Raw genomic sequence first — 60948 nt, 5'->3', positions numbered from 1 at the left:
CTCGCAGCTGCCCTGTGAATATGGGCTAACTCAGCCCGCAGATGATGGGAAGGGTTATCCCACACCCATGAGCTGCTCAACTTCACCATATTCCTATTGTGCAGAATTTCTTGTGCACTTGTGTTGCACTCTGTGCATAGAACCCCTTCTGAATGGTTAATTATAGCTGTTTCCTTCATTTGTGTGTGTGTATCAGCAATTTCGAAGTAGAAAAAGATCAAAAGGACAAAAACTTGTCTGTGTGTAATGCAATAGCTTTGGTCATTTCCAATGCAGTGATCTACACGGTGTTCTGTATCTCATGCTGAACCTTTGTTTGGTTTGAGTCCGTCCAACATTCTTTCTGTCTCTTGAATTTTCCTCTTTTATTAGTCATAGAGTACATTCAACATAAAGCAATATTCGGCCAAAATCAGAGGAATGATTTGCACAAAAATTACAGATTAAAATAAAGGAATAGGTAGCAATCCAGCTTTTAGACCAGACTGAGGACAGGACGAATTTGTAAATTGATTGGCAAATCAGTTCTGGTAACTTATTTTTTAGTAACTTCTAGTAACTTATAAATTTGAAAACTTTTATCCTTTATCTGGATTGTATGCATCAGGAGACGGAGACTACGGCTGCTTTTGGCAAGTTTTTCTAAGTAGGTAATTCTTTTTCTATGGGGCAAAAATTTGCAGTTATGTAGATTCAGAACCTATTTGACAATTCTTGCTTGTTTTCCATCAAGAGAGGGTCTTCTTTTGATTAAAAGCTGTAATTGTCAGCTCTGAGAATTAAAATGTACCTGTTAATGTACAGCAATTTCAGAATTTCTGAAGTGGAATTTTCATGTATTGTGTATCTGCAAACACATAGGTTTTTATTAATTAATACTAATCAGATATCTATGATCTATATATAATATATATTTATATAATGTTAATATATGGATGCATATATTACATATTAGATATATATTACACTTTATGTGTGTGTGTGTGTATATATAAAAAAACCAGACAACTTCAGGGGTTTGTTTTCTTTCAAACGTGCTTATGTTCTCTCTGCTGTAGCGTTACACGGTCAGGGATATTTTATGGTACTTGTAATTAGACTGTGAAGCTCACGGCAAGTCTATCATGTTGATGCCGGCAGCAACTGTATTTACAGCTTCTACTACACCCTTTGACAGAGTTGCAAGATTTAGTTCTGCTTTGTTTGAAAGTATGCACCGTTCTTAGCTTAGTAATTTAACTGGGCTCCAGAGCCCTTTTTTTCCCCCAAGAAGTGTTTGTCCTCTCTTCACCCCTTTGACCATTTTTGTAGCTCCGTAGCTCTTTTATTTGCCATTTCACTCCCCTGATGCATCTGCCTTCCAAGATGAACAGTTTTGGACTGTAGAATCTTTGCACAGAACCTGCTCAGTGCATCCAATTGATTGATCTTGGTAACTTTCTTGTGCCTCCTTTTTGTTCAGCTACCCCATTTTTGAGGGAAAATCATTCAAGCTACCTGCAGCTTTCAAGTTTGTTCATGCATTTCTGCGGTGAGGTAACGGTGTTCATGATTCATTTCTGAAACGTTCCTGTTGCTGCATTTCTTACTAATGCTAAGCATCGATATTTCCAGTAGTGGTGACTGCACTGTCTTCCCCGAGCAGTGGCAGCTGACCAGGGCCCGTCACACGCGTTTATACGTGGACGGTGAAGGTGCTCGCATGGCGCGTGGGGGGATTCTCTCCAACGGGGTTGGCGAGAAGGGTCCGTCTAAGCACTTGCCCTCTGGTACCCACCACTAGTTCTGTCACACTTCATGTGGAGCTTACAGCAAAAGTAGCCAGCCGAAGTGATGATAAAATATTTTTAAGATGTACAATCAGTAGTTTTTATCACAGTGTCTTCTAGTTACAAATTTTAAGGGGCAGCGGATATGTTACCTGGAACGTAAGCAGATCAAAGAAGACATTAGAAATTTTTGAGGGAACATAAAAACTTTCCTTGCATGTGTTAAAATTCAGTTTGCTGCTGTCATGACGTTTGTTCCACTGAATGCTGCCTTGCTGTTACTAAATGGGGCTGCACAGGATAGTGGGCGGGCACCATTTTTGACTATTGGCTTTAAGCCCTGGCTGTCTTTTAGCCAATGTCCTGTGGAACTACAGACAAGTGGAAGCCGGAATTCAGGATTATATGGCTTTTGGCCTGCCCCAGTGAGTCTGGCTTTCATTCGCAATGCTGAAGCTCGGCGCGTGCTCGGCCATGCAGGGGCACGCTCAGCACAGTCGTGCCGCAGTTTCGCAGAGCCTCTGAAACGTACACAGGGCACATTCATATCTTTCAGTGTCAGATGAGGAGAAAGAAATAATGTCCCCGCTCTGAAGATTTAGCTTCTTTTCAAACTAACAACTTTTTCCTTTTCTTGATATTGATTAAAAATGTAATAGTCTGCAAGGGTTAATTTTACAACACTTAAATCTTTTATCTGTTTATAAACTGTACCCTGAGGCAACAGAACCAGGCAGCGTAAACATGGGGGAAATTAAGTACTTAATTTGTTGTTCCTCTGAAAGATTCTGAGACAGCCTCTTGTGGAACCCCAGGATGTGGAATCAGAACCAGAGCAGAGGACTTCGATGTCAAGCAGAAACTTGAATTCACCTGCAATGCAAATAAGTAAGTTAAAGAAGTTACCAGGCATGGATAGTCTTTAAAATTATTGCTCCTATGTACATACGAGTTCCCTCTCCTTCCTCCCTTCTGGCAGCCCTTTGATAGTCCTCTGAGCTTCCGCGGTTCAGAGGCTTTGGCTGAGCCGTGTGACACGCGCTAGTCACCTACTCGTGCACCAAGCGTATCTCGTGAGTGTTGCTTTGGTGGAAAAGGAGGGTGGCACTACACAGCACGTGAGTGACGCGCAGCAGGGAAGCACCCGCGGACAGTGCATCTGACGGGCGCTGGTTACTGGTAAGTGATCTTACCTTCTGATTGTCAGCTTCAGTGTTTTCCCACGCTTACCCCCTCTCTGGCCCGGATGCTTGTGGTCACTCGCCCAATGCCCCTCAGAATCTGAAATCAGCCCACAGCTTCCTTTCCTCTTAATTCTCCGCGTCTTTAAGATCCCTCCTCTCACCCTTTGAAAAAGAGATGCGTGCTTCCACTGGGCATTTGAAGAATAATCAGGCAGAACTCACTTTTCTCTCCCTCATCCCCCACGTTACAATAGCTTTTTACTTTGTCTCTCTGCCTTTATATAGACTGATACAAAAATGGTAAAGTGAGTTTCAAGAGCTACATATAACAAAATACAGCTACTTCCCCTAGGAAGGTCTCTTTAAATTAAACAGCTTTCAATCACAAAGCAAAACAGGTAAAGAAGGGAAATGTTGTCGGAATACTTCCCAATTCCAGGGCCTTACCTCCCACAATGTATTTATACTGCCAGCTTGCACTTTTTCTGTGTTTTCCTTATCCCTTTCAGCGTTTGATACTCTTTCATTACAATCTGCACCTTTAAGCTTCAGAGAGAGGGTTCCCATTGTGTTCTTCCACTTCACCTTTCTTCCCGAGACTCTTATTTATTCTGCTAAGCTTTTCCAGAGCCACTTCGTGTTCCCGAGCCCTGATTAATTGCTGTTCCTTTTCATTACAGCAGCTTCTGCCTGAACCTCAGCTGCAGCGTGATCTCTGGATCTGACCTGGCATTGTTCTAAATGTAGCTTAGCTCAAGCTGCTCTACTCAAGGGACAGTTAGTTTCATTCCCATGCCTTATTTTTTAGGCCGTAAGAGATGGATGGATGTTTGGTCACCTATTTTAACCATTCGTAGAGCACAAATCTGTCGTGAGTTATTTCAGTAGTAGCATATCTGCTAGAAAAATATACAGCCTTCATTTGAAAACAATCGAATTGCTTTCCTGGGTAGGTCTTAGAAGCTTAATTACACAGCAATATACAATATTACTAATAACTAAATAAAAAGAATGATACTAATAAATCATTCTATTTTAATTTGACATGCAGCTGGCTTTTGTTCCAAAAATAGCCCTTCAGTACCAATAGTTTCTCCTTGTGGGAAGGTAAGTTAATGAATTAATTTCTCATTCTTCTTTATGATATGGAAAGAAATTGAGCTACTTATTGCTAACTGTAGATTGCTACCTTAAAATACCTTTCCTGAAGTTGCTCTAAAGCTCAACGCGCTACTTAAGAATGAGCTGCCACTTAATACGTTCACAAGATCACCTGCTCGACTAATCTTCATGTTCGTACTGTGCTGTTCTTACACCATTTATTTCCAATGCACTGTAAATCTTCATACTGCTCCCCGGCACATTAAACAGTTTAAAACACTAAGACACATTTTATTTAGGTGCCACTTACCCATGCTGCCGTCATTTAGCACGCCCACACTCTTCATACGTTGTACTTGCCAGGCCTTTGAATTTTTTCTTCTCTATTTGCATCTCTCATTCACCTGAGTATGAGCACATTGGTCAAGTACCAGAGCTGTTGCCGTGCGGGTCTCTGGTAGGAAACGTGCGGTTAGACACAGAATTATTTTGGTGAAGGTTGTGCGTGTTGCCGTTACTTGGATGTGTGAGAGCGGGTTCCTTTTATCCTATTTGTAGGTCAGTTACGCCATCAGTGGTGCAAATTGTGCGGTCCCTCATGCAATCACTTTGCACCCATTCATATCCAAAAGCAGACAGTGACAAACTGTTCTTTGCCGCTGGCTGTAGAGACATTTGTGTTTTCTACTCTTACACGTAATGGGAAGTTGCTAATGTTCTGTATTTTTCATCATTGCTCAGTATACCAAAGTTCATGCATTCATGAGAAAATTCTTCCCTAAGCATCTCTTTGTTTTTGCTCTCTTTCTTTGCTCTCTTTCCTTTTCATAGAGACTATTTGGCAAGCCATGAGACTTTGCCATAGTGCCTTCCTGTGTGTGTTTTTTTTTTTTTTTCTTGGTTAGCTGAAGAACCACAATAGTTGTAGCAAATTAAAAAAAGGCTTACGTAATGGTCATCGCAGCGGGACTGGGAGATAGATGTGTGCGGGCCCTGACCCATCCCTGACTGTAACGGGGGAGGCCAAAGGGGCCACTAATTAACTCTGGTGCCGACTGAGGACGAGGATTCTCTCCACAGCGTCCCTTGGCGGGCTGCGCTCCGGGCGGGTGAGGCGCACGCACTCCCCCCCTGCGACAAGGCCGTGTCCCCCCCGCTCGGCCTTGCCGCTGTGGTTAAGCGCTGCCCGGCCTCCCAGCTGAAGTTTCTAAGCCCGAGAGCTCTGGGCGGCACTGGATTATCCTGGGAACTACAACTATCGGCCCCCATCCTCTCGTGTCGTAACCCCGACCTGCGTGAGGGCGTTCGTTTGGTTTTACATCCGCTCTGGGGTGGAACTGGGGACCGAGGGGCTTGGAAACGCTTCTGAACGGGGCTCGTCTGTTCGTCTCCAGCGTTTAATCGCCGTTGTCCTGAACTCCCTGGGGGAGGTGGCTGCTGCCGCGGTCTGTCAGCCGCCCCCCGCGGCAGCCTGGTCCCCGTTCAGCCCTTTCCCTCCTCGGATTCTCTCCCGTAGCGCAGGTCGCTCCCCCGCCATCTTCCCGCCGGGGGCTGCGCGGGGCGGGGCGCGACCACCCCCCCCCACCACCACCTTCCTCCGCCGCGGCGGCTCCTCCCTCCCGGCGCCCGGGCGGGGCTGCGCTTGCTGCAGGGACCCGCCCTGGAAGAGCCGCTGCCGCCGCCAGCCCCGGGAGCCGCCGCCCGGCGCCGCCATGGTCTCCTGGATCATCTCCCGCCTGGTGGTGTGAGTGCGGCCGGGTGGGGGTTGCGCCTCGGGGGACGCGGCCGCCGCCCGCAGCGGGACCCTGCGCCCGGGGGGGGGGGGTGGGTGGGAGGGGATTGGGGGGGGCCGTCGGGGCGGGGGCGGCCTCGCGGGCGGCTGCGGCCGCGTCCCGGCGGGTCGGCGCAGGCCGTCGCGGCCCGCGGCGGGGTCTGAGCCCCGTGCGGGGCGGCCCCGGGCAGCGGCGTCCCGCCGGGCAGCCCCCCCGCAGCGGCGGCGGGCGCTGAGGGGTCTGTCCTTCCCGCAGGCTGATCTTCGGCACCCTCTACCCCGCGTACTCCTCCTACAAGGCCGTAAAGACGAAAAACGTGAAGGAATATGTGAGTCGGGGTTGGCCGTGGCGGCCCGGCCCGAGGCCGGCGAGGGTCCCCGGGGGGGTTGGGGTGGGGGTGGGGGTGGGGGCGCTCACCCGAGGGGGGGCTTCAAACCGTGAACGGGAGCTGTTCTTTCTCGGGAGATGCTGGGGGAGGAAGGGAAATCAGGGTAAAACGCTGCAGCGTGTCTTAGATGCATCTTTAGGTGCATCTTTCAGTCCATCTGAAAGTCCAGGACAAGTCCTTTCCTCTGATTTTATCGTTACTCTGTGTCCTTTTACTGCTTTTTCAGTACTACTTTTGCTTTATTCCCAAAGGCTGAGTAATTTTGCTTGTTTTGTGTCTTCCTGTCAATGTGACTTGCGATCAGTGTTTTCTGTTGGTCAAGACTTCACCCTCCTTCCTTTCTGGAATCGTTTCCCCTTCTCTGTCTACACTGTTGTTACAATTACCGTATTTAAAACACTAAATGTTTCTTAGTGAGGTGATGTGTCCTCTTCTTACAGAAGGGGTCTTCTAAGTTGATCGGTGGAGCCTAGAGCTATTTCACTTATGGGTGGGATGAGCTTCCATTTATCTAGAGCAAGGAATAACCTGATGGAGAAGAGAGGTGACACGGTGAATACAGGATATAATTTGTCACTGTTGCTTTGTGGTGCAGTCAGAGACTCTTCATCCAGCTGGCTCTGTTTGCTCCTTACAAAATGACACATCAACAATAAATATTGCAGGACGTAGTCCTTTTTTGTCTCATGATGCTTCAGTCCTCTAGAATTGCCTAGACCTTTTCTGCGTGTTGGCTTAAAATTCACCCTGCTGATTTTTGAAGGAGAGTCTCGCTCAGAGTGGACAGCTTTACAGCCCACAACATCTGGCTGAGGTGTTTTGGGTTTTGTTTTGGGGTTGTTTGTTTGTTTTTTTAATAGTGGTCTTGAGAGAAGTCAAAATGTGAATGTTCAGGAGGCAGTGCTAACTAATACAGTGTTCTGTGTATTAGAGATATAGTCAGAAATACAATGAGCCTTACTGAGCTTTGAACTTTACTAGTAATAACATTAGAAACTGAAAAGTAAGCATGAAAGAAACTATCTATCTGAATAATTTCATGATCCTGTGACTTCATAGCTATCCTTGAAGTTATGTACAGAGCAGTATCATGTTACTATTGTCTTCTCTGGCCTTCCTCTCCGCTTTCCTTCCAGTTGCCTATGACCTTCATTTGTTGCATGTAATACGTATTTTTTTACTCAGAATTTTATTCTGGCTCACAAGTGCCTGTCATGGAATGATCGTGTTCCAGTTACAGAATCTGTGTTAACTTTAAGACAGACTGAGATTTCTGAGTTTTTTAAATTGAGTGCAGCACAGGCTGGGGAAAAGCTCTGTGGGAAGGGACCTGGAGGTCCTGGTGACAAGCAGCTCAATATGAGCGAACAGTGTGCTGCTGCTCGACCATGAAAGCCAACGGGATGCTGGGCTGCATCAACCAGGGCATCACCAGCAGAGATAAAGAAGTCATTATCCCACTCTACTCAGTGCTGGTCAGGCCACACCTGGAACACTGTGTTCAGTTTTGGTCCCCTCTGTACAAAAAAGATGTGGCCAGGCTGGAGAACGTCCAGAGAAGGGCCCCAAAGATATCCAAGGAGTGGGAAGCCTGCCATGTGAGGAAAGGCTGAGAGAACCGGGTTTGTTTGGCCTTGAGAAAAGGCGACTTAGGGGAGACCTTACCACCATGTTCCAGTATTTAAAGGGTGGCTACAAAGAAGATGGAGACTCCCTTTTTACAAGGAGTCACGTGGAAAAGATGCAGGGTGACGGGTACAAGTTACTCCTGGAGAGATTCGGATTGGACAGAAGAGGAAAATTTTTCACAATGAGAACAATCAGCCATTGGAATAATCTCCCCACAGAAGTGGTGGATTCCCCATCATTAGACGCTTTTAAGATTCAGCTGGGCAGGGTGCTGGGCCATCTTGTCCAGACCATCTTTTGCCCAGAAAGGTTGCAAGGAAGATCCTTGAACTCCCTTTCAACGTGGTATTCAGTGATTGCTTTGTTGAGAACTTGAGGGGGAAAAAAACCGCCACAAACCCTCATTTTTTAAAACAGCCTATAGCATGCTTGTTCTGGAGCTCAAAGACCCGGTAAATATGGAGCCTTTGAATTTGTAGGCATTCTTTACAGTAAAAAGCTGCTTGCTTTCTGTGAGTAGGTTAGCTCTTCAGGTACATAAATGCGGTGTTCCCTTGCAGAATGTAAACATTGTATTGTTCTGATTTTCTTTCGGTAGAGGTTACCTAAATTGCTGTAAGACTTCCCTAATTGGATGGTGAAAAAAAATGAGATACAGTACTCGAGTATCATAAAGTTGTGTTAACAATAATATCAACTAATCACTTGGTTTAAGCCCTACTAGGGCTCGTGTGGAAAAGTATGGAATTCATTTTTGGGGTTATTTTAATGCTTATTGAAGTAGATAGTTACGGATTGCTGTGGCAGAAAATTTTCTCTTGTTTTTGCTTTCAGTAGAAATACTGGAGTTGGTTCAAGAGAATGTATTTGAACTGCTAAAACTGATACTACATATAAGTTATTTCTCTTTGAGAGGGCTACATCAGAAATAAGCATTTAGACGTTGGACTGCCATCTGCCTAATTCACTTATCTTTGGAGGACTTCTTCCTTCTCAACATAAGTGGAAAGACGGGGGAAAACCAATTTTGTTAAACATGGGAAAGGGGGCCAATATCTGTTCAAACTGTTCTTCGTGTGAGAAGTCAGTGGAAAACTTGAATGCTGTGCTGCACGCTTTCAAAGCCTGCTGTGTCTGCGTGCTCTCGCTTGCGCATAGTGCTTAGGGACCAACATTGGTGGGGGAGAAAGATCTCACGGGTGTATTTGTGCTAGAGAGCCTGGGGTATCAAAGATTGACTTGACGCAGACCAAGCTACCGCAAGCAGTCCATCAGTGGCACCAGAGTACTGCGCAAACTTTACTCTTCTCCCCCGCCATGATATAAATTTACAATAAGTCCTTGAGCAGTTGTGACAAGCTGCTTCTAGTAGCTCAGAGTGTTTTAAAAGTAATTTCTTTCTTTTTACATGTCATCTACATGTAAATTCCACATTCCAGTTATGCTTTTGCATTTTCTGAATTTATTTATCCACATTCCAATTGTGCTTTTGCATTTTCTGAATTTATTTAGGTTCTTGGTGCAAGCTGGGGAGGCTGCATATATGCAGCTAGCTGAAGTTGGTGGTCATCAGCTTGAGCAGCAAAGACCTGACTCCTTTTTAATAGGCTTAAAAAAATATAGCCTGGTTTGGCCCTCTGTTTTTGAAGGTGTTTTTTACTCTGTGCATTACAAACATCATAAGAAAAAAAAAAAAGGTGATTCTTCCCCTCTGCTTTCTGCTCCTCTAGTTTCTGGTTCTACAGGAATTTCTAGAGCTAGACTAGTTTATTTAAGAGCTTCATTTTCTTTTTGTCTTTGGCTGTAGAGCGTAGGGTGAAGGGTGAGCATTCTGTTAGCAGAATGAAAAAGTCAATGAGCACTGAGCTTACAGTTTCATCAGGCTGTCTGCAGTGACCGCTCCAGAATGGCAAGAGCTAATTTATGTAATCACAAGTTTTCACTGAGGAAAAGCAGATGTTCTAAGTTCATTACTTTGTATTTAATGACATTTAGCAACAAAATATCAACTGGGCATCCATCAGTATAGATCCCTTTCTGACTTCTTTAATCAACTCATACCTAATTCCCTGGATAGAAAAGTATCTTCTTCATGTTTTGTCATCTTATTATTCGCAACCTTTTCCAGATCTTTCACGAAGATGAGCAGCACAGATCTCAACACTGATTCCTGTGGAATTCCACTGGTAACTTTCCTCATTGTGCAAAATGGCCATTTATTCTTATCCTTTGTTTCCTCTCTTTTAACCAACCGTTAATCCTCAAGAGTCCCTTCCTTTTTATCCTTGACAATTTAGTTTCTTTGAGTGTTTATTTAGGCCTGTTGGAAACTTTGTAGAAACTCCATACACCCTGCCTGTAAGGGAAGCGCTATAGCAAGACTTTATGGAAACCTTCTAAGAATTCTGCTACATTTGTGAGATATTTTTTTCTGCAAAGAAGCATATTCCTCATTATGTTATATATATCTATGTACCTGCTAATTGCTTTTGTTATTATTGCCTTAATTTTCCTAATACTGAAGTAAAACTTACCGGTATGTAGCTTCTCTGAAATCTTTTGCCCATTGGGATCCCTGTTTGCCATTATTCGCACACTTTTTCGTCCAAGGGCTGATTTATGTTGCTGCATTGAAGAGTTAACCATTCATTTTGTAGAGTTGCTTTAGAAGCGAAGTGAATAACACCGGGTCCTAGTCGTGTCCAAACTGATGATACAAGGGAAAAAAAAAAGGCAGGAGTGCCATAAAATACAAGTTTTGCCACTTTCTGTTGTGAAAAAAAAATCACAGTAAAGTGGATATAATTCAGGCTACTAACAGCTATCTTCAAAAACCATCCGCTGTGATAGAGAGGTTGGAGGCAGCATAATTTTACTGCTTTTTTTTTTGAAAGTTTTGGAGGGTCTTCCTTGAACAGATCACCAAATTTTCCAACACATGCAAGTTTGGGGAAACATCTGGTTTTATAACTTCATTTGCTGTAACAAAGACTGTCACTAAACTGTCCATGTAATTTTAATATGTGGATTAATGTGTGGATTTAGTATGTGGAATTTCCTTGACTCAGTTTAGTTCTCTTTTCCCATTCTAGGTGACACTAAGAGTGTTAAGTTGTTTTTAGCAAAGGTGACCTCTTCTTTCTATTTATCTGCTACGTACGTTTATTTTTACTTCTTAACAGCATAGAGAACTGGCAATCTCCCTTCTTAAAGGTCTTTTCCAACCTAAACAATTCTGTGACTCCTCTGCTATTAGAAAATTTTGTGTAGCGGTTTTTTTAATTCAGCTGATTGCTCCTTAGGAATAATTGGCCTGTAGCTGAGAGACTTGTTACTAAAACAGCAGGGTGTGAGTGTGTGTGTGTGTGTGTTAGGGGTGAATTATTTTATGTTTGCTTTGAAAGAAATACCTACTGCTCCAGAGAACGGTGTGAGGAAGTAGGGAGAAAGATGATAGGCCTACAGATGTGCCAGCAAGACAGCTGGTTAGTGTTCGAGGGTCACCTTCTGCAAGCTGCGGAGCAACGCATCCTGACAAAGAGGAGGTCGGGCAGAATCACCAGGAGGCTGGTGTTGATGAACAAGGAGCTCCTGGGCAATCTCAAACAGGAGAAGAAAGCTTGCAGAGGGTGGAAGCAAGGGCAGGTAGCCTGAGAGGAATACAGAGAAATAGTCCGAGCAGCCAGGGATCAGGTTAGGAAAGCTAAAGCCCAGATAGCATTAAATCTGTCCAGGGGCGTCAAGGGCAATAAGAAAAGCTTCTGCAGGTATGTCAGTGATAAAAGGAAGACTAGGGAAAATGTGGGCCCTCTCCGGAAGGAAACAGGAGACCTGGCTACCCAGGACATGGAGAAGGCTGAGGTACTCAATGACTTTTTTGCCTCCATCTTCAGTGGCGAGTGTTCTAGCTGCACTGCCCAAGTCGCAGAGGCTTTCCAGTACTTAAAGGAAGCCTACAATAAAACCGGAGAGAGCCTTTTTACAAGGGCATGTAGTGATCGGACAAGGGGTAATGGCTTCAAACTGAAACAGGGGAGATTTATATTAGATACCAGGAAGAAATTTTTCACTCTGAGGGCGGTGAGCCCCTGGCCCAGGTTGCCCAGAGAAGCTGTGGCTGCCCCATCCCTGGAGGTTGGATGGGGTTTAAAGCAACCTGGTCTGGCGGGAGGTGTCCCTGCCCAGGGCATGGAGTTGGCACTGGATGGGCTTTAAGGTCCATTCTAACCCAAACCATTCTATGATTCTATGATAATAGCACAAAGTACACTTTGTAAACTATACTTAAGACCTTAAAGAAGAAGATAAGGTTGATGCGACATGTTCTCTGCTTTCTTACCTCTTACTGAGCCTTTATTTGAAAAGAGAAACGCTTGTGTAATTTCTGGGAGTAATGTTTAAGGCAAAGAATGCTTATTAATGAGTTGGAGCAAAGTATTGTATCTGTTGATTTGTTGTTTTTTTTTTTCTTCCCAAGAAAAAAGTTTAAAATAAGAAAATATAGGGCTAGAGGTGAAACTAAACTTTTGCATGTGGGTGTATATATATTTATTACAATAATCACGATATACAAAAGACTATAACTTCTTAAAATGAACTGCTCACTCAGACAGCTTATTTGGGACTTTAGCACTGCTGCATCATGATATTGCTACAGGGCAAGCATTCATCAGTGTATCTGTATGCAGTTATCTGTGTAGAGCACATTAATCCTACATGTTTTCCCAAACTATAATGTACCATTTGGCAAGTGACCCTCTCCATTACGATTATATATGCCTTCTTGTTGAATTCGTCTTAATGGGTGGAGATGATGAGTCATTTTTACTGAGAAGACATTTCACTTTTTCTGGGTTCTGATGGATGCGTATTGAGCGACTGCTCTTTTGCAGGTGAAGTGGATGATGTACTGGATTGTGTTTGCCTTTTTCACCACTGCAGAAACACTCACAGACATTGTTCTTTCTTGGTGAGTTCCTTGGTGGCATGGTTTTTTTGTTGGTTGTATTTTTAATTAAAATAAGAGAGGAGTAGTGTTAGGATGCCAGGAATAAACTGTCTCCTTTAGGAGTTTTCAGTCCCTGTGAAGAGTCTGCAGGTTTGTAGATACTGTGGGTAGTGGCTGCTGTCTTAGCTATTTCATCTCCTATACTTGCAAACAGGGTAAGAGTTAGGTATCTGCAAGAAGATCTTCATCCATTCATAACATAAAATATTTTTGAGAAGCTGTAATGTGAACTGATAAAAGTTTGAAAAATGGTGGTCTAAAAGACACTTAAAAAAAAAAAAGGATGGTAGAAGGAAGGGACCTGTTAGGGAAGCAGCTTCTTAATCGTTTCAGTGCTGTGTGCCATGCTTGGCAACATGGAGGCCTCCAAAAATGACAAATAATCGTTACATATCTTCAGCTGAACCTTTAGGACAGGCTGTCTTCGTTTTCTTCATTGCTTTAGTGTTTGAGTTTTGCATGCATCTCTGAAAGAATACTAGTCAAGAGTTGCATCTTTTAAAGAAACATGAAACGGATATACGTGCCTTACGGAAGCACTCAGCAGCTTTGCATAAGGTTCGAAAAGCAAATAAAGATATAAAAAGTACAAGAGCTTCAGTTTGTTCATGTTCTTAAAATGAACCACTGAAAACAGAAATCTCTTACTACTAATAGAGACAGTAGAAAGTTTGCATTCACTTGTTTCAATCTCTGCTGCTGTATCTTCCCAGAGACTTTATTGGGTAGGTGTTAGTGATGAAAGGCTTACCTGCTGCATGCTCTTTTTCATTTACACTGATCCTCCTTTTGTGCCTTATCGGAGGAGTACCTACTGGAAGTTTCAGAAACTAAGCCATCAGCCTTAGCAAGAACTTGAGATTTATTGAGACACATAGTTGAAAACTTTGGAAAATGAGAGGGAAACTAATGTAATATTAACATCCAGTGGATACTCTCTGAACAAACTTCAGAATGATGAGAATAGCTATCAGATTGTAATTTGGTGTGTTTGCAGGGCTGAGAGATGCCCTGTTTATGGAGTTTTCATGGCTATGGATGAAAGACTAAATGAGACTCAAAGAAGGTATGTCCTAGGATTCCAAAGAGGGTTCTGCTATTCTGACCTGATATATCAATTCTTTTGTTTCTGAGCCGTTGTCTTGCCTTTGCTCTTTCTGCCTATGCTACTCTCTACAAGTTATCTCCGTCTGTCTCTGTGCAGATCTTGATTCCAGTTCTCCATCTTTCTCTCTCTCTCTCTCTCTCTCTTTGTTTTTTTTTTTCTTCCCTCTTTCTCTCAGGTTTCCCTTTTATTTCGAGCTGAAAATCGCATTTGTGATTTGGCTGCTCTCCCCTTACACCAAGGGCTCCAGTGTCCTCTACAGGAAGTTTGTGCACCCAACGCTCTCCAATAAGGAGAAGGTACTTGTTGTTAGAAGATACTGACCTGTCTGGGAGCTGAGTGACTTCACAATAAAAACTGAAATGCGTGAATTGTGCTTGTGCTGACATTAGTGGATGTAGAATGATTCTGTCTTTGAAAACAATGTCATACTGCAGCTTACTGAAGATTGTAACATAGCCAGTAGTTTGCCTAGTGCTTAGAAAGCATGTTTGGCTAACCCAGCGTCATGAGCCCTTACAGTCACTGTCAGTAGTTAAGCTCTTTGACTCACGATAGGAGCAGCATGTTCTGTAGACATGCTGGTTTTTTCACATTGCCAGTGTAAGCAGCTGCTTTGTTTCAGTTGTTGCAATTTGGAGGTATCATGCTATAAGTAAAAGTTGCGTTTGCAAGCTTTCTGCAAGCAGAGAAACTGCAAATATGTGACCAATGACAGCTGTTGCTGTTAGCCTGGAAAAAAGCGTCTAGATGAGCTTTGGGTTTTTAAGGGTGATGGTGGGGAGACTTTGATGATGTTTGTAATGAGGAGCTAAATGCCATGTTCAACATTGCCTTCCTAGGAAATTGATGAATACATTACTCAGGCTCGTGACAAGAGCTATGAAACCATGATGCGAGTTGGCAAGAGAGGGTTAAACCTTGCTGCCAATGCAGCAGTTACTGCAGCTGCAAAGGTAATGCAACACCTTCTGTAACACTCAGGAATTCCCCAGCAGTTTAGTTTTGTGTGCCAGCAATTAGTGCTATGCTCTGTTAGGGATGCTGGTACTTGTTGGCACCAGTCCACTTTTCCTTTCCTCCAGCTTGCCTGGCAGTTAATCCCATCCTTTGACTTATGGAAAGTGGAGGGAGAGTGGAATGGATTTTGCTTTAACCTCTTCCCTGTTGGTCTCGGGAGCATACTTTTCTTTTTCCCTTCTTTGTTTTTTTCTGGAGTACCCTAGTGGGGAATAGAGCACCCTTCCTCTTCTTCTGACTGATCCCTTGTGAGATGATCTTGGTGAAAGTGAAGTGCCCTTGACCCTAATTATTATGTCCTCTTAGGGCCAGGGCGTTTTGTCTGAGAAGCTGCGAAGTTTCAGCATGCAGGATCTCACTCTGATCCGGGATGAAGATACTGTGCATATGCGAAGCCATGAGCCACAACTGCACCCATCTGGTGGGAGTCTTCTTGAAACCATTGAAGATTCAGGTACAAAATACCCCTGCTGGGCCATTCTGTGAGGCCTCATATGACGAGCCAGAAGGGGAGGAGGAGTTCCTCCTGGACTTTTCATGCATTGGGTCTCAGAAGGACTACATGATTCCAAATTATCTGGGAGAAGTTGCATTGTCTTCCCTAGTCCCTTCCCAGCTACTAACACATCTCTGTACTTTTTGGATTATGCTTCTTAACTATTGTTGACATCTCCCTTTCATGTGGTCATTCAGGATGGGCCGTTTTAGACTTTATGTGATTTTCAAAAGTATTTGCTGAAACTTTCTCTCTTATTCCTTAGCTTCGTGTTACTCCTCAGGCGAGGAGAGCAGTGTGGCACAGAGGTCTAATGGAACCCCATCGGAAGCTAGAACAGACCCATCAGATGAAGATGCAGGAGACAAACTTCCTAAACGTACCCAGAGTCTCAAAGCTCCTAAAAAGATGATGAAAACTGAGGTGAGCTTGTGCGTAAATTATTTCCAGCACCCACATGGATTTGTGAGCTTTATTGAAGGCTCTGGCTTCGTAGCCTCAGTGCATTTAAAAGGTGTTTGTATAAACTTTGTTGGACTAAGTCTTTGCTGATTGAGTCCTACATCAGAGGACTTGCTGTCTCCTTGCTATAGTAGTCACTAGCTTTTGTATTTTTATCATACCTGTAAGCCTCTCTCATAAGCCAGAACCCAGCTTTGCTTTCATGCAGATTGTGTGTTGAAGGGTGGGCATTAGGTATTTTTAACATCTTTTGTTGACTATATCCTTCCTCCTATCTGTTACGGTCTGAATATATAATACTACTGTGACGTTTATCCCTGGGACAGCCGCTTTCTCCTCATCTAAAACGCAGTGGTTCTGTACCCTCTTAGGCCTCCCTGGGCTTCTGCATATTAGATATGGGGAAAATGCAATTTCCCCCTCCACACCACTCGGCACCCCCCCCCGCTCCCTCCCACCTTGGGGTTTTGGTAAATAGTCATTGTTGAGCTGTCTTCTCCGTATGACCATGTGATATTTACAGCCATTCAGAGGGGACATGAGTTGCCTGTGTTGTTATCATTAAAGCACAATTAAAACATGAAAATAAATGCAGTTGTGTCCAAGAGCCATTTTAGCTTAATAGTCTTTTTTTTATCTGCTGTTAGTGTGTTTTGTAGAATATGCTTTTTGAGGTGCTGCTTTCCAGGTTTTGACTCTCACTTGAACATTTCATAGAACCATAGAATGGTTAGAGTTGGAAGGGACCTTAAAGCCCATCCAGTGCCACCCCCTGCCCTGGGCAGGGACACCTCCCGCCAGCCCAGGTTGCTCCAAGCCCCGTCCAACCTGGTCTTGAACACCTCCAGGGATGGGGCAGCCACAGCTTCTCTGGGCAACCTGGGCCAGGGGCTCACCGCCCTCACAGCAAAGAATTTCTTCCTAATATCTACTCTAAATCTCCCCTCTTTCAGTTTAAAACCGTTACCCCTCGTCCTGTCGCTACACTCTCTGATCAAGAGTCCCTCCTCATCTTTCCTGTAGGCCCCCTTTAAGTACTGGAAGGCTGCCATAAGGTCTCCCTGGAGCCACCTTTTCTCCAGGCTGAACAACCCCCTCTCTCAGCCTGCCCTCAGCATAGGTGTTCCAGCCCTCTGATGATCATCTTCGTGGTCCTCCGCTGGACCCGTTCCAACACAACAAAACATTTGTTGTGGTTTGATTTATATGTGATAAAAATCTTCTCCCTTTTTGTGAAGTTGAGGTCCCATTTGCTTGATTCAACTCTGACTCCTAATTTTTTTTTATTATTTTTATTTCAGTTTAAAAGTGTTATATGACTGGCTCACATTGTTGAGCTTTTCAGGCTAAATATTAAATTATTTGGAGGAAAGTAATTGCTTAAAGCATCATTTTAAGACTTACTGTTAACCTCATTTTACAGTGTACAGGACACCTTTGCATGGCATTAAATACTCTTTGTAACAGAATCACAGAGTGGTTGAGGTTGGGGGGGACCTCTGGAGATCATCTTGTCCAACCCCACTGCTCAAGCCAAGGCCATCTAGAGCTGGGTTCCCAGGACCAGACCAGATGGCTTTTGAGTATCTCCAAGGACGGCCATGTATGTCTGAAGATGGATTTAAAATCAAGCTGGATCCTCTTTTAAGTTTCCAAGGCTTACTTCTGAGTTGACTCCTCTGGTTTCTTCTCTAGCATATTAGACTGGAGCAGGGAAACAAGAGGAACAAAATTGGATTCCAGGCTTCCTAGTGAGGAATTTTTAAAGTGAAATTGTGAAAAGACAGTAATGACTCTTCTGTGCTGTTTATTGTGAATACAGAAATTCTGAAAAAGCCCTTTGCAGGCACATTTGGTTTTATGCTCAGTCTGCTTGTATCTTTGGTTCAGACATAGGAATTGTAGGTGGTCTTTGACTGAGATCTACAAGGTTGCCCAGAAAGGCTGAATGCACTGTAGGTCATAAATGCACTCTTCTTGCCAATATCTAGAATGAAAGACCCTGGAATAAAATGTGCAAACTAGTTCAAGATGTTTCTACATCTTTCAGAGAATAGCATTTGAGATCGCAGTCAAGAAGCAGAAAAGTTACAGCAGTGAAGTGTTACGTGAATGTTACCAGTTAGAAATATCGCTATGTCCAATCTTTTGTTGAGACAGCTGACTTCGATTTTATTATCACATTTGTCCTGTTTTAGAATGTCTTCCTCTCCTGGTTGCTATTTGGTGGATATGCTCCGAGTGATTTGTTTACTAACCAAAAACAAATGGAATGGTTAAATAGCCTTATTGAAAAAAAGGAATGACATGAATAGGGTCATCGTGTTGTAGTTGCTTTGTCCTATTTTCACTCTGCATCCTTATATCTTTCTGTTAGACGTTTAGGTGTTAAACTACCCTAAGATGCCTCTTTTTTTCTTTCTCCTCAGCTTCCAGTGAGAAGTGTGAAAGCCCGCCCTAAGAAGAAAGCTGCCGGCTCTGTCACTTCTGGCGAGTCATCCTAAGGAGACCTCCCCCTCCCCAGCAACTGTCTCTGTCCTGGGATTTGCCTGTCACTTTTGAGGGGAAACTCCCCGAAGGAAGGGAGCCGAGATTCATGTACATAACAGATAACTGCTTTGTAGAGCTCATTCCAAGGCAAGGGGGAGGCTGGGATTCAGAAAGTGGAGTAGAGGATACACATCCTCAGGAATTTTCTCCTTTCATCTCTCTGTTGGAGGGAATGCTGATATGTCTGTACATAGCCTGTTGCTTTGGAATTCCCACTGTATAACCCTAGTTGGGGAGAATCTTTGCTGGAAGAACTGGCTAGGGTTAGAGACATCCATTGCACAGAAGCTGGAAAAACATTAGACACTGGAGTTCCACAGGGGTGGGTGGCTCCCTAAAATGTCTTATCTTGCTCTGGGTATTCTTCTGCAGCAGTGTGTTGTTAAGAAGTGCCCACCATGATTCATCCTCCTTAAGAAAGGACCATACCTGTCACATCCATCCCCTTTGAGAAGGTGACTGAAATGATACACACTGAGTGCTTTTGAACGTAAAGGACTAGCTCATGGGAAGGGTATGCTAGATTCACGTTACTAGTACTGGAAGATGAAGAGATTGGGTTTTTTGGTTTTGGTTTTGTTTTTTTTTTCTCTGGAAGGTGAAGGGAGGTAATTGAAAAACTGAGTAATGAAGAAAATGTGCTGTTATATGCACAGGTGATGGAGTAGCTGCAGGTATTTATACGAGTTAACTATTGAGAAGGAAAGCTGGGCATCCATAAGATTTTGGCTCTTCTTGAAGCTGCTTGAATTTTATTTCAGATTCTGTTTCACTTTGATTCCTGTGAGAGCATCAGAGTGATGCGAGTCCCACGCAGTGGGAAAAGTTGGCAGGGAGACTGTTGCTTTGCCATTTACTGGTTGAACTCCATGTCATCCTGATGCTTGTTACGATGGACAAATTCTTGCATTCTAGCAGATGACTGGGGAAAATCTGGCTCAATATAGTCTGCGGGAATACTTGAGAATTTCAGAGGCCCTTATCTCTCAGCTTTAGGAGATCCAGTCCTCAGGGCATGAGAACTGATAAATAGCTGATGTATGAATTTTGCTAATTCCAGGATTCCATTTATGGGGGATAAAAAGCAGGGAGTAGGGAACAATACTGTGTTTAAACAGTCCTCTTGCTTTATCCTACTGCAGCCCTTGCACAAATTTGCTGTCTGACCGTGTGCCATGTTTATCAATGTCCTGAAACTTGAGCAATATGTAACACTTGGGACAGAACTACAATTGAATGTAGACTATGTATTGTGGGAGTGAAATTGCAGTACTGCAGAGAAAATTTGCATCATGCCAAGCCATACTGGATCTGTTGAACGTTGTTAAGGGGAGATCCCCTGTACACATACCAACAGGGTCAGTGGGAATTTATGAGGGGTAGGGTTTCTGTCCCTGTAATGGGGGGAGCACCCATTATAGATCACCAACTAGTTATCAAAGGAACCTGGCTCCTCTGTCTGTGCTGAAGACCATTCTTAGCTCTAGGTGCAGGCATCTGTGTTTGACCACGTCTTTTGCTGTCACGTTTCTGAAATTATGGTGGATTCTTCACAGGGCCCAGTATTTTGCTGTTGACAATGTATAGACACACTTCCGCAAGTGGCATCCCACAAGTATTTCTGTCCTACAGAACAGCCCTTCAGAAGTTTGCAAAGTTGAAGATTAGGACTGAACTTTTTCTTGTTTCCCATTGTCTTGATGGCAAATTGTTATGAATTGACTAGTTATTTTAGGAGACCAATTAAGTTGGGTTTACTTTTATTTGTAGCTTTCAAAAATTGAAGTCTTGACAGACCATGTCAGAAACTTGCATCTTGACAGAAATACTTGTCCTAAATTATCAACAAGGCCTTATCCAGAAGCCTGCAGAAAATCCTTGATTTGGCTTTGAGTTTTGAGTTTCACAGAAAAAAACCCAAGTATTTTGTTCTTTTTAGTTTGTTGGAAAATATCATATAGATGTCTCACTAGTACATTGCAAAGGCATGTCCTGAAGCAGGAATTCTCTCTGTGTCAAACGGAAATTCCTCTTTCCATACGAGGGATAAAAATCTTTACTGATTATGTGGATGATTCAGTTGTGAGGAATTGCTGTCCTAGATTTTACTGTACTGAACAAGACAGAACCATTATTCTCTATATACCAAGTATCTTTATGACCACATTTCTGGATTATTATTTTTTTTGTAACTAGAAATTTCCATAGCAAATTATCTATGTTAAGTCATTGTGAGGGACTTGGTCTGGAAGCCAAGGGCTGATTAGTCTCCTCTTAATGCTGATCTTCATGCCCTTTCCTTTTGCGTGCGTTGTGATGGTCTTGGGTTACTCAGTTTTCGTACAGTGACTTTCCAGAATGTTTTCTAGAATCAGTTCATTTGTAGTAACTCTTCCTGCTTCAAAGCAGACTCAGTTTGAGGAAGACTTAGTTTGGGCATTTGGATTTACCTTTGTCTTCCTGAGCTAGGTCCTGTGCTAAGTACTTAGCATTGATGCTTGATGTCGTTAGCCTGTGGGTAAGTACGGGTCAGTTTTACTCTGACTTTTGTTGTACAGGGGAATTAAGCGACTACTTGTTGTAAGGGAGAGTCTGGAGTAGAGTCAGGGGCTATTACCTAATATGTGATACAAAGCTGGTGATGTCAAGCAGAAGAACTTATCCAGAGCAAGAACGATGTCTTAGCATGGACACTATTTTCTTCTTCCAGTGCAAATGTGACTGCTAGATTGTGTTCTGCTTGGTCAGAGCCTCTGCAGATTGGCCATCACACACGTGACCTCTTAGTGAGTTTCTAGATATAATTCTGCATTGGACGGCATGGTCTTGCATAGAAATTCTCTTGTTAATGAGAACGCTGAATGTGCTGTTTTGGTAAAATGCTTTTATCAGCTGTTGTTCAGTGTTGCCAGCAGGAAATGCTGGAATGTAGTTTCTCTTCAGTATCATCTGTGAGCTTCATTGTGCAATTAAGCAAATGTCTAAATCCTCACCTAGCAGTAAAACCCATTGTGTTCAGTGTTTATACCCCTTTCCTAATATGCTTGAGCACAGAGAGAAACAGAGTGAGAGAAAATGATACCTGAAGTTGGGGAGGTGGGGGAGATGGTACATATGTGTCATTTGTGTGCCTAAAATTATCCTAGAATACCTGTACCGTGAGGTACAAAATGAAGCCATGACTGCCTTTTGGAAGGAAAAGTTGTACCTCGATGCTTTATAATACTGAGAGTCAGTGTTCTGCTGTTGGAAAAGAAAACAGTGAAATGTGTTTTCCCTTCTGAAAAACTTCATGATTTGCTGCATAAAAGGGAAAAATGTTTTCTTGCTTGGCAGTATCCTCCATGGTGGGTAAGCAATAGGAAAATATAGGGGAGACTACTGTCAGGTTTTAAACCCTACGCTTCAACTAAACATCTTAATTTTGATTCTGCAGCCTTGTGTTTCTGAGTCTGGGGGACTGATTTCTTTTAGACTAGATGAACTTCCTTGGTAGGTAGAAGGTGTATTAGAGAGAGGGATGCTGGTGTTCTTAAAATTGCAAGGCTTGTTCTGGGGAAGCTACATCTTCCCCCATTTTAGTGAATTGAGTTCCATTCATTGTCCTTTTGCAGTACTGAGCTTGCTTTTTTATATACAACCCTCTTGGAAGTATGACTCACTCACAATATATGGCCAAACCATTTCTGCCTTGAAAAGCAAGATTTCTAGAGAACCTCAACTTTCCAGAAAATTTTATTCTTTGACACCTCAATCAGCATGAAATATAGTGCCTTAAGAGGAAAGTGGGATAACTATGGAATACTCTGCTGGTTCTCTGATCCGCACATAGCATTGTTTCAAGGAGCCTTGCGTGTTAACTGTGAAGTGTCGTTGCATGCTTGAGAGCAGCTGTTGAATTGAGCTGAGTTTTCCTGTCTGTCTTCCAAATGTGCATATAATGCTGGAAAGTGTGGCTCATTGCCTAAGGGAGAAATCTAGGGGGAAAAAAAAAATTCTTATCCTTCTTTCTGATGCGGACACTATATTGTCAGATTACCCTGCTGCTTGCTGGGGAGATGCTGAGTCACATCTCTCTATGTAACCGGTCAATACCATAGCATTTCTTCTTTTACCCACTAAGAATTTGTGATGCGCCACCTGGCTGAAGCATCTTGTGGTGCCGCTTTCTGAGTTGCCCTGTAAAGTCAGGTATGTGGAAAACCAGCAAAGTATTCTGAAGCTATATGAGCTCATAGAGTCGTTGGAGCTGGAAGGGACCTCTGGAGGTCACCTGCTTCAGCTTCCCTGCTCAGGCTGAGCCACCTAGAGCTGGGAGCCCAGGGGTTCCTCCGTGCTATTTGTGCTTTGGAGCCTACTGAATTTAGTGTTTAAGAGCTGGTATGTGCAGAAATGCATATGCTGTATGGGGATGTGCTTTAGTGTTACTGAGGAGAAAGGATTCCTGGTCACCTTTCATCTGGAATTTGGCACTATTACAAGACACTATCAGCATAACTCAGTCTTACGTTATTTCTAGGTATTGTTAAGAAGCCTAGAGGCTTCAGAAGAGGTCTTAAGAGGTGTGCAGAGGAACTTGTGAGAACAATTGCTGTGAGCAGTAAATGAAGACAATAAATCTGCCCAGCAGCTAAGAATGCATCTTGTGGGATAGAATTAGATTAGAAAATGGGCTGCGTACAGTACAGAGTTGTCCAGGAAATACTGATGACTTTCTGATCCTCGAGCAATACTTAAACTCTGCACTCTACAGCCTGATTTCTTTCTTACAGCACCTCTCTCTCTTTGTCTTACCTTCCTAAGCTGGGCATGAGCTACATGCATGGAGATTCTTTAACCTTTCTTCACTTCAGAACAATAAAGTTTAAATTTTACCTCAGCAGGCACGTGATCTGCGGGGAGGACCAGATGAGCGTCAAGTATCTCGCATCACTTTGTAGTAGATGTGTTATGCTGGGGAAGCACCAGCAGGGAGCTCCAGAGGATGCATTCATCTGGGAAATTACCCCCACACACACAAAGCCTGCATTTTTGGATGAACCAAATGCTGGACTTTGCGACGCTCATATATACAATTGTCTGTAGAATCCCAAAACTCGATGTCACAATTGCCAGTGCTCTGTTTCTGATGAGAACTGGAATCAAAATAATATGAAGTGAAAAGAAACAGTGGCAAATTGGCAGGGTTTTTTTCTGCAATTTCCTGTGTAAATTTAGGTATTTGCTGCTTCTTTGCCTAAAACCTTTCCGTAAACCCCTTGCAAGCAAACCGTTAACTTCCTTGCTCTGTTTCTCAGCTGCTATCCTTTCACGACCTGGTTATGTTTCTTATGTTTTCTCTTATTAAGCAAGGGACTGCTTCCACCTTGCTGACTGCGGAGACATGAAAAATACTGTCTTTTAGAACTGAAATTTACCTTTTTTCCGTTACTTAATCCTATGACCTAGAATCGTACAGTGACTTCTACAACAAGGCCTAAGGCTGGATTCCCAGGAGGGAGCGTGAGCGTCTATAGCCGATAGTGTAGTTTGATGTAGTTCCCTTTTCTTGCAGTGGGTTTTGGCTGAAATACGCTTACTGCAGACCCTTTGTACAAGAGCATTCTGCCTGCATTTAGCCAAATAATGTTAGAAGTAATGTTTGTGGGAAGGCTGCAAAAGTGAGTGAACTCTAAAGGAGCAAGAGTTCAACTGTCTGAGACGATCTGAAAGATTTGTTGCAGCAGTAGAAATGGATTGCTGTGCTGATTTACCAAGGATGGGCAATTCAGTCATGTTCTTCGCAGCAGGTCAGGGAGGAGAGCCAGGCTGGATGGCAAGCATATAAAATTGTTATGTACGAGGGAATTAAGCTTTTATCATAAGTAATGCTTAGTAACTTCCCAAAAAGAAAGCAAGTTGAAAATTTATGGTGACTTTATAAAATTAGGCGGTAAATTATCCTGATCGTCAAACCTAGTATTGAATACAAACCTTTTGTAGTCATGGTGCTGCCTTTTTGGGAAGGCACTGAGTTGGCGGACTCCTTACTTTTGACGACTCTGTTAGAGTATTTCTCAAATGTTTTGAATGCCACATAGAGATAAACGAAATTTTTATTTTGACATGTGACCGTGAATTCATGTCTGAATTCAGGCATGCTGAGCTATGTGTGAGACAGTGTTGGTTGAACGAAAGCCCGATAAGAAAATCGAGAAGCTGAGGGAGACCTGGCCAGGTAAAGGTGACTGAAGGGCCTTCCTTGAAGTGCAGAAATTAGGGACTATGCAGCGATGCTTGGTTTTGGTTCAACATTTTCATGACAGAGTTCCTGTTGGCACCGTGCTGGTCTAAAGGCAGTAAGGCCCAGGGAGGGTTGTGAATTGCTTTTTGTCCACCAGAGGGTATAAGCATAACATACAGTCACCAAAAATGAGCGAGCAGAGACTCGTCTGACAAAGAGCTGAATTACAAGAGGTTGAGCGTCAGTATTGCCTGTGTATGAGTGTGAAGGCCCTGCTTAAAAAATGGGGGGGGACACAAACTGTGGCTCTAGTGGAGAAATATGGAGTGATACTGTAGTTAACCCCTGACCAAAAAGGCTATTTAGGCTTGCTGGGCTTTCTAATTAGGCCACTTTCCAGCGAGGCTTGCTGAGACAATAGTCGTAGAGAATAACTGTCCTCAAATCTTTTTGGTTTGGTTTCCGTTCAGACCACTTTCTAGCTGCAGGAAGGAGCAATGGCAATGTTTGTGATGTATTCTCCCCCGCTTTTGCAATTAACCACTTTCTGTGTGTTTATGTACTTTAGTAGTGTTGCCCTAATTTATACTCTGAATTTTGTAGTATTTCCTGTTAAGAATGAGTAGTTTATTTCAATCGGATCTGCTTTCTGTGAAAATAGAAGCAATTCTAATCTAAAAATACAGATGTATCTAATGGTTACTATGGTAATTTGTGACCATGGCAACAGAGAGTTAACATGCTGAAGAATAGACAGGTTCGTTCTTTTTTTGTCTCTTTTTTTCTTTTTTTTTTTTTTTTTAGTCAACAACCTAATCAATGGTGCAAGCATTTCAGGAAAAAAACACCGACTTTATTTCTTACCAATACAAGCTCATATGGGTAGAAGGGATTGTGACATTGTCTCACATAACATTTTTATAGAAAAGCTGATGAAGTACAGGCTGGATGAGCGGACAGTGAGGTGGGTAAAAAACCGTCTGCATGGGCAGGCCCGGAGCGTGGTGATCAGTCCCAGGAAGGCTAATTGGAGGCCAGCAGCTGGCAGCATAGCCCCGGGCTCAGTACGGAGTCTGGCCTTGGTCACCATCTTCATTAATGATCTGGATGAGGGGACAGAGGGTACCCTCGGTGAGTTTGCTGATAGCACAAAGCTGGGAGGGGTGGTCAATATGCCAGAAAGTTGTGCAGGAAGCAGCAAAAGGTACGTATAGTATCTGACCTTGCATCTCAAAATATATGGAAATCCTAATACGAACATAATGAGACAGTCTGAGGTTCTTTCTGATGTTCAGGAAGAGGAGGTCTTTTATCTGCAACATCATAGATGGAGACTTACAGACTGAAGAATGGTCCAGGTCGTACCAGGAGCTTGCTGTAGGAAAGAGAAATAGAATTTAGAATAGGGCTGGGGATTCTTCATTGTCAGACTTTGTGGGGGGGGGGGAATAAAAAACACCAAAAAAACAGAAGATCAATACATTTCTGTTCTATTTTTCCATCATATGATCAGAGTTAAATAAACAACATAGTGCTTTAAGGCAGGTGCTAAATTTCAGCTACACTTTGGGGATTGCTCTGACGTAGTTGAGACCCCAAGAGCTTGTGTTGCATTACAGGAAACACTTAGTAATGATTTAAGGAGTTGTATTTATAAGAAATTAATATATTATTAAGGGAGTTAGGAATGGGCTCTCATGACTAAGCCTCGTATTTAGTGAATGGCTATCTCTGCAGCATAGAGCTAATGTAAAGGCTCTCTACTAGCAACACTCAGTGTCAGTTTTATAAGGAAATGTGCTGGATATAAGTTTAGCCAAAGCCAAATCACAGAATTTTCCAAGCTTTCTGTTTTTCCTAGGCCCTATTGGGGAATCTGGCAACTGAATGGAAATCACAGCATTGCTGCTGTCTCTTGCTCGTTTGGGGCAATTAATATCTTGAATTAAATAGAATCTAAACTGCATTCAAAAGCCAATTTTTGTAAAAGCCAGCTATTGTGACCATTCTGTATTTGCCACAGGAATACAGTAACTGATCGGTGGAGCCACTGTGGTGCTCAGTATTACCTCAGAAAAGAGAAAACGGAGAAAAGGCCAGCCCAAACTGACTTGGTTCAGCTAGCCCAGTCTCCTGTCTCCGATACCGCTCAGTCTATTTGATGAGCAGTGGGCAGTCTGGAATTAACACACACGTTGGAAAGCCTCTGCTTGACACCGTCACCTTTTGACTCATGCTCTGAAGCTCGGTGATGTTAAATGAGTGGGTTACTGGGGTTTTTTTGGGGAGAGGGAGTAGTTTGAATTCATTCACTAGGTTTTTTGGTTACTTGCTGCAGTATTACGACTTAAATACAGAAACCCTAAGGCATCCTAATTTTGTGTTGTGCTTGCTTTGTTTAAACTAGACCTTTCTAGGTATCTTTTTACATCCTCTTTTGTGAAGACCATTAAAAAAATCATGTATTATTTCTTCGATATCCTGCTCTTTTGCTCTCATGTATTTTCCCCTGTTTCAAAGGCCCTGTTGTTTGTCTTCCGTTTCTCCCCAAAGTATGATACAGAAGATTTAATCGGTGCAGATGTGCTTTCATTCCACAGGGTGGCAGCTAATTCTTACTTCCTTTCTCATTTATTTTGACATTTCTGCTAGAAGTAGCTTTCCTGGCCAAGTTCCCCTCTGAGACATAATGGTCATGAACGTGTAAATACAGCCTTTCTGTTGGGGTTAAAGAGTATTGGGAAAAGCTTATTATATTGTGGCTGTTCAGGCTGTATCAACTTGCTGAAGATTGTAGTAGCTGACAGGGCAAAAAAATGCATCACCCAAGGACTAAATTTTGAATGTTACATATTGCTACTGCTTTATGTGGGTCTGTCTTGTAAGTGGTGCTCTGATCATAACACAAATATATGGTGGCACCTCTAGACAAAAGTTGCTTTGATAGAGCACTTTTCACTTCCAGTTAATTTTGACAGATAAATGTCTCGGATAATCTGAATTGAAATCTCCACGTGTCATTACAATGGGTTTATAGGTTTATGAGTTGCAGGTACGGCTTCTTGTTCTTTGCTATTGAGTTTACATAGTTTCCTCCCGCCCCCTGCCCTAGTTTCTTATTATTGATGCCTGTGAATATTTTTCTTTAAAAGGCTGATGTTTTGTTATCTTCTCAAACTGTGCTCCTGAATTGTTTTTATTTATCTCCATGTCTTTCTTATGTGTTTGGTCTCCTGCCTTTCCCCCTCTCCCTTGTTGAATAAAGATATGAAAATTAATACAGAGTCCTGCTATTCCTGCCGTGTAAAACTCAAGGTAAGTTTGGAGAATCTGTTTTGGCCTGGCTTTGTTTCCTCACTTAGATGTCCCCTCTCGATTGGGTTGTGTCTGCTTCCCAGCTGTTAACTGAGGACTTGGATTCATATCACAAGTGTATTTGTTCAGTGGCCTTTTCGCTCCTGCGGGTGCGGATCACTGTAGAATCAAATACTGTTGCTGCTACGCATCTAGGAGCCGAGACCTGCCTAAATTGCAACTGCAGATAACCTCCAGGGAGGACAGAGGGTGGAAAGAATTCATATGTGCAGGGTTAGAGAATGATGAATATCTGGTTTTGGGTGCACGTGCAGAAGCATGAATGTTTAGTCAATACTGCATAGCTACTATAGCAAGGCATGAAATACTACATGGGTGAGGAAATAACTGCAGTCTTGCAGGGCAGGTAGCAAGAGCTCGGCTTGCTTACTGAAACGCCTGTGATGCAGACAACAGACACAGAGGGTGTGTGAAATTATGAGAAAACAGGGCTGTGAGAAGAATTCTCTGTGATTATCAGCAGTTGGTCCTCCACAGGTCCTGCTGGCAAGTAAAGTGGGTAGTTAGTTGTAGTGACAGGGATAAGTGAGGAATTCAGCTAGCGGGGTTCTGCTGGCACCTTTCTACCCGGTGTTTTGGTCAGTACTGAGGTCTCGAGCTGATGGACTGTGTCCTCCAGCTGGAGCTTAAGAACAGGAGTAATGGACTGAGTCTGGTTTTGATTGAGTTGAAATCCTTTTTGTGTTTGAAATTCGGCCTAGCTTCCTCCCCCCCGCCCCCCCCAACCCCAAGTGTAGTTTTCCTTTGGGACTTTCATGTAGGTGGAGCCTCTCTCTTTTCCCCCTTGCTGTCAGATTTTCCTGCCACTGCTATGAATGTCAAACCTGCCAGCCTTCCGCCTCCATGGATGTCTTCACAAAGGAGGCAGGTTTGCTGCTGCTTCTCTTTCAGCCAGCTCAGAGTTGACGTTCCCAACACCAGCACTCAGAAGCTGCAATGTTTATGTCGTAAATAGAAGGTGTTGGTCTGTATTTCTGGGCATACGCAAAAAATATTGTGTAGTTATTTTGCTCTCTGTGTATGTCTGTGACATTTCATACCTCCGCATTTCCCAGAGGACAAATGTATATTCACATGTTCGTTGTACACTCAAATACGGTACAACAGCACTTGACCCGTGCAGAATGATTACAGGAGCGGTTAATGAGTTGCACAGATTTGCCTGTTCGTTAGAACACTGCCAACACTTCAATTTCAACCTCTCCTCCTCCTGGGCTAGCAGGCTCAAGTGTAAAGTACCACTGAATTTGTGAGTTGTAGGTTAGAGATGATTGGCAAGCAGCTTAGTCTGCCAGTGCAGCGTCGGAGATAATCCTTTTGGATCCCAGATATTATTATCTGGTCAGGAGCATTCGTCCTGGTTTATGATGTTGACTCACTAGAGCTGTCATTATTTAATAATGTGAATAATTTTGAGGCTTTGGAACCATTCTGCCCTTTCAGTAGGACATCTGTGCGCTTCGCATCAGCCTGACTTCCCATGGAATGAGACTACAATTACCTGTCCTGAGCTGCGTGCTTTTTCCTGCCAGTTGGACGGGGGATGATTTGTGTTCTTAGCATATAGAAACCATTACAATTGTTCCTAAATCATAAGTGTCATTTGGCTACCTAAGACAGGGATTAAAATGAAAACAAGGATACAAAGCCGTGAAGTGTCTTGAGTATGATGTATTTGGGCTTTGATTTGACACGTGAAACCAGGCCTCGTGTTCTTTCTAATGGACCGTGCTACAGGTGATGATCAGTGAAACACCAAGTTTCATCTCAGAGCCCCTCAGTCTACTGGCTGTAAGCGGTACTGTCAGGGGTACAACAGTATGTCCATGGTGTTCTGTCTGTGTTTGGCCTTAAAAATGTGTATTAATTGTTATATTTCATATAATTGTGCCCAGACATTTGGCTGCTTTCTATCTAATCTGTTTGGGTTTGCTTGTGTGTACTTTATGAAAAGCTTTTCTTGGATGGCGTTAAGAGGATGAAGACCGTCTTGAAATGGGTACATGTGAAGAAAAGGATCAGAGATTCTACGAGTGTAATAAAGAATTATTTCAGGGAATGTCTGTTTAAACCCTCCGAACAGCTTTTGCACATGTTTGTATGTTAGTGAATTACAGGTGAAGGAAGCCAAAACTTCCAATTCCTTAGCACCAAAGAAACGTTGTCAGTCTAAACTCCAAAGAAAGCTGGAACAGTGAAATCCGTGCTAGCTATGGACAAATAAACCCAGCTTTTTAGTTAAAACTTTATTCTCTTAATCAGAATAAATTCTTCAGCACACAAACTAAATAACTGTGATCATTCATATTGAAACAGTTTTCCTGGTAGACAGTGCGGGAGCAATGTGGTTCTGGTAGAAATGCAAACATGCTGTTGCTATGGAGCTCCTACCATCATAGTAAAAGACACCGCAAATGCTGCCGTACTCAGCTTGCAGAAAAAGCAGTCATAACCTCAATTGATTTTTACAGGATTAATTAGTTATATGTTCTAGCAGTGGAATAGGAGAAGCAGTCCCACCAAGCAACGGGGATTCTGTTCAGAAAGTGAGCTAACTCGTGTGTCAGGATTTATGCTACATTTCCATGCAACAAGAAAGCAAAAGCCAGAAGCAAGGAAAGAACACCTTGTCAATGAGCATGTGCCTACGGCGAAGCCAGTGACCAAGAGGGACGGACGTTGGTTGAATGAAGTCACTGTGCACAGATGTACGCGTCTGTGGTCGAAGGAAACACCCACCCTGAAGAAGTGACTCGAAGGAAGATGTTAAACACAAACAATTAGAACTATGAAGTCTGGAAAATCCCGGTCTCTTTAGAACTACTCAAAATAGAAGAAAGAAGTAATTGAATACATTGTTAAGTCTAAATTACTCATTTAATCCTAATTTGACACCGTCATTCCTGTAGTGCATACGTCTCAACCATGCATCTCGGATGGATTTGTGGACATGGAAGATGGTATTTGACTAAACTTTACTTACGTAAACCTTTAAATGTCGTCTTAGAAAATACAGTTTGAGTGGAATTTCTTGCATTTTGCCTGAATCCTTTTTTGTGCGGAAGTGTTCGGTAATGAGTGTAGACTGCTTAAAAGAAGAATGACCACCTCCCCGCATGGGATGTCATGTAAATGAAAATCGCATACAGTGATTTTCTTGCCATAATGTATATCAAATATTGATCCAACGATTTCTTACTGCTCAGTATATCTTGTTTTCTAAAGCTCTTTCCAGGTGATTAATGGCATTATTTCCTCTTGGAAGATGGTCGTTTCAAGTTGCTTTTTTCTTTTCTTTTCCCTTTTTTTTTAAAAATTCATTTATTGCCACGATTTTCCTTTAACCTTCTGATGGTGTCATCCTGTACCCCTGAAATCATAAGAAATTTATCTGTTAGATATTGTAGATTCCTTTGGTTTTCATATCTATGCTCAACAGCTTTTACAACACATCTTAACTTGCATTATTCGTGGATTTAATATATAATTCACTAATGACTCTGAAGTGTATTGGGTTTTAAAGTATTCTATTCAGTTCCTTTTCAGCAACGCTTCTGTTATCTTTGTAGGTCTTTCTCAGCCTAATGGTTATCTCGGAAAATTAAAAATCTGGATATATAATTAAATGTGGTAAAAGTTCTTGATAAAATCACTCTATTCCTTTCCTTCTGAAACCACCTGTGAGGCAGCTTAAAGTAAATATCATGTCATATATAATATGCATACAATGCACTTATCCGAGCGTTCCCAGAAATAGTTTTCATTTGTGTAGTGGGTCCTTATTTTGTGACTAAAGCTTAAAAGTCCATGCCACTTCTTCCTCGGTGTCTGTGAGTGCACTACTGGCCTCTCTCGTGCAGCAAATTCGGTGAATCGGTTCTTATTTGCCCTTACTGAATGCAGAGGGCTTCGGCTGCCCCGCTCTAGTTACTTTCATAAATGTGTTCCTATGTTTAAAACACGTTTACAAAGAAATAGCTCATGTGGGAAGAATGTTTGTAAGGTCCTTGACTGCTGCTTGCCAGTGGGTCCCAGATTTCCTCTGTCTGTCCCTGTTGTGTTTCACGGAATGGCGGGATGACTTGCAGCAGGATCCCGTACACACAGGACACGGATCGGTCCCTCGGCTGCAGGCCTTGGGGACAGTTGCTGGATTTTGAGAGGTATGAGGGGAGATTCATTTTCTTGAAATTGGTCTTTTTCCATTTAATAGCATTTAGTTTGTGGTGAGGCTAGTCTCTGCAGTGTTGTGAAAACCCAGTTAGTCTGTGGTTTTATACTTGTTTTGAGACTTCCAGTTCTTTCATGTCTGTTTTAGCAGTTACTAGCCCTCTTCCAAACACAGCTTTTTCCTTTATCTCTGTCATGAAACTATGACAAGCAAGGAACAAATTTCATCAAATTGACCTTACAGACATCTTAATTGCATATTCCTTTAGCTTGAAGGTTACTCACTATGTTACTCAATAATGCCTTAAAATTTGGCATTATTTTTTTTTTTCTAACTAACTGCAGAAAAAAGAATTAAACGTGGGAGATACATTTCACGCTGCTCTTGAAAATGCAGCTTCCTCTTTCTAGTGAGCTGCCTAATACATTGTGCTGTGAAATTTCCATCCTTTCCCTTGTTATTGCACACAAAGCAATTATTTTTAGTTTAGCTTGACAGGCTGGTAAAAGGAAGCTGTTTGAGAAGTGAGGAGGGCTGAAGTTTTGTAGAAATTCCAAGCAGCTCTGCACTGAATCATCAGTCCCAAGAGCACGGAGACATTCCATAGAAATGTCACACAGACCTTCTGGCATATTAATCGGGAAGCAGCAATGAGCTTTCACTCAGGTTGATTTTAGAGTTCTTGCTCATCTTGGGATAAAAGCTCTCGGCTTTCAGTCATAGAATAGCTGAAGCAAACTCAAGATCAAGATACGGCTACAGCCCAGACTTGGGCTGTTTCAGTCGTGAGGTGGAGGGGAACCTTGCCTCTAGTTTGTATTTGTTTGACGTGGTTGTATTGTGTTTTAGTTTTATTACAGTCACACTTCTTTCCTCAGCTTTTACAAGCTGTACTTGGTAAAACCCCTAAGTCTACCACTATTCCAACTACGATAAGACTTTTCCTGTCAGGAGATGGTGATTTTTAACTTACTGTATATGTAAGCATTGGTTAATATTCTAAAGTTGTTTTTGCCGTCAGATTTTCTTTGGGGCAAGACTGGTGCTTTGTTTTGGAATTTTTGGCAGAGATCACCCTGGAGAAATAAACAAGAGGTAAATAATACGCGTTCAGGATCAATGACCTGCTGAGAGGTAGGGTAGGAGATTAGCTAGCTAAAATGTCGGTAACATTTATTTTTCAAAGTATTTTTTTCAATGTATTTTTCAAAGTTGCTGAATGCAATGCAAAAAACCTCCTGTTCGTGTATCATTGAAGTTGAATGTCTAAAAATAAAATTCAGGAAATGCAAATGGGAAGGTTAACAGAGTGAGTGCAATGCAACCACGTTCTGTTTCCTCCTGTTCTACTACTTAAGAAGTGCAAGAGGAGGTATTGTTAAACGCTTATATAATATGAAAATTAAGTTCTTGGCCTTACTCTGGGAATAAGAAGTGAATTTAGCTCCTTTCATGGCAACAGCCTAAGGTCTGTCTCTCATACATGGGAGTTTTTAACATCATAATCGCTAACTTGTGGAATCCATTGCTGCAACACATCTATTATTAAGGGACTGTGATTCTTTGGACATGTCCATCCAGCCCATTCCTTATCCATGGAATAGTCCATCCATCAAACCCATCTCTCCAATTTAGAGGGAAGGATGTTGTGCGGGACCGTGTCAAAGGTATCAAGCAAGAGCAAAAGCAGTAAAATTGTGAGTTCGCCACCAGAATGAGTGGTTCCTGAAGGCTATTGCAGAGCACAGGGTAACGTTTTCTATCCCACAGCCACCCCGGGACTGGAAACAGCACGGTATTAACTGAGGTGAGCGGGAAATCCCAGGGCAAATATTCAAGGTGATTTTGATACAATGTAGATATAACTGCAGTGTAATACGCTATGAACCATTCTTGGCTCAGATGTCCCCAACTTGCTAATCAAAAGCATGAGAAAGCCCTTCTGTAGCAGATTGTTCCGTAATGGCAAAGTGCCTTGAATCTTCCTTTCACCAGCTTTGCAATTGCCGTGGACAGGGACAGGATTACCCGGGCCTTATTTAACAAAAAAGAAACCAAAACCAAAAAGCAAACCAAAACAAAAAACCCAAATCTAACTTCAGTCAAAAATTAAACTCTTTACTTGTTGCTTGCTTGCCAAGCTGCATAGCTACGATTTCATTGTTGCTTTGATGTCTGGATCTCTGGATTGTCTGGTTTTGGCTTGTCCAAAAGTGAGTTTGGACCTGAGTCTGAGGAAGCTGAGTCTAAGGAAGAATGTACATTAATAGAAGAGACCTCATCGCCTTTTTTTCCAGATAACTTGCCGTGTAGGACTTGAAAAAGTGCAAAGCTGCTCCGTTTTTATTTCTGTATGGCTCACTAGAAGACAGACTGACTCTGATGTCAAATGTAAGCTTGAACGAGACCCAAAGGTAAGAGAAAGAAGAATTTATTTTTCCTCATCTCTTTTCCTGCTTACTGAGAAAATGGCCCTTTTTTGTTAGCAATTAGGTCTTGTAATTTGTTTTATTTTTCTTACAGCATAAAAGCGTTCAAATCTAATTTCCTTTTTACAGTGACGCTAAGTGTAGGCTCTAGCTCTTTACACATAAATAAATAAATATAATCTCTTTCTACTAAGACAATAAGTCTGTTTGTTTGGTGTTTTGAGTGTGTGTCAACAACAACATTAATTTGGAAATCTCGGGGCAAATATAATCAATTCATTTGTCCATACTGTGATTTGTGTATATAATATGAAACAGAGAATATGTCTGGTTTTTAACTGCAAGATCATATTAATCTAATAAAGCACTGAGTAATATAATAAATCCTCTAAGCTACTGAGAAGTATAGACAGGAGCTCCTTCTGTACACCTTACAGACTTAGCAGTAGGCAACAATAGCCACATCGTTATATATTGGAGACAGATGTTGCGTCTGTTGTCCTCTGAAGGCTACCCAGAGCAGTTAACAGAGGAATTTAAAAGTCACCTGCTATCCAAGAGTAATATTTTGCTGTCTGAAGAGACGAGCTTATATGTTAATCCCTTAGAATTAAAGAATTCATTCAACCATACTGAATGTAAAGCGAAGCGTATCTGATTAGCAAGAAACAGCTTTTGGGAATATCTAGTCGGTTAATTTTTTAAAAAGCAAGATATCTGGAGAATTTAGAATATGCTAGAATCAGAAGGTACTGATTGCCTCTGGAAACCAGCAATAACATTTAGGACTGCTGCGGGTTCAAATCTAACTCAAAGCAGCTGTCCGTGGAAGCAGTTACCTGGTTTGGGGGTCTGAGAAGTGAGCTACAGCTGACTGACCGAGTGTTTACATTGCCAAGTGCAAATATGCAAAGACAGGTATATTTTAAAGATGCGCAAGAAAAACTGGAAAGTAAATGTCAGTTAAATGTCACATACAATTAAATGTGTGGTCACATATAATTAAATATATGAAACCATTGCTAAAGGTATTTTTAAATCTTTGTGAAAGACAGGAAAACATTTCATTGCCCATGAGTTTGTGGCATTGTTTTTGTTAATTGTATTCTTGTACTCCGTTATTCTCTTTTATATAGATCAGCTGCATCTTCACTAGGCCAAACTTTGCCAAAGTAAAAATAACAGCAGTACAGAGAGAACTGGAAGGGCAAGGCGGGGGCCTGGCTGCTGCCCTGGAGTAAGGGAGCAGAAACGTGCTGCTTTTCCACTGTTCTAGTTGCGGAGTATTGATGCCTGTCTATATCCGCTAAACACTGTAGTTTAAATATTTTTTCTCAACAAGAAGGCTGAAATGGAAGCTGCTGGGGGTTTTGGGGGGTTTTGTTTTTTTTTATTATGACAATTGATTCTGTGAAAGGATGGGTTGGAGTAAACGTTTCAGTCTAATGACAGAAGGAAAGTACTAGTACGTATATTCTGAAACACTCCTAGTATCCCAGCCTTATTTATAAAGGAAATTGGAGGACCTACTCCAAACTCGACAAGCAGAAATACACAGAATTTCCATTTCCTGTTGTTCTGACGGCAAACTTTAAACCCTTCACCAAAAACTCAGGACACAACTACCGAATTACCTCAGATACGTGGGCCAGCCAGCTCGGGTTCGTATCTCTGCTGGTGCTGAGCGATTCAGAGGTAGACGACTGCAAGGAATGTTGAGCTGGTTAATGGTGCTTATGTTTACTAGTTACCAAGATTTAATTTGGATTATGCTATGAAAGAGCAGTGATGGTGGGAGAGGGAAGAGTCTCTCTCTAAAATAAATCCAGGTTGAGACATGTTGTTAACCAGAGGTGGTTGCTCGATGTTTTCTGCATCTGCTGAACGTGCGTCTCTGTGGTATTTCATGACAGTTCCATGGGTTTAGGTACTGTGCAAAAATGTATTTCCTTTTTGTTTCGTGATGTTCCTACTCATATTCTGAGAGGTTATATATTTAGCCTTCTTTTTTTTTTTAATATAGTTGTGTTGCGTCCTAATTGTTCCTTTTGTAAAAGCAAGACTTTTTAACTTTTTGAGAATTTTGCTGTACTTTATTGAGTTTTGCCTTTGAAAAACTGACAGATCAGGTCTCCTTAACCCATCTAATTCTTGGCTGTGAGTTTCCGATAGTGGGTGCTGATAACGTATAACAAAGCAAGCACAGAATTATATTTTTTTTCTCCTGCCCCCGCCGTCCGGTATACCATTAGGTGATTCCTGAGCCAGAGGCTGCTTCTCAACATTAAGCCATCAATCTCAGCCATCAATACATCTATCCTTCATTAGGTTATATAGTCCACCGTGTAATTGTTCATACTTACGGCCTGTACAGCGTCGTCCAGCGTTGAGTTCCATCATATATTACTACAGAAAAGTACTTTTGCTTATTTGTTCTAGACTTGCCACCTCATTACTTCATTGTGTTTGCACTTTCAATCTAAGCTCACATCAAGTTGTATTGGTGGGCTTCACCTTTCTTTTTAGGGTTCTTTTTGAACTCTAAGTAGCCTGAACTGAGTGAAGAAAGAGAGAAGAGGTTGTGTAATGAATTTTTATTATTTTCGTTACGGTTTCTGTCAGCACTTTCTTAGAGTAAAGCAGCTGGTATTCTTACTGCAGCTGAACGTAAAGGAGGTGTTTTCACTGTGTTACTTTATCCCAGGACTTCAGATTCACAGACCTCATGGTCTTCGTTGATGTGGGAAGAGAGAGGAAGTCCAAGCGAGTTGGTGTTTTTACCCTGGGAGAAGAGGAACACAGGGAAGGTCTAGCTTTGCTATGGGTGGGAAGTAGGTGATTGCCTACTAATTTCTATTCTCCCTGGAAGTCTACGTTCGGTTAGCTCTTATCCCTGACAGCATTTGAATCCCTAGATGCCTAAAGAGTCTGACGCTGGGAAATTGCAGCCTGAGACTGAGGAGTGGTTCATCACAGATGGAGTTCTGCGTCTTGGCGGTGAGTAACAATATAACACAACCTGTAATCTGTAAATCTAATTAGAGGGGAAAATTATTTCCCTTAAGAATACTGGTGTCCTTGTATTCCAGTACAGCCTTTCACTGGTCTATGGTAGTTCTTCATCCTCCTAAGTATTTGTCTAATGTGCCTGGAGTTGCCACTAAGTCAGTTCAAAACGTTACTTTCACTTTTCCCCTGCCTGCATTTACCAGTGTCACGGTTTAACCCCAGCTGGCAACTAGAACCACAGAGCCGCTCGCTCACCCACCACCGAAGGGGCAGGGAGAAGAGGGGGGAAAAAAGGACGACAGGGTGGAAAAAACCCTCCTGTTTTGAGATAGTCATTTTAATAGAAAGAATAACACAGAAGGAAAAATGACGATACTAATAATGACAGAGGTCACTCTCAGCACCCAGTGAACTGGCACCCTCCCGAGCAGTGATTGAGGATTCCTGCCCCCCCAGCTAACCCCTATTTATATACGGAGCAGGAATGGAATGGTACGGAATGGTGTATGCTATGGAATATTCCATCGTTTTGTCTAGGCTTCTATGAGAAGCTGGCATTCCTTTCACAGCAATCACTAGAAAGAAAATTAACTCTTTCCCAGCCGAAACCAGGACAACCAGTCAGGGAAAACAGCGCTCCTTAGCTTTGTCCATGAACCCAAAACTATTCTGTAGCAAGTATATGCAGCTTTTGCAGCGCCTGGGATTACAGCTTGAGACAAATCAGTTTCTTCTCATAAACTGCCAGTGCAGTGCATGAGATGTAGCTGCACAACACAGCATAAGTTCTTGGATGTAACCCAAGGACGGTGTGATCAGTCTATGATAACATCCCTGCCGTCCTTCCTGCGATAGTGCTCCTTGAACAGCCCACATCTGTGGAGGGGACGATAGCTCAGTAGCGCGAACTGGAGATGGAGAAGGGCAATTGTCTGAAGGTACCAGCTAACATAAGGAATTGGCCTTTCCAGGCCCACAGACAAAATATAGAAGACGGCGAACTAAACGCCTCCCCTGGGCACAGGACACTAAACGTCAGCTCAAGCAGCATCCCTGGCATTTAATGAGATCCAGTTCCTCAGATAGTAGCGAGATCCTTTGCTGACGTCACAATGCAGTTGTCATGGTTACAAAAGGACCAGCTGCTAAATACAAAGTATCAGAAAGATGAAAGCAGAGAAAATCAATGTCCAAGCAGAAAAGACACAGATTTGGAGGTCAGGGAGAAAGGGAGTGGGGATAGCAGCTAGGGAATCAAGCAGGAAATAAAAGCAAGAGGAAAGAAAGTTCAAAGGTAGATATCCAGAGATGGGTGATCCAGGAGCGGATCCTGTGGGAACTTGACATGTTTATGTTTGTAATTAACGACAAGCCTTCAAAGAGAAGTCTGGAAACAATATTCCCCAGCAAAAGTCCCTTTTGGCTTATTCTCTTTGAAGCTTTGCACGTTATGTCCCAGGGCAGAATGAACTGTGGAAGAGGAGGGTATGTTCTGATACCGAGAGGTGGACGGTGGCCTTTTCGCCCCCAGGGTAATCCAGCTAGTGTCACGGGTGAAAAGGAGAGCTCAGTATGTGACGTGGGGAAGGAAATTTGCATAGAGCACTCCCAGCTGTGCGCTCTCTCCTGTTGTCGATGTTTTGGCCAAGGTTCGTTTGAAATAGCTCTTTTACAAGCCGTAGCCTCTATGTGCTGTGCCCTGGTTTTGAGGAGGTAAAAATGTAGATGGCCTTTTTTTGTTAAGTTGGTGAAAGCTAATTCAACCTTTTGTTCCGATAAAAAGTAATGAAAAGCGTATCTGAGATAATAAAGTGAGCCTGATAGCCTGATGTGAATTAATATCATAGTGATTCCCTGAGCAACTGGGTTGGGATCTTCAATTAATTCCTGCAGCAGGATGGGAAATCAGGTTTCCATGGATACTGAGCCAGAAGCAGCACCGACACTCGCAGGAAATGCAAGCTTAGTTTCGCTGCAGCTTGTTTCCTAAGGAGGGTTCTCTCTCTTTCTCTCCCCCCCTCACTCCCCCCCACCCCCCAGCGCTCTCTATTCTGTATTTTTAAAGGAAAAGAGGAAAATGGACATTTGAAGAATGGGTGGAGAAAAAAAATACTATTCCCTTACCTAGAAAATTGTGTACAAGAAATGCAAGGGATTTGCACCGTTTTAAGCTGCAATTAGGAATAAAACAAAGTATATTAAAACTAGGGGAGGAAAAAGGCTGTAGCCCATTGAGCTTATGACAGACGCTGAGGATGACAGCAAGGCCTCTGGAAGGACAGATTTATAACCGCGGACGTAGTAAAAGCACAGTTACCTACTCTAGCGCAGGGCTGGAGGTGGTTTCAACATAGCTGTTGTTCACCCAGGTGACTGCAGCAATGTGCGTATTAACACCCATGAAAGCAAACCAGAAAAAAAAAATGTGTTATATCTGCCGATTAAAATACAAAAAAGCCAAATTGTAGTTCTTGCCCAGAAGTTAACTGCCAGACACAGTGATGGGTAGTGGACTCTCATTAAAAGCATGTAAGATATGTGAAAGGAAGAAAGACATTTGGCAATTCTGTGCATTTTTAAATCTCTCTTGATTTTGATCTCTTTCAATGTAGCACTGTATTTTTAATTGCTATAGAATAGAAATCTGGGAAAACTCACCACCTTGTTTACTCCATGTACCAGTCCATCGAATACAGAATGAGCACTGATAACATCCAGGAAGAATGGCAGTAAACTGGGAATGTTTCTGAACAATATAGACATTGCATTCAGTTAATCTTTATAGTGCAGCGCATATTCATGTATAAAGTTTGCATTTCTTCTGTAAGTCCTGGATAAAGATCTCTGGCCACTGGTACACACAGGGTCTGATTACAGAATCACAACAGTCTGCCCAATCTGGCTTTGAAATCAATGCTCGGCTTTTTTTCTTTTTGCTTTATTGTTTTTTCCTCATTAAGTCAAGAGCCAGAGACTTTCTTTCATCCAGAAATCAACTGTAATGTCTCTGAAAGTAAGCTGTTTATAGTCGTACCGAGTAATAAAATCCCTATGGTCTTTTCTTCCATGTGAATATGCATCCAGGGTACTACAGTACAGATGTTGATGGTCTTGCTAGCCTCAGTCTTCTTTGGCAAGACAATATCGGCTTATAATTTATATTTCCTCCCCTCCTTCACCAATGAAATGTTAATCTTATGTCAGAAGCCTTCCTTAGCTTTAGTACGCTGAGTCTGCCTGGCATCTTAAACAACCCCTAATCTCCACAGGTACATACACATACAGTAGATGGCATCAGTGATTTTTCTCCTTGAAGCAGAATGTGAACACGTGGAATTATTACTACTGGAGGAGGAAAATGAGCGCTTGTGTCACAGCAGCACTGAGATCCCAGCACTGGTAGGGGCATCTGTCGTCTTTGTTCATGGATAACACCCGTTGGATGCTCACAATTGTTATCTGCTTTGCCTTTCTTCCACTACTTAGCACTACCTTTCTAATACCTCTCATGTAATAATTCTGCAGGGACAGTAGAGGACAGCCTTATATATGGTTAATCGTCTTACTCATCCTCATACCATAGGAGACCTAATGCCATTTGTCACAGGGCTAACAGTGAACCAAGGTAAGCGTTGTCTCTTAGCAACCGCAGCCAAATTATCTAAATGGGAGATGAGAGTTCACCAGAGCAGAGGTACTCTTAGGCACGAGGGAAAATCATACCATCATAGATGTTTAAATACTTCTAGTGTATAGCAACTCTTTTTTGCAATGACACAACCTCTACAGGCTTTTGAGGTCTATTAAGTCATGCATCCAAATAAACTATTTTTTAAAGGATTTGTTTAAAACAGAGCATGAAAGCCTGAGAGGAAAAGCCCCGTCTGCCTTAGATTTCTGGGGAAAATCAGCGACGTCAGCTTTCTGCTCATCTATCACGTCTGAGATCAAGAAAAAAAAAACAACACAAACAAGCAACCTGATTCTTACACAACCCATGCTCTATTTAATTTTTGTAGACTGTGCTCAGCTCCTGAAATACTCACAGGGAAGAGTTCCCTCCTGTGGTTAGACAACACGGCTACAAATGAGGAGTGGGACACATCTCAGGCCTGGCGCAGAACCAAGGGTCACGTACCCGAATGGGGTAAGAATTTTGCAGCAAACACGGGGACATCCATCTCAGTCGTTAGAGCAAAGCCATGCATTCTAAAAAGCGATGATAAAAATCTGTTTCTCGCTCCTCATGGGACTGAAAAGGCTGCTTGAATTTAAGTGTTTTTTTCATTTCAAATTATGAGTGCTTTTGTATTCCTTCCCGCTGTGTCCCCGTCTAAAAGCGATAGACTTTTATTGTAATGAACATACCTGCACAGAAAGAAAAATCAATGATAAGTAAGTTTACGATATCTGTAGAATATCCTACAGCACAATACATAAAAATGTCACCGCTTTTTAAATCAGACAGCTTGGTTCTGGTGGGGGGGACAGGGAAGAAACAACTCTACAGAGTTCCTTGAAAAAGCCGGAATGCCCCCTCTTGTTTCTAACTCTTCAGGCTTACAGAATAATACAACATAATAAATAGAGAATGATAAAATTAGAGATAATAAAACTTTTTAAAGGGATATCTACCTAAACTTGTTTTACAGTCTGGAATATTAAAAACAGTACCCAGGGGAAATAGAAGAGGGAACAGAATGAGGTAATTGAAGTATTGAAGAATGAGGTAATTTGAACAATTAGTGAGAGACCTAGAGAAATTATGATTGCTGCTGTTATTATTACACATCCAGGCAAAACCGACATCTCCGAAAGAAAATTACTGAATTTTTGCCAGAAGTCGTTGGGCATTCAAGACACATGGAAACTGTTTGTGGATAAAGTGCATCTAATTAAAAAAAAAATTATATTAGTACACTAGACAAATTACAAAGATAGGAAAGCTGGTTAACTTTTCTTGCATTGAGTTGAACTTAGTTATATCCAGTGCCACAGTAACAGCGACCACTGTACTTTTAGTCACAGTACAGTTTGGCAAGACCTGGAAGTAAGCTGCGTAGCATAGCAGCAGTGATAAAAAATTACTGAGGGGCAAAGCTGTGGTTGTGCAGAAACGTATTTTGTAAAGGCACCGCGATGTTTTCACTAGCACAATAACAACACAAACTAACAACAAATTAGTTTGAATGAAAAAAACAGTTAAAAAACTTAAACATTTAAACTTACACTGGAGCTGAATATAAAATAGTTTGTACCAGCTTCTACTAAGAAAGCAAGCAAAAGAAAGCCCAGGATTCATTCTCAGCCAATTTTTAACCATCAAAAAGATTACATACGGGTGCAGAAAAAAATACGCAGATCTTTCTGTAGTTATCTGAGACACATCTACAGAGAAGGGTCCAGCTCTATTCAGGGCGGGTATATAAATGAGGTAGGATGAATTGGCTTCTGCAAGGCCTGCCTTGCTCCCCTGACAGTAGTGAGAACCTCCAATACTGACTCACTCAAGATGCCTAATTTTCAGCCAGAGAAACTCAGATCACGTGACACCCCCCCCCATGCACTTTCTGTTCACCTCCTAGTAGAATAAATAAACAAGATTTTTTTTTGGCTTTTTTTCCTCACAGTCAGGCACAAGATGAAATTCCTTAATAATAGAACTGACTAAGAACAGCTATCTACTGAACTGTAATTTTCTTCCTAATTCCAGTTCTGTATACCACTTTTAATGGAAGTGGTCCTCCTGTATTTTAAGAATGCTAAGCTCACAAGTACCACTCATTCAGGAAGAGCAATGTAGATAAAAGAGCTGGATCCCAAAGTGTTCAGCCTATCAAAGAAAATAAGTGCTACCAGTTACTTGCCCTAGCATGGCTGGTAACTGATGCCAATGGTCGTGAATGCTTGCAGATTAGCGTGGTCCGCAGCAATGGGCAAGGTAACAGCAGCATGCAAAGTCTACCACAGCGAACTATGTCAAACAAACAAAAAGGAATAAATTGTTCTTTAATTTCATAGCTGTAGCACATGGAAATCTGTGTAATTGCAGACAGGTACAGCTCCGACCTGAACATGGGGCTGCACAGCTGGGGGTGCCAGGCATCATATTGCAAAGGGCATTTGGCTGGAGGTAGCGCTTGTAGACAGAAAGGTCGCGGCTCCTTTGGTCTTTCTGCTACCTCTGCATCTGGTATTATCATTGAGCCCAGTTCAGGTCTCGTGCTGCCAGTACTTAAAACTACTAAAATTTAAAGGTGTAACTGTTTGTTTGTTTGTCTGCATAGGTGAATGGCCTTGTGACAAGGGGAGACAAGTAACATACCTCCATGGCTACTTAGGGGCCATCACCTGATTACAGTTGGTATGAGCAAGCAGGAATCAGCTCCATTCGGTATTACGAGTGGAGTCTCAAAAACCAGGAACAGCTTCCTGGCACTACAGAAAATATTTTGTAAAATTTAAGGGGAAGGCAAAGTTGCGATGAAGAAAAGTGAATGAAAATTAAAAGTTATTTGAAAAACGGTTCCCAGATAGCGCAAAAAAAAAAAAAAAAAGCAATCGGTTATATAAAAGGACTACTGTTAGCTAAAAGCCGCCGGGGCGAGCCCGCATCGGGCCCGCCGGAGCCCCCGCTCCCGGCGCCGCCCCCCGCACTGCGGGGAAGCCCTCGCCGCCGCCGCGCACGCGCACTGCGGCCGCACTGCGTCGCCGGTGCCGCCTTGGCCCGGCGCCAGGGGAGCCCCGCGCCGGCGGCGGGGCCGCCTGGGCGGGGCGGGGCGGCGGCCGCCTCGAGCGCCTATTTATAGGGCGGGAGGCTCCCCCCGGCCCGCGGAGCGCTCGCCCGCCACTCGGCGCGTGCCGCCTGGGGCGGGGAGCGGGGCTGCCGGCCCCTCCGCGCACAGCCGCCGGTTCCGTGCGGAGCCGGCGCTCGGGAGCGACCCGCGTCCGCGGGGAGGGCAGGCGGGAAGGCGCCGCGCCGAGGGACGGCCCTCAGGGCGCCAGAGCAGGGTCCCGAGCGCTGCCGCTTGCCGTTGCGTCCAAGTCGATGGCGGCTGCGGCCGTGCGGTTCCCGGGGCTCTGGTTTGAGCAGTGCCTCGTTCTCCGCTGCGTGACGGGGACGCGCGGAGCCCTCTCGGCGGGAGCGGGCGGGGCAGGGCGCTCCCGGCAGGCCCCTAGAGTCCCCGAGATTCCCCTTCTCCGAGAGCGGGCAGCCGCCGCCCGAGGCGAGCTGCGGGCTCCCGGAGAACTCCCCCGCACCGAGCCCGCCGTGCGGGCGGCCCCTCCGCGGACACGGGGGGGAGGCGAGTAGGACGAGCCGACCGAATGGGTGCGGGGGGGGGCGGGGAGCGGGAGCGCTGCCCGCGGCGGCGTGGGAGTCTGCCGGGCGCTCCCCGAGCCCCCCGTGCCGCCTGCCCGGCCAGCAGCCGCGCGCTCCCGCGGCCCGGGGGCGGGCGGGCGCGCGGCCCGGCGGCAACCTGGCTCTCGCGCCCGGGCTCCCCGCGCCCCCCCCCCTGCCCGGGGCCGGAATCACCATATAAGGATCGGGAAGCCTCCGCCGGAACCGAGACTTATATGGTCGTTTCCTAATATGGAAAGTGCGGCGGGGGCTTCCGGCGGGCTGGCGGGGCGGGCGGGGGCCGGGGCACCCCGGGGCCCGCGGCGCTGCGGCGGCGCTGCGGCGGCGCTGCCCAGGGCCGGGGGCAGGCCCGCAGCGGGCGCGGGGCTCCCGGCGCGGGGCGGGCAGGGCCCCCGCGGCCCGGCTTTCCCCGGTGCCAAGCGCTGACGCCAGGCGGGGTCCTCCAGCCCGCATCCATATAAGGGCTTCCTGCTTTCCATATATGGCCATGTACGTCAGGGCCGGGGCGGGCTGCGGCCGGTGGGACCCGATATATAGGGGCGGCTCCGGGGCGGGCGGGGAGCCGAGCGCTTCCAGCGGGCAGAGCCAAGGGGACCCCCGGGCGGGCGGGCGGGGAGCCGAGCGCTTCCAGCGGGCAGCGCCGGGGCGACCGCGGCGCGGGGCACGCAGCAGGCGACGGCCGCCTCGCAGCAGCCGGCCCGTCCGCGGGGCCCGCGGCGGCGGCGCCACCATCCGTCAGAGCCCCAGCCCGGCGCCCTCATGGCCGCGGCCAAGGCAGAGATGCAGCTCCTGCCCCCGCTGCAGATCTCCGACCCCTTCGGCGCCTTCCCGCACTCGCCCCCCGCCGTGGACACTCACTATCCCAAGCTGGAGGAGATGATGCTGCTCAGCGGCGGGGGCCCGCAGTTCCTTGCCCCCCCCGGGGCGCCCGAGAGCGCGGGCTTCGGCGCCGCCGGCGAGCCCGGGGAGCAGCACTTCGAGCACCTGGCGGCAGGTAAGGGCGCTGGCCTAGCCCGGGCGGGCGGGGAGTCCCGGTCCGCCGCGGGGGCTCCGCGCTGCAGCGGCGTCGCTCTCCCGGCGGTGGCGCGGGGGGATTCTCCCGCCTGCGTCAGCGGCTCCGGGCCGGCTGCCGCTGGAGAGCTGCCAGCGGCGCCGCGATACGTTACGCTCAATTATTAATTAACTAGAAGGAAGGATCTGGGGCTGCACTGTGTGGGGATGGCTCGCAAAGCGCTGGCAGCAGCTGCAGTGGCTGCTGGAAGTAATTGCTGTTCCTCTCTTTTCAGACACTTTTCCCGAGATCTCCCTGAACAACGAGAAAACCCTGCCAGAAACCAGCTATCCCAACCAAACGACACGACTGCCACCGATAACCTACACGGGGCGCTTCTCCCTCGAGCCGGCCCCCAACAGTGGCAACACCTTATGGCCAGAGCCCCTCTTCAGCCTCGTCAGTGGGCTGGTGGGCATGGCTAATGCACCTCCCACCTCTACACCTTCTTCGTCGTCACCGTCCTCCTCCTCGCAGAGCCCCCCTCTGAGCTGTTCTGTCCAAGCCAGCGAGAACAGCCCAATTTATTCAGCTGCACCAACTTTTCCCAATTCCAACTCTGACATTTTCCCTGAAGCACAGACCCAGTCCTTTCCCAACCCCTCTGGAGCCCCCATCCAGTACCCACCTCCAGTTTATCCGACTGCTAAAACCAACTTTCAGGTGCCAATGATCCCGGATTACCTGTTCCCTCAGCAACAGGGTGAGCTCAGTCTTGTTCCGGCTGATCAGAAGCCCTTCCCCGCCCTTGAGACCAGAGCACAGCAGCCTTCCCTCACGCCGCTCTCCACTATTAAGGCATTTGCTACTCAGACTGGCTCTCAGGAGCTGAAGACCCTCAACAATAACTATCAGTCCCAGCTAATCAAGCCGAGCAGGATGAGGAAATACCCAAACCGTCCCAGCAAGACCCCTCCTCATGAGCGACCCTATGCCTGCCCAGTGGAATCCTGTGACCGGAGGTTTTCACGGTCCGATGAGCTAACACGGCACATTCGCATCCACACGGGACAGAAACCTTTCCAGTGCCGCATTTGCATGCGGAACTTCAGCAGGAGCGACCACTTGACTACGCACATCCGCACCCACACAGGAGAGAAGCCATTTGCCTGTGACATTTGTGGCAGAAAGTTTGCCAGAAGTGATGAGAGGAAGAGACACACTAAAATCCACCTTAGGCAGAAGGACAAGAAAGTGGAAAAGGCAGCTCCGGTCTCAACTGCTTCCCCGGTTCCTGCCTACTCATCCTCTGTGACGACATCCTACCCTTCCTCCATCGCCACTACTTACCCCTCACCTGTGCGCACAGTGTATTCCTCCCCTGCTCCCTCTTCCTATCCCTCCCCTGCACACACCACGTTCCCATCTCCTTCTATAGCAACCACTTACCCCTCTGGCACCGCCACTTTTCAGACCCAAGTGGCCACCTCCTTCTCATCTCCAGGGGTCACCAACAATTTCAGCTCACAGGTGACCTCAGCACTTTCAGACATGACGTCAGCCTTTTCTCCAAGGACAATTGAGATTTGCTGAGATTACCTTCTGGAACAGGAGAATTCACCTTTTCCATTGGTACTATCAGACACGGAGTCTCCAATGACTCCCCCAACACCATACGTTGCAAGGCTATTTAACTTTTCTTTAAACTTCAGCTGCCTGAAACAACTGCCGTTTTAAGTTTTCCACCTCTGTTGAATGACTTAATTTGCATGGACTGTGGCTCTAAGTTCAGTATAACTTTCCCCGTAAACAATAGTCTTTTATTAGGAAGAAAGGACTTTTGATTAAGTATGTAGCTGATGTAAATTGTACATGTGCCATGGTTTTGCTTTCCTTTAGGTACTATTGATGTGAAAAATCTTTGCATATCCATATTGTATTATTTGGAGTTTGCAGGGCCATATTTTGTAAATGTTAATTCTATTTCAGTGACAATGCTGTAATGAGTTTCAAACTTCCTTGGGAACAGCACTTACTGTATTTGAGCATGTTAGAGTGATGCTATGTAAATATCACCTGATGAGACACTCACATGTGGCAGAAGTTTTGTTTTTAAAGTTACAAGTCTTGGTGCCTTTTTGTGAAGCCTTGCTGACATCATGCATTTGTGTGAATGGATGCTTTGCATCTTGCCTTAAAGTGAAAGGGATGTTACTCAAAGAATGTAAGGGAGAGCAGGGAATGGGTGGGGAGCACGAGAAAGCCCTGGGGGATGGAATGTAAGCAAAAAAAAACAAAAAACAACAAACCCCACACCTCTCAAAGTCTATTTTTGTTACAAAAATGTAAATTTATATATATATATATATTCAGGAGTTGGAATGTTGTAGTTACCTACTGAGTAGGCAGCAATTTTTGTATGTTATGAACATGCGGTTCATTATTTTGTGGTTTATTTTTACTTTGTAATCGTGTTTGTTAAAATGAAAGTGACTGTTTGGCTTCTAAACACATCGAATGCGCTTTCCTGCCAATGGGATATTTGGTGTACAATACCCTTCAGAAAAAAATAAATAAAATATCAAATCGTGCAGAATTCCACATTTTCCTTCAAGTTGCTACATAGGAAGACTGTGCTGCAGCAACCCTGACTCCCTGAATGTCTGGGAAGTAATAAGTGCTGCTTGTCTCCTGGAGAAATACCCACTTAAAGAACGGAGGGGAGACTGATCACTTGTAAGTCCAGTTGTTCACAAAGACATGGATGGAGTGCACGCGTCCTCGCAGTAGGTGCATCAACCTGCTCTTTTGAAGTAGCCATGATTCCTGTTTTCTGGCTTCTCCAGAAGCCTGTGAGCTAATCTTAGGAAGACAGACAATCTCCCCAGTGTTGAAAATAAGGTTTGAAGACTAGAATCTCAACTGGGTTGTTCATAGATAGTCAGAAATCTTACTGGATGGCAAGAAAATAGAACAGTTTCTAGGCTGGAAATACAGTAAGGTCGGCCCAAATGCCTGGTTGATGGGAGGTATTCCTGCTCAGCTAGGGGGCTGTCAGAGATTCCTCCTTGACACAACACAGGGATTTAAGTGTGTGGGCCTGACGGCTTTTGGTACAGATGTTTTGGCATTTGCAGGAGGAAAGCACTTCCTTGCATGGTGGTTCCAATACGTTTTGGGGGTATGTGAACTCTCTGCAGAGCAAATTCGGAAGAGTTTTGCATCCATGAGAACTGGTGGTGCAGGTACAGAAGAGGGTTCTGGTGTCAGTCCTTTCAGATGGGCTCTCTACAAATCACTAATGTTTAGAGTTGTGAGGAGCTGGGATGCAGACATAGGCCTCGATGAATGCGCACTCAGCACAGTGCAAACTGGCAAGCGGTAGGGCATGCTGTGCCTGAGAGAGACTGCTTGCCAAAGTCAACCCCACTGGCTAAGAAGGGTAATCTGCTGAAGCCCCTGGGCTAGTCCTTCTTCTTGGGGATGCATCCCACCCCTGGAAAACGGCAGCAATTCTGGAGGATACCGAAGAGCTGAGCAGTTGGTAAATCCCAGCCTGTCATCTCTCAGGCAGGACTGTCCTCAGTGGGTTGGGACAAGCTGTGGGGAAGGGCCTGTGCTGCTTTGTCTCTGCTGGTTTGCGCCTGCAGCGCCAGGTGCGGTCTGCAAGCTGCTAACGGTGGCTTCACAGCTGTCCCTCATGGGCCTATTCAAAGAAAAGCACTAGCTCATTTCAACCCAAGGGGCTCCAGCCTCTGGCCAAGGCAAATGGACTGGACAAGCTGAATATTTGGCTTCACGCTGTTTGAGTGCATAACCTATGTCAGAAGACACAAAAATCAACTTATGGGAGACGAGACAATGAAGAAGGGCCTTCAGTTGTGATGTTTCAAAGGAGGAAGAAAATAACACTATGTAAAACTAACCATTTTTCCCCCCCCACCTCCAGGTCCCGAAGCCAACAGCAAAATAAACACAAAGCATTGACTGTCCGTTTGCTGCAAGATCTTTCCATTTGCTGTTGGTCTGAAGAACAGATCTCCGACTCTGAAGTTTGCTCCCAGTCTAACTGGGCGGATCAGCGGGTCTCCCGGAGGCTGTTCCCAGGGAAACATCCCCACCGGCCGGGGAAACCCCTCGCCTTCTGCGCAGGCGAGGCCGCGGGGGAGAAAGGAGGCGAAGGCTGCTCGCTTCTCCGGGCACTGCCAGAGGATCCCACCGCCCGCGCTGACCCCCGGCTGCCTGTGAGCTTAAGACCCCCGTCAGAGGCGGCGGGGAGGGCCGCGGGCCGGGCGCTGGACGCGCGGCGGCGGGCGGACACCGCCCCCCCCCCCCGGGAGCGGCCTAGGCCGAGCGGAAACGCCGCTCCCGCGGCGGCCGGAACCGCGCCGACCATATTTGGCGTTTCCTCCGCGCCTTGTATGGCACTTCCGAGGCCCAAAAAAGGCGTTTCCTGCTCACGCGCTGCCGGGAGCCTGCCGCGGAGCCGCCCCCCGCCGCTCCCCGGGCCGCCCCGGCTGCCCCTCGCGGTGGCCCCGCATTGGCCGGGCGGCCGCGGGCGAGGGAAGGCCGTGCCCCGTCCAGGGCCAGCGGCGGGCCTGGGGCCTGCCGAGCAGCCGCTCGGTGCCCTCCCGGGGGTCGGCGGAGGGCAGGCAAGCCTGAGCCTTCCCTCGCCGCCGCTGCGGGTTCTGCCGTAGGGGCCGAGTCGCGTTGCCTCCGCGGCTCCGAAATAGGTAGGATGGTAGTTCAGCCGGGGGAGCGCTGGGTGGGCCGGGGCTCTCGTCTGCCCCGGCTTTTCCTCTGTGGAGCCTTCCCATAAGATGCGGCCCCCCTGGGGAAGTGTGCCTAGGTGGCTGGTTTGTGCTTTGATTGTGCTAGGAACACTGAGTCTTCGTTTTCCTTTCCTTTAGAAATAAGGAGATAAAGGTGAGCTCGGGCATACTTAAAGAGCCTAGTATTCCCTGCGATGTGCCGTGTGACCTGTTGCATTGTGTCCTCTTGTGTTCTGGAAATGCTACTGGGAATCCATATAAAACCAGTGAAATATGTCCGTTAAAGCTATTTCTGTTGCAACTGTGAATTGCTCTTACCAAGTAGGTCGTGGGCCCTGGCTGACTGAAGAGACGAAACTTAAGAAGGAGGATAGAGAGCTGAGGCAGAGAAGACTTTAGAGTGAGGAGGTATGTGGTAATGGGCTTTCTTTTCTCTGGGGCTTTCACTGCTGCCTGTCTGGACCACAGGAGCTGGTTTTTGTGCATCTGAGCAAGACCTTGACTAATCCCAAGAGAGATAACGTTGTAGACTCTGAACTGGCAGCTGGGGACTGAGGGTGGTCTGAGCTGCAGCAGATGCCCTTAGAAGAGCTGCCCCCAACCACGCTCTCGCCATCGTCGAGTTTGACTAAAGCTGGGTGGAGTGGTTGAAGGCTGGCTCATGGAGAATGTCTTTGGCCCCTTATAAAACGAACTGTTAAACTTGGGCTAGGGTATTTGTTGATTGCTTCGGCATAAGTGGCTGTTCCTTTCAAAACTGTTCTATTTGTGGCCGAGTAGACTAGAATTCTCAAAAGTTGTGAGTGGAGGTGATGTATTTATGAAGAGGGCTTGACTGTATGACTCTTAAGCTAAACATTCCATGTTTTTACCCGTGTACATGATCTGACCGTAGCCCTAATAAGTACGAGTTAGACCTAGAAGGAAGGTTACGTATTTTGAAGTGCATTGAAACTCTAGGATGAAATATGAGCTATAGGTAATGAATAAGAACTTTTAAAATAGTTAAGTTGTTCTGATATAATCAAAGTGGCTTTTGTTTTAAAAATCTAGCCTTGGCTGACAGACTTTAATGATTTATGGTCTTGACTTGGTTAATGAAACTCTCTCCTTTTAAATAATAACAGAGGCTGATGCTTATACATAGTGTCTAGCGCTTTGAAGGCTTCAATTTCTAATCATTCTTTGGCACTGCCATAATGAAAATGATGGATGGTTAGGCAGAAGTATTTTCAACATGCCCATTTTGCTTCTTTAACTACAAAAAGCATTATTAAAGCATGCTTCCTGAACTTTTTTTTAAATAAGCATATAGGCTTATCTTTTTGTTTTGTCAGTTTTTCATACTGCTTTTTTGTATCTACAAACACAAATGATGATACACAACGACACTACCAGTAAAAATGTCAATAGCTAAAAGTTCTGCTATACAGCATCCTCTGTAAGGTTGGCCTGATTTCCGTTACCCCAACTACTACAGGGCTTCCCCTGTAACAATAGAACTGTTGATGACAAATAGACTCGCACACATCAGAGTTGGAGGGACAGGGAGACAGAAGTTTTTGATCTTTAGAAGGTGGTGAACACCTTCAGCCTTTTTGTGAAGATGCAGCTAAAACTTCTAAGCTGACTGTACATCACTTCCTATCTGGTGGTGGCTGTTCTTCAATCTGACAAGGAAATGAAGGGACAGACTTGATGAGTAAATTGTATTACAAATTTCCTAGAACAAAATATCAACAGTGGTTCTTAGAATACTGTCTAAAACATTTCTTCATAATTAGCCGGAGAACTGGACTTGGAAATATCTTTACATGTCGTTGGAAATCTGACCCAATGTTGAAGGAGACGTAAAGCAGCATCATTTTGATCTGATGATACTTGTGATTAAAGGTCTTGGCCATGATTCTTAACTTCTGTTTGTGTAAATAAGCTTGAGAATTGTAAGAAACTGCAGATGAATTCAAATGAACTGGAAAGCAGCAGCGAGGCATTGAATTTAATGGCAGAAGCTACATAACACTTCAGTTCAAAATATTCTGTAATGCAACTCCGGTGAAGGAAATTTTTGGCACAGGAACTTTTACAAGTTTGTCTGAAAGAAAATGGGTGCAAAAATAATTTTTAGTGCCCTTGTTTTGTTTTGACCATCAGTTGGCTTTATGAACTCTCTGGTAGTCTCCCAGTCCCCAATGCGGCTGAGAAAGGAATAATTGGTTCTCCTTCTGTCTGCAAGTTGTTTTCCCCAAGCCTTATTTCTGGCCTGCCGTATTGTGTTTTAATATGACAGTCTGCAACCATGTCTATTTTCTGCATTTCAGCATAACCTTCCACTTTTTGAGGGATGTTGTCCTTCCCCCTTGTCAGAATAATTATGTTGTATTGGTTCTTAGCCATTCCTAACAGGCAGTAAAGCACAATTGCTGGTATGATGTCTTCAAATAGTTTTCCTGTCACTAGAAAATATTTTTACTTTTCTAGCTGCACCACTACTTTCTCTTCATTTAAAAATAAAGAAGTTTCTTAACTCCCTTTTGAAACAATGCTCCGTTGTAGTAGATATATGGATTTTGTTGCTCTTGCAAGGATGTCGAACTGTTGTGTTTTGATGAATGCTGTTCTGTGCTTTACTTGGGGAAAATACAAAAGTTTGTCTGTATCATCCCAAACCATGTGCTTTTTGACACTTGTTGGCTTTTCTGTGGTTCTGAGGATAAACTCTCTTGTGCCTTTTTTTTTTTTAATTGTTAGTGTAAGCATCCTGATTGCATGTGGCTTATGATGAAGAGCATGCCTCCTGTATAGGGTCCTTCTATCTTTAAAGATTCCTGTAGTTCCTAGCAATTCTGAATCCCTCTTCCTTGCACCATTTTTTTTCTAGCCATGAATGGTCTCTCTGCGTTTCTGGTCCTATATTTGGTTGTAAGAGCATGAAAAACCCCAAACAAAAAACCCACACAAACAAAAAGCCTGTCAGGGAGGCCTTAGCCAACATATGAAATTGAAGACTAAGGCCTCCCTGACAGTGTTTGTGGTATTTTTTTTTTAAATTATTTTATTTAATGGACTAAGGTTTCTTTCCAGAAACCTCCACTTTTTTTCCACCCATTTGTATCCACACAAAGACTAATATAGCTTCTCTAGCACTTCCAAAAAGTCTGCCTGAACTCCTCCTCAGTTCTTATTTTCTGCACTTGTCTGAGAAGTCATGATCTTAGGTAGTCGTGTTGCTGATAACCCCACTGCATGTCACTACAGCCTTCCCCTGTCTCCCTTATGATAGCATCCCTGCCTTCAGGTGGTATCCTCAGCCACAGTCTCTGCCTCCTGAGGAGGATCCGCCCCAGAATTGTTCCCTGTCATCAGACTCGCACTTTCTTACTACAGGACTTTCTTCCTGTGGACAGAAAGAAAGGTCTTCCAGAGTTTTGGTTTGTGTGTGGGTTTTTTTTTTTTTAGGGCTGCTTTTTATGCCTTTTTTAGTAGGGGCTATTGCGATTCTAGGAGAGGGGAAGGAAAGTCACTCTAATGGGTGCCTGTGTGCCATCTGTTCATGGGCTTGAAAGGCTGGCTACCTGACTGCCGTGACTGGCAGAATAAAAAATGACAGGGATTTTTCCACTTTTCCTGTAGAACGGTGGTAGCTTACGATTGCTTTTGAGGGCAGGTGTAGCCTAGTGGTAGTAGAGGAAAGAATCATGCTGAAAGTTCTTTTGTGCCGGCTTTGGAGATTTCTGGTATTTCTCAACTTTAGAGGGAGCCGCCTGTGTCGCACTCGTGTTGAGCGAGCCCTTGGCTTTCTGAGGTAGCGCTGGCAACCGCTAGGCACTGGTGTCCGTATGCTGCCACCTCGTGTCTAGAAACAGAAACCACTTGGATGTTTTTACTAGGAAATACCTGTGTTAATAAAGCTTAAGTGACCTCGTAACTGTAGTGACAGCCTAGTCTTGAGTATGGAAATAATCATGTCAAGTTGTGCAGTTTGGGTTCCTTTGCTTTCCTTTAGGAATCTGAGACTAAGGCTCTTGGTTGGTTTTTGGGATTGTTTGTGTTTTTTTTTTTTTTTTCGTTTTTGTCCGCTCTCCCCCCCTGCCCCAATTTCTGCGTATGTTTTTTTCCTCCTTCCCAGTTCCTCCCTGAACTTGCAAGGATTAGAAATCTGTTTTGTTTTATAGCTCAGGGTTCCTAGAGACAAATGCTGGAATGCATGTCTTTGGAGAATAGCATAAAGAGCATGACGTGTCTAGAAGTTTATAACTTTTATTTTCTGACTCTGTTTCTCATGTTTCATTCCTGCTGTCAGACAGCAACAGGCAGAAGAGCCATGAATGTTCTGTGAGGCACTGTGTAAACTCCACGCTTCTAGATTCTTGCTTTAAGGAGTACTAGCCAAGCTGCTTCCAGTACCTGGGAAAGGCACAAAGCAACGCTAAATAACCTTCACCGCACATTGGAGTCTGGGATGCCCATCTATCTCCAATGGGGTCAGGTAGGACAAAAAGTGCTTTTATTCTCCCTTCATCTGCACGTTTGTGTGCACCACCTGGGTGCGTCTGAGAGAGTCAGAGTTGTTCAGTGCCACTTGGAACACATGGCCTTATATAGGTCTTCTCAACACCTGAAAGAAGTCCAGGGGAACAGCTTCCTGTGGTGCGCTGCCAGAAGTTCTAGCTGTCCTGTAAGGAAAGCTTATCCTGAATGATGGAGTCCCTTCTGGGGTAGAGGAGGACAAGCCCGCATAAGGCTTATGCGTCACCTAAACTGTTATAAAGTAAAAATAGTGCTGCTGTCATTGTAGCATACAAATTTCATCCGTAGCACTTAAGAATTTACCTTGGCTTTCTCTGAATTCCTTCTGCTAGATGATTTAAACATTTGTGATGGATTAAACTAATAACTAGTTCTGTTTCAGGCAGAATTGCTGTGTCGTGAACTATATATGCCTGTGCTTACTGTACATGGACAATGCTAAATAATTGTAAGTCCAGTTTCTGTGGAAAAAAAAAATTGTAGTTAGTCTTGATTTTTAGCTGAAAGCTATGAATTTTAATCCTAGAAAATTGGAAAGAAGGGAATTAAAACTCCAGCTTTTTTCTTTCATTTCTTCTTGCACTGAGATCTAGTAGCCTGTGTGTGAGGTGTGTGCTTATCATGCAGTGGAGAAAACATGAGGGCATTCATAGAAGCTTTTCTCTATGTTTAACTTGCATAGATACATAACCATAGCTTGGCATATAATGATAAAGATTTGCTACCAGGTGAAAAGCGGTAAAAAGACCAGGACTTTTTTTGGTAAATCAGATTTTAATTTGAAGTTCTGCTTTGTTTTCACATTCATAGATGATATTTGTGTTTCTAAAGTTTGAGTGTTCAGCAATTTATAGTAAATTGTTGTAGTAACTCAAAATTTGGTTTTACTGTTTGTCTTCTCCAAGTCAGCCATGGCACTTTAGAGCCTTGTCATAAGACTTACAAACCCAGCAGCTAATATTGCTCACAACGGTGCTACAACAAGTCCTCCTGTAGTAGCAGTGCAGCAAAGTTAAAGTGGAGGGGGAAGGCTTTGAAACAAACTGGTTTACCGTATTTTGCAGATAGTAATCTGTGAAGGGGACAGCTCTTGAAGAGATAACAGCTCTGTATAGAGTCCTGGTCTGTGCTTAGAAGCTTTGGTAGCGCTGTGGTATATGGAAGCCCTAACTGTGATGCAGAAAGCCGCTGTACAAGGTATTGTATGACAACACTAGAAAAGAAACCAGTGGGGAAAAAAGCCAAAGCATAACTTGAAATCTAAGCCCTTGTGACTGTTACCTAAAGGTCAGAGCTGAGGGCTGAGCCTAAATGGGTTGCAGTGATGCTGTTGCCGCCTGGCTTGGCTGGGAGATGGTGACGTCTTTGAGGTCAGCCCCGTTCCCAGCACAACTGGGGTGTTTGCTGGGGCTGGGGGGAGCCGAGGGGGAGCCCCCTGCCACCCCACAGTCCTGAGCATAGCTGCCTCGCCAGACTGAAGATAATGAATTGTGTGATTGGTGGGTGTTGCAGCCTTTAGGTCAGAATCTGGCTTTGTCCTTTGAAGCTCCTCTTCAAGGCAGAGTGTGGTTCTGATAAGCAGCATGCACAGTTAACATGTACTGTCTGTGTTCTTCTCTCTTTGCAAGACCTGGTGTTCCAGCTTTGCACCAGAACCTTGAGCAAGAGTCAAGGACTCTCCCACTGGAGGTGGGGATCCAATCGTGTTGGTCTCTGAAATTACGGAGGCCGGCATCTTGACTGTGATGGGCAGTGATGCAGCATCCTCCAGCTGCTGGATTCCCAACACATGAGAGAAACCCAGCCAGGAGCCAGCAATGGGCCTCAGCCAAAGCCCAAGGCAGGGGCTGCCTGATCACGGCTACCAAACCCCAGAGGTACAAGCCACCTGCCCCGGCAGGGGGGGTTCATGGTACCAGCCTGGGAGAGCCGCTGGGAAGCGATGGGGTGCCAGGGCCAGTGTCCCTGGTGCATGTGGCTCCTCTGGCCCTGCGGCTTGTGAAGGGGGGCTGTGATGCATGGGAAACAGGGCGTGAATCAGGAGTCCCAGGGGGAGAATAAGCCTGTGGGGAAAAATAGGAAGCCAACATCACCTTCCCCTCCCACCGTTCCCTGTGCTCGTCGCTCTCCTCTCATCTCTCCCCTGGCCTGTGTCCCTACGGCGCAGCCCTGTAGCCAGGGCAGCCCGGCCCCGTGGCTCCTCGGGGATGCCGTGTGTGCGTTCCCCGTGTGGGGCAGGGGGAAAGCTTGGGAGGTGGGGAAGAGAGGCAGCAGCGGGATGGGACAGTCGGTGGGACTGGGGCAACCCCAGCCCCACGGCTCTGCACTCGTACCCTGCTCGGGACGGGACCGGACGCCTCGAGGAAGCCCCGAGCGGAGAACAGCACTCGGTCACTTTGGGCAGGGCCCGGCACCGAGCAGCACAGCGGGTACCACCGGTAGCCTGGAGCCGTGGGACTGGCGCGGCTGGAGATGTCAGAGCAGAAGGGGAAGAGAACCAGGCCGGAGCGTCCGGCAGGAGGAAGAACGAGCCCGGAACCGGGGAGCGGCGGAAAACGCGGCTGCCCCGGCCCGCGCGGTGCTTAAATAGGGCCAGGAACGGAGCGGGACGTCTGCGCGTGCCCAGCAGAGGGGCGGCAGCGGGTCCGGGCGGGGGTTTCGTCCCGGTCCGGCCGCGGGCGCGTCGTGGCGTCCCCCGTCCGGAGCCCCGGCGCGCGGGTCCGGGCTCTGCCCTCCCGGGGGCGGCAGCGGCACCGGGCCGAGCGCCGCCCGGGGTCGTTGGGGAGTTTCGGGGCCGAGCCCGTGCCCGGCCGGGGGGAGCAGGGGCGGCCCCGCCCGGCTCAGTTGCTCCCTGCTGAGGCCGGGCAGCCTCTGCCACTCCCGGCGCGGGTCGGGCGGCGGCGGTCCGGGGGGGCTCCGGAGGCGGCAGGTGGGTGCCGGTGCCCGCAGGGACGGAGAAGGGCCCAGGCTGCTTCTACCACGGCCAGGGGCTCTTGGCGGGGGGGATACCGTGTGCAGCTATGGTGTTTAATCCGTGCACTGAAGTTATGACGGTGAGTGATCAACACCCTTGTCAAAAGCCCAGACTGTTGCAAATAGCTGGAGCTTGTAGGGAGAAGGAGCTGAAATCGACTGGAGCTTCAGTGCAGGGCTGGGGCTTCAATTAGCCAGAGCTGTGGCAAGCAGGAGCTGGAGCGAGGCGGGGTGTCCGCTGGCTGGAGCATGCAGTGGCCAGTGGAAAGACTCCCGGCAGCGGTAACGAGCGGGAGCTGCAATTAGCTGGAGCGTCTGTTGGCTGGAGCGTCCGCCGTCCGACCGCAACGCGCTCCCCGCACGGCGGCAGAGCGGCCGGGCGCAGGCAGCGCTGCCCCCAGCACGGAGCTCCGAGCAGCGGGGGGACGAGTCGTCCTTCTGCCGGCGGGGAGCCCGGCCTCTTCCCTCGGGGATGAAATCCACGCAAGGCGGCCTCTGTGCGTGGAGGGTCTCTCTGGCCCCGCTCCCGAGGGCAGAGGTGGGATGAGGGTCCCCCGGTTCATGCCCGTTCTCTGTGTGTGACAAACGGGGTCATTTCTTTCTTCCTCTTTTCCCAGGGTCGCCTTCTGCGGTATGTGAAGAAAATCCTGCACAGCTGAGTCCACTTGCTGCTGAGGTAAAAGCACGAGTGGGGAGGCCCATTTGCGAGTTCAGAGATGCTGCAGATACTCCGTGTCAAAGACGCAGAAAAGGCAAATTTGCTGCCAGTGCAGAAAAGCTGATGAGGAGCCGCAGTTAACAGAGCGTGCCTCCTGCCGGAGCAGGTCCCGTGGTAGTTAGGAATGTTTTCCTTTGGGGTCAAAGTCTGAACTTTCATCTAGGATAAATTAAGAGCTGCTTTTTACCTTCGTTAGGGTCAAGCATTTCTCTTCCGTTTGTTCATACCGGTTCCAGGGGCAAGTGGGAAACAGCCTTTTCTTTTCCTATGCATAACTTAATTTTTACTAGTCTGTGGTGTCAGTGTAGTAAATGTTTGAGCATCTAGGTGCCAGCAGAAATGTAATGAATGAAACGTGATGGAAACTGATGTGTCACTTATTTTTTTTTTTATTCTTTTTTATTATTATGTGACAATGGTGTGTTTTTCTGTGGCTCAATCCACATTGTTCTGTGGAGCCTTCACTCTAGAACTTTTAAGCAAAAAAAGTTTTGTCGTTCCAGAAAAGGACTTAGTCCTTTATAGGACTGAGGTTGTAGACTCGGAGGGTCTCAAGTACACAATCAGAATTAAAGCCAAATTTCACTGGATGTTGCTGCTGTTGGTCTTCGCTTTTTTTTAATGTCCCCACAGCCCCCTCATGGGTGGGAGCTCTGAATCATAATTTTTCTTTCAGTCTCTTAACATGTTTTTTTTCCCCCAAGGAGAAGCTACGTTTAAAAGTGAATTAATTTCCTCCCAAATGTGCCAGTGAATAAAACTGAGTTATGATTATTAAAACCACAAAAATGACACCACTCTTAGATCTGGACTGTTTCTGAACACGTATTCATCACGTGCAAATGTCCTCGGGATACAGATCGTCTGTGCTTCGTGCTCTGGTGAGACGATGCACTGAGACAGGAATGAGCTCGGGCAGATAGAAACGGTCCGAGTCCTGGGGTTTTTGCCCATTTGTTTCTTTTGTGGGGGTGGGTGTGTGTGCTTTCAAACACAGAGTGCGCTGTTGACTGCAGGTGGCACCCTGCAGAGCTCTTTTGCTGCTTGACCTCTCCTTTTCTTTTTCACTCCTCTTTCATGGCTACAACTTTCACTTGGATAATTTTAGAAGAGCAATTAAGTGACTTGTGTAAAAGTGCTGGTGATACCAGGAGGCTAAATGCTTGAACCGGTAGTGAATAACTTGGCTACAAGTAGAAGCATCAGCAGCCTCGTAACTGGTGGCGGCGAGTCCAGATGTGGTTTTGGTGAGTTGTGAGTTGTCTTTTGTCCGTAACCTACAGTGTGTCATTTTGACTTCAGTTGGAAAGAGTTTTTCCAAAATGGAACTGTTTCTCATTCAAAGCAGTTGCATTTTAAGAACGCTCCATCAGCAACAGGCCTTTGCACTCACTTTTAAAAAAGGAAAAGAAAAAAAATTTCCTTCCAAAGGCCTAAGCACAGCACATCTTCCAACAATTGCTGGGATTGCTGATCTTTGGGTTCTCGGTTGCAACAGTTGAGATATCATAAAAACGTGTTCATCTGCATGTTCAGCACAGCCAAAAGCATGAGCCAATCTGCCGGTCTTGTTTTGGTAGCCTGATGGATTGTGGCACCGGGGATTTGATTCCATCCATCCCCTCCCAAAAGTAAAACCATTTGGGGGATCTTTTATCTCATTGATTTTTCTGTGCTAAACGAAACTTTAAAAAAAAAAAAAGTTAAAACTGTGTAATTTGCAAACTGACTTGCATGGTTTAAACAGCAACTGCCAGTATAGCTGTAGCATACAATTTACGAGGTATACTTAAGCAGTTAGGTATTTGTTCTAAAGCTTTAAAAAGAGAGGCAACTGAATGTAATGTTTTTGTTTGGGTTCCCCCCCCCGATGTTTAGATGGCGTGCTCTGAAGTACTTTATTTCTCTCTTTC

General features: G+C 45.0%; 2 protein-coding genes and 2 long non-coding RNA genes across 17 annotated transcripts in view; 3 read left to right on the top strand and 1 right to left on the bottom strand.

Moving 5' to 3' along the window:
- Window positions 1-271: 271 nt before the first annotated feature.
- LOC141749737 (uncharacterized) lies at window positions 272-5594 on the bottom strand. The gene is made up of 3 exons (XR_012589470.1): window positions 4365-5594; window positions 2532-3115; window positions 272-1921 (listed from the first exon to the last, which is right to left on the bottom strand). It is a non-coding gene; the product is annotated as an uncharacterized LOC141749737 (long non-coding RNA).
- A 72-nt stretch (window positions 5595-5666) lies between these two features.
- Window positions 5667-27985, top strand: REEP2 (receptor accessory protein 2). Of its 2 annotated transcripts, none has more exons than XM_074603777.1 (8): window positions 5667-5798; window positions 6082-6154; window positions 12736-12812; window positions 14135-14255; window positions 14799-14912; window positions 15283-15397; window positions 15738-15895; window positions 18364-27985. In XM_074603777.1, exons 1-8 carry the CDS (start codon window positions 5767-5769, stop codon window positions 18436-18438), a joined length of 765 nt encoding a protein of 254 aa, XP_074459878.1. In that variant the 5' UTR covers window positions 5667-5766; the 3' UTR covers window positions 18439-27985. The 2 variants fall into 2 exon arrangements, with proteins under 2 accessions (XP_074459878.1, XP_074459877.1); XM_074603776.1 differs by having other exon boundaries at window positions 15283-15430.
- Window positions 27986-45615: 17630 nt separating this feature from the next.
- On the top strand, window positions 45616-48638 carry EGR1 (early growth response 1). Its single transcript, XM_074604307.1, has 2 exons — window positions 45616-46045; window positions 46338-48638. The coding sequence occupies exons 1-2, from the start codon at window positions 45811-45813 to the stop codon at window positions 47633-47635; spliced, it is 1533 nt and encodes a 510-aa protein (XP_074460408.1). The 5' UTR covers window positions 45616-45810; the 3' UTR covers window positions 47636-48638.
- A 1884-nt stretch (window positions 48639-50522) lies between these two features.
- Window positions 50523-60948, top strand: part of LOC141749905 (uncharacterized) — an 11741-nt gene continuing 1315 nt past the window's right edge. For 2 of the 13 annotated variants that reach the window (XR_012589505.1, XR_012589501.1), the window contains exons 1-5: window positions 50523-50775; window positions 51137-51222; window positions 55118-55303; window positions 56409-58993; window positions 60144-60282. This is a non-coding gene — a long non-coding RNA (uncharacterized LOC141749905). Of the gene's footprint in view, window positions 50776-51136; window positions 51223-55117; window positions 55304-55726; window positions 55793-56408; window positions 59626-60143; window positions 60283-60948 lie in introns of those variants that run through there. The other 11 variants (XR_012589511.1, XR_012589510.1, XR_012589509.1 and 8 more) reach the window with 11 other exon arrangements.

This window comes from Larus michahellis, chromosome 11 (genome assembly GCF_964199755.1).
Source record: "Larus michahellis chromosome 11, bLarMic1.1, whole genome shotgun sequence".
NCBI classification, from domain to species: domain Eukaryota; kingdom Metazoa; phylum Chordata; class Aves; order Charadriiformes; family Laridae; genus Larus; species Larus michahellis.
The sequence above is the reverse complement of the archived record's forward strand: the minus strand, read 5'-3'. Positions and strand labels throughout refer to the sequence as shown.

Coding starts and splice junctions, on each gene's coding strand:
- EGR1 (XM_074604307.1), top strand. CDS start 45,811: ATGGCCGCGGCCAAGGCAGAGATGCAGCTCCTGCCCCCGCTGCAGATC. Junction 46,046..46,337: donor CTTCGAGCACCTGGCGGCAG/GTAAGGGCGCTG, acceptor CTCTCTTTTCAG/ACACTTTTCCCGAGATCTCC.
- REEP2 (XM_074603776.1), top strand. CDS start 5,767: ATGGTCTCCTGGATCATCTCCCGCCTGGTGGT. Junction 14,913..15,282: donor CAGTTACTGCAGCTGCAAAG/GTAATGCAACAC, acceptor ATGTCCTCTTAG/GGCCAGGGCGTTTTGTCTGA. Junction 15,431..15,737: donor TGAAACCATTGAAGATTCAG/GTACAAAATACC, acceptor CTTATTCCTTAG/CTTCGTGTTACTCCTCAGGC.